This window comes from Strigops habroptila, chromosome Z, assembly GCF_004027225.2.
Source record: "Strigops habroptila isolate Jane chromosome Z, bStrHab1.2.pri, whole genome shotgun sequence".
NCBI classification, from domain to species: domain Eukaryota; kingdom Metazoa; phylum Chordata; class Aves; order Psittaciformes; family Psittacidae; genus Strigops; species Strigops habroptila.
This window is the reverse complement of record NC_044302.2, coordinates 90,664,858-90,734,909: the sequence shown is the minus strand read 5'-3', so window position 1 is coordinate 90,734,909 and position 70,052 is coordinate 90,664,858. Positions and strand designations below refer to the sequence as shown.

Here is a 70,052-nt window from a genome sequence, read left to right as displayed (position 1 = left end):
GGTCTGATGGGCTGTTAACTGCAACAGGTACAGCCCTGCAAAGGGCCATTTCACACGGCTGGGGCGGCTGCTTAGCTTGCCACCTCTCCCCAGTGCCATAGCTGGGATAAGCACACATGATGCCCCAGAAACCTCCCATTGCAATGCAGGGGATTGCTTCCAGCACATCTTGGGCCAGTGCAAAGCCAAGCTTATTCGCAGGCCAAGCTCTCACAGGACTCTGTAAAGATGGAGCTGTGCATTAGGAGGTCCAAGCCAGCCCCTGGTCCTGAGCAGAGTGATGGTGCTGGAACCTGGCCCACCACTGCAATGGGAAGGGGTGTATTATTGCTAGCAATGCAGTGATGCTATGGAGAAGCCTCCAAGCTGTGATGGGAGGGCAAGGCCAGGCACGATGGGGAGCAAGGGTGATGGAGGTGAGGACACAAGCTAATCCCTGGGCAGGTCAAAGTCCCAGCACAGGCTGCAAGTCCACCTTGGAGAGCCCAGCCTTCTTCCATTGGCACAGGGTCAGGGAGAAGCCCTGCCTCAAGGGGCATTCCCCCACACCCATGGGGCTGGGGTAACCCTTGTCAGAGCCCCTGTTTCCTGCTCAAATCAGAGCAGCCCCCAGCTCCTCAGCCCATCTGTGCCCAGGTTTGGGCACTGGTAAAGTGACGGGGTCAGGCAGGAGGGAAGGGTGAGCCACAGAGTGCGCACAGGAGCCCTGTAATCATTAACCAGGGCTGGCTTGGGCCCAGGGTGTGCTGGGTGGTAGGAAAAAAAGCAGAGTAACAGCAGGGTATTTACCTTCATAGCTCCAGGGAGTGTGGCCAAGACCTTGAAAAAAGAGCAGAGAAAAACCCACATGAATGGAAGGGAAAGGTTGGCAGCAAACACACCTCAGCCAGGCAGCGTTCCCAGGCCCGGCAGCAGGTCTTTGGGCTCCACTGCCTTCAATTCCCCTCCCTGCCTTCACTGTCCCACTCCTCCCTTGCCCAGAAGAGGGGGATGCTCCCAGAGGGCACTGCCTCCTCTGAGCAGGGTCAGGTCTCCCGCTGATGTCAGTCAGAGGGAAAACCCAAGGGCTTGACGCTTTGTTATCATCCTTATAATGGAAAAATAAGAGATACTGGCTTTCGTCACTGAGCAGCTCCTGCAGCCACCCCGGAGCAGCCAACACCTCACGCTGTCCCAGGACAAAGCACTTAATGAGGCAGGTCTGCAGCTTCCCTGCTCAGGCTATGTGAGCAAGAGCAACCAGGGAAGTTCCTGTCCTGATGGCACTCCTGTGATGCTGAAGCGCTGGAGGAGGAATGGGGATCTCCTACACCGTGAGGAGTTTGGGCATTGTGCTATGCAGACATCCTCTTCCCACCAGGACTTGCAGCAGAGGAAGCAAATGAGCACCAAAACCTTGTCTTCTTCTTCAGTGAGTGTCCCTACCATGGGCGCAGACTGCCAAAGGAAAACATGTCAGACCAAACATCCAGCTCCCATCCCAATATCCCTTGCCCCAAACCACCTGACCACCCTAATTCCCAAACAGAACTGTGTAAGGTCCATGACATACACAAGCCCTTTACCTAGGAAAAGCAGGAGGGAGCCCAAGCCAGGAGGTCTGCATGCCCTGTGTCACCCATGGCGCACACAGTGGCCATGGCATGGCAGGATGTGCCCTAATGTGTCCTCCCATGGCTGCGGGTGTCCCCAGTATGCAGATCTAGAGGGAGCAGAGCCCTCCTGGTACGGTCCTGGGACCGTGCTCCACACACCAGCCCTCACACCATCACTCTTCTCCAGAGGTGCCAGCAAAGCCCAGGCTTCCAGCACATCACTGAAGCTGGCCTTAGAGGTGCCCCAGAGCTGCTTCTCACATGCCCATGGCCAAATACCTTGGTTATCACCAGCTTTTCTTCATGCAACCAGCTCCAGGCAAAGGGTTGCAGAGTTTGGATATGCCCCAAGCAGAGAAACATGACCCGTAAGGATTATGCCCCTGCCCTCACTGGCAGGACAGGTAATTTGTGGGCTCCACATCTGATTTCTCCTCACCAGCATGTTGGTCATTGCAGACAGGCTGTTGCCACATCCCAGCCCACGAGGGCAGGAGTGGAGGGTGCCAGGTTGGGGTAGGCTTCGGGCAAAGAGGTGCATGCATCTGACAGCAAGGGATAGCATTACACCCACTTCCATCAGCTCTCCAAGGATGAAGGACATGGAGGACCATTTAGTAGGTGCAGTCGAGCCCATGGACCACCTCTGTCCTTTGGTGGGGCTGGGACACAGGAGGGGTTCAGCAGGCGCTGTTCTGGTCCCCTTCCCTGCTGCTGACAGCAGCTATCGACAGCCACGTGCTATTAATAGGAGCAGATTCCAGCTTAGGGGTGAGAAAGGAAGAGGCACACTTTCCCAGGCCCAGATGTCCTATGCGAGCCCAAGCTCAGCAGGATCCTGCTCTGCTCCCAGCGAGGATCCAGGCATGCTGGGGGCCTCTGGTGCAGCTGCCACAGCAAAACCGGGCTGGAAAAGGGCTGGAGGGTGCTCAGGGGCACCCAGCATTGCTGGAGGGAGCCCAGAGGGCTGTTCCCATCTCTGCATCAGCAGTGACTCATCTCTGCAGCACTTCTGATGCTCAGGAGTGATGCTTGGAGTCACTTGTCCGGGCATGGGGTACTCCCAAAGGCATATGGAGAAGGGGCAGCAAGCTGAGGGCTGGGAAAGCTTGCGTTAGGCAGGAACACGTGTGCCCTGGGACAGGCTGCAGTGCCCTCGCCATGCCTGCTGGTATGGCATTGCCCTGGGATGCACCCAGCATTCATCCAGCCCACCTTGCTAACACAAAGGTTACCTTGTCCCTGGATACTGGCTGTGCACCAGAATCCAGAGTACACTGACCCTCCTCTGGAAACACCACCACATCCTGTCCCCATTCTCCTGCCCTGCCTGCACTATCTGCACGAGGTGGTCATGGCCTGCACACAAGAGCCATGTTTACTGCTTTCTAGGTAGGATTCCCCTCCTACAGCATGGGGAATACCCTGAGAAGCACTGACTTTGGGGCAGTCCAGGCATACATAGTGCACAGCAGCCCAGGGTTGGTACGTGGTGCCTTGGCTCCCTGCACATGCCTCAACTGGCACAACCCGCCCCGGCACCCCGCTTTGTGCTCGCCTCCAGGGACCCTGCCTTGACAGAAAGCAGCTTCAACATCATGTTGTAGATTAAGCAATAGCACCGTGCTGGTACCTGCCTGCTGTGTCAGCACCGTGCCACCCACCCCAGCAACCACATCCCCCCATGCTCATCTATTCCCACAGCCAAGGGGGCTCTGGACCCTCCTCTCAGCCTCCCACCACTCAGCTCAGCAGCTTTGAACACCCTGAAAGCTGCGGCTGTACCCAGGAGTCAGGGCAATCCATCCCAACACAACAGATTTCCCTGGGGGTCTCTTGGCATCAAAGCCAAGAGGACCCACAAGCACTTACTCATGCACTGAGGCCACCCAAGTGTGTTTCCCCATCCCGTGGATCTGGGTGCACCCATGGCCACACACTCAGGGAGGCATCTCGAAGCCAATCTGTTCAGGGTTGGGTCCCCTTGGCACGTGCACCAAGCGCTGCAAGAGAGCATCAAGGCAAGCCCATCCTGGGTGCTCAGCATCTGCCCCGGCCTCAGCAGGGCTCAGAAGAGCCCTGCAATACCCCGATCCCTTCCGCTTGGGGGCATTCACAATCTCGCAGCCCTTTGCCATGAACATTAACCCACTGCCCTGCCCCAAAAATTCGATTTGCATAATTCCAGTCTGCCTCCCACATTCCCCGCCGCCAGAGCATGTCTTCTCCCTCGGAAAGCCGTGTGGAACCAGGTCTCCTTGCTGCTGAACCGCTCACCACAACAGACGTGGCTGCACCTGGACTGTGGGTCCTGCAGCTCTCTGCATGCCCTGCCCTATCTCTGAGCACACAGAGGTGTAGAGGGAGAACAACCTCGCTGCTGTGATGAGCAAGAAGTGGGCTCCTCACAGGGGTCCTGGCAGGAAAACATAGTAGGGTACCAACAGGAGCTACTGTTGGAGAGAAAAGCTCCGTGCGCAGCCATGCAGAGCCCCTCAGACCCTAACCTACGCACTAAACACCACCCTCCTTCCCCCAGCAGCCTGAGATTTCCCCTTTCACTCACTCCCTCCTTCATGCTTTTCTCCCCCTATTGCTCACTCCCTCCCGGCCCTCCCATTCTGGGATACCGGCGCTGCCGCGAGCGCCAGCCTCCTTCCCTCCTTGACATCCAACACCGTCCAACAACACTTTCCTGCCGAGTTCAGGCAGACGCTGCCATTACCAGTGTGCTGCTCTGCATGTCCTGCAGCACGGAGCAGCTTTTGGCAGGGTGAGGAGCCAGCCCAACCACGGGACGCTGTGAATCCCACATAGGAAAGGCACCGATGCAGCAAGCTGCTCCCAGGAAACCTCAGCATGAGGACACAGGGGTGCACCATGCAGCCAAGGGACTCAGGATCATTTGCACAGAGCAAGAGGCAGAGCCAGGCAACAAGGAGGACGACCAGAGGTTCTGCCCTATATGTCTGCCCCCTCCATCCTCATGTTTTCATAGTTTAGGCGACACACAGCCTGAGGCTGCTGAAGGGAACCCGACAACACCCGAAACCGTGTGTGCCATTCAGAATGTGGACGCTGCCTGGCAGCAACATGGCCATCGGTATCCGCCTGGAATTCCAGCAGAAGTTTGATGGCTTGTGTGTGGTGGGCAGGGCAGTGGGCTCGCACCTAGCTCAGACATCCTGCTCTTATCAGGATGAGCATATCGTGCCCTGCGTTCAGCCACAGGGATCCTGACAGAGCCTCTTCTGCCCGCTGGGACCCTGCCCCGGGTCAATGCCGTGTGGGATGAGGCTGGTTTGCAGGGGATGCCGGGTCGGGAGCACCTTGCTGTGTCCCTGAGCACTAAGCCCCTGTCTGCAAATCAGTCCCAGTGGATCTCAGGGCCCAGAGAAAAGGGAAATCAAGGCGATATTCCCAATGCTCAGTGAGCCAGGACGTGCCAGGACACGCAGAGATGCACAAAGTGCAGGTCCCAAAGCAGGGACCAGCCACAGCAGCCGGGTCCCAGAGTACAAAACACATCCAAGAGCCATGTCCCTTGAAAGCAATAACCTAATCGCGGTACCTGGGCTGTGCCGCTGTGCTCACGCTGCCCACAGCCAGCTCCCAATGCCAAGGCACAGGCACGGGGTCCACACAACCCCAGCATCCCTTTTCCAAATCCCACAAGGAGCCTCTCTACGGGAAGGCTGTGCCAACCCAGCCCTACTTTTGCCAGCGTGGCCCTTGTTTCTCCATCCAGACACACACCCCACGCAGCACTCACGTCCTTTCAGTTCAGAACACCACCCCATGTGCTGCCCATGGGGGCACTGATCCGTCCCGAGCCCGGGTACACTAAAGCCCCTTTGTGTTTATAAACTCAAGCCTTTGGGGATCAGCCTTTAATCTGCCACTGGCAGCGCAGGTCGCCGCAGGGATTGTTCTTTGTGCTCCTGGGCTGCAGGGCTCTAGTCTGGGCCAGCTCCATGCCACAGGGGCAAGGGTTTGGGTGGAGGAAGGCATGGGACAAGCTTCACTCGAGGGCACATCCCCACTCACTGTGAACCCAACTGCCCCGGCAAATGCTAGGAGGGAAAAGGAAACAAACGCAGATCACTGCAGAGAAAGGGCCATGCCAGCAGAAGGGATAGAAATGGGGAAATCCCAGGAGACAGATCAGTGGTCAGAGCTGTGGAATAAGATGAATAAGGGGTATTAAGCAAGAGAAATGGGTTCGGCTGGAGAAGAGCATCAGGGAATGAGCAAGAAGAGGACAGAGAGAGCAGGACAGATCTGAATAGGAGGGAGAGAGGAACCAGGCTGCAGTGGCAAAGAGAGTTGCTGTTTCCCAAAGACACCTGTAACACAGGACTGGGCGACCCAGAGGCTTTTCAGCAACCAACCCTATGGCAAAGCCTTAATGACAAGGCAGGGGGGCCACCAGCCCCACCTTGTGCTCAAGCTGCAAGGAGGATGGAGCCAGGGCATCGCCCCGCAATGGTGCCGAGACACGCAGCTCCCAGTGCTGGCAGGAGCCTCGGTGGGTCCCAGCCGAGACCTGCTCCCTCAGAGGACCCCAGCCAGATCTTCAGCCTCTAATGCAGTCCAGCACGGGCCAGGCTGTCTGTTCTTTACCTACCCCACTGCCACTTTTCACCCCTCACCTCCTTTTCCCATCCCCATCCCAAGCTCCGCACCCACCCATGCCAAACCCCACTGCCACCACACCACATCAGTATGCTGAATTCATGCTGAATGCCTGATGCCCTCCCACCCGGTGGCCTGGGTTACTTCATCTCTGTGTCAAGGACCATCTGCATCCCCATCTCTGTCCAGTGCTCAGCCCGGCAAGAGCGGCTCTGGTGAGAAATGTGATTCATTGCAATAACAAAAGCACCTCCTGGCACTGAACAGTTGCTGGTTTACACCACAGGGCAGCTGTCCTGGCACGGGTTGGGCAACTCCTTTCCAGAGGCAAACCCAAGGACACACTGCGAGGCTGAGCTCGGGAAACAAACCCGCGGGTAAGCCTGGGATGAGAAGCGGAGCCAGGATCAGGAACGTCTCAGCCCCACGCGAGCAAATTCATGGCACTGCCCCAAAATCCCTGCTGAGCACTGGCAGCGCCACGGTGCCCAGTCAGAAAAGGGACCAAGACCAAAGACCCAGGACTTTTTCCCCGAAATGGTGACCCTGAAATCTGAAAGCCCCCACGCCTTCCAGCAAGACAGCGCTCGGCTGCGAGGAACACACCGCAGCACCCAGCACTGAGTTCGTGCACGTCCCCCATGCCCCATCAGCAGTGATGGGGCAGATCCCTGCCAGCTCTGCAGTGGGGCTGGATCCTGCCCTCGCCGGGCTGTGTGGGCACAACGTGGATGCAGGGCCACGCACGGTGGACCCTGCTAGGAAGAGGCCATGCTGCAGGACAAAGGGGACCTACCGGCCGCCGTCCCGCCACACCGGGGTCCGGGGCTAGACCGTCCGGTCTGTCCGTGCAAGGAACAGGGTGCACAGCCCCGACTACCCCCATACCAGCACCCGTGAGCCCCCTCATCTGATGCAGGGAGGACTTAGTGGGGGAAAAGTGCTGGACGCAAGCGGGGGCCCCGGCCCATGGGCAGGGGTCGGGCTGCACAGGAGTTGGCGGGAGCAGGGACAAAGGCAGGGACGTGCTGGGGGGGGGTGTGAAGCTCCTGCAACTGGGCGATGCTGGGGGGACACAGCCCCACGGGGACACCCCGCACTGGGGCACACCTGGGCCCCTAACAAACGTGCAGCACGAGGTTAGCAGCCCCCCAAATCAACTAAAGGGAGAGCTCCCCAGCATTGGGGATCCCCTGAAAGCATTCGGCATCCCCAACCCAGCACGCACGCATTGGGGTGCCCTATGCATCAAGCATCCCGAACCCAGCAAGGGGGGACCCCCGTGCATCAGCACACCCCTTACATCCCGGACCCCAAACTCAATATTGGGGTGCTCCATGCATCGGACTGCCCAAGCACCCCAAACCGTGCTCCGGAGCGCACAGTGCATCAGGATGCCCCGTGCACGGAGGACCCCAAACCCAGCATCGGGGTGCCCCGCGCAGGATGGGGACCCCCTGCTCACCTTTTCCCGGGGGGTGCGGGTGTTCCTCGGCGCCCTGGTCCTGGTCGGGCTCGCTGCCGGCGCCAGCGCGGCCCAGGGCGACCAGGAGCAAGAGGCAGACCGGCAGCACGGCGCGGCTCATCTCCAGCAAGTGCGCTGTGCGGGTGCGGGACGGCAGCTCCGTGCCCGCCCGGCCGCGCGTACGTGAGAGCGGGCGGGGAGGAGGCGGCGGCTCTGACTCAGCCGCCGTTACCTTTTATAGAGGCTGGAGGCAAAGTCTGCGCCGCCCGCCCGGCACGGCACGGCCAGGTGAGCGCTCGGTGGGAGACCGGCACCGCAGCGGACACCGGGCTGCCCCCACCTTGGCCCGCCGATACGTGCCTGAGGCACTCCGAGGGGATCCCGGAGGCTCCAAGGACCGCTCAGGCACGGGGGTCCCCAGTCCGCAGTGATGGGAGATGGACCCCTCAGTGGTGGGTGTCCTCAGTCCTCAGTGATGGGTGAGGGACCACACAGCCGTGGGGGTCTCCGAACTTGGTGGTGTGTGAGGGACTCCTCACTGCTGGATGCCCCCAGCTGTCAGCAATGGGTGAGGGACTCCTCAGTGGCAGGTGTCCCCTGTCCACAGTGATGGATGAGACACCCCTCAGCCATGGGTGTCTCCAGTCCTCAGTGTTGCGACCCCCCAGCAGTGGGTGTCTTCTCTCTTCAGCAGTGGATGAGAGACCACTCAGCCGTGGGTGTCCCCTCTCCTCAGCAATGGGTGAAGGATCCCTCAGTGATGAGTGTCCCTTCAGTGGTGGGCCATGGACCTCTCAGTGGTGCGTGTCCCCTCTTGTTAGCGATATACAGTTCAGAAAAGCATTTCTTTCTTTTGAGACTAGAGGATGACATAACTCTGCTCTGAGCAGAAGTCTTACCTTCCTGCTGCTCCTCGGAGGTGGTGGGAAGCATGTGGGTGCAGGTCAGTGTATGTACACAGTGCACCCAGATCCCAAAAGCTTTAAACGAGGTCTTGCACTGAGTGTCCTTAGTCCTTCTCATGCTATAAGATGCTGGTCTCCATGGTTGTGCAGATGGACAATGGACGGGGGGATGGCAGGTCAGTTTTCAAGGGGCAGGAAGGTACCAGAAAGGCCTTCCCTGGACACTGCACTGGGGCTTCTGCTTTTCAGCATCTTCATAAATTGTCTGGAAAATTACATGAGCAGTGATGGGATAGAATTAGCTGGGGCAATAATTTAGGGTAGTAAAGAACTCAAGCTGCCTTAAAGTATTCAAGGGGCAGTAATGATGCTGAGTGACCGGGCACAGATTGCAGTCCATGGTGGTAGATGCAAAGTGGTGCATAGGTGGTGTAATCAGGGATGCACGGCACGAGGGTGGACTTAAATCAGCTAATGCAACTCTCAGAAGAGATCAGAGAGCCGTGGTGATGTCAGATCACTGCTTGCCAAGAAGAACGTGAAGTAAGCATCAGGGATTATCAAGAAAGAAAAGCCCAAACCAAAACAAACAAAAAAGCCATCCTATCTTGCTGTTGTATAAATCTTGGGTGAAACCTCCTCTCAGTTATTACACATGGGTTTGTTTCTCCCATCACAAAACGGTCCAAATCAGAAACATCATGCACAGGACCCCAGGGCTCTTCAAGGACAGCGATGGTTTCCGCACAAGGAAGGAGCAGAGCAGGTACGGCTGCCCAGCCTGGTGAAGTGAAGTCAGTGCCCAGAGCCGCCCAGCTTGTATGGGATTGGGGAACAGAAAATGAGCACTTGCTCTCTTGGATAGCAGATTTACGGCACCATCAACCAAAATCATCACGAAGGCAATTTGAGTCCAACCAGCAAAATATATTTTCATGTGGTGCAAAAGGGAACGGGGGAACTCATTTTCCCAAACATGCAATTCATGCATACGCAAGAAGGTACAGGACAAGTTAATGGTCTCCATGCTCCATGGTGCTGCCAGACTCCCAGCTCTGTGCTGTGTGGCCCATGGGCACCATGCTTCTGCTAAACCAGTTCGCACAGCTGATTCCTAGCCCAAATTGCTGGTCATCCCAGCACCCGCTTTCTGAATGTGGTCAACATAGCCCATGCAAATACATCCACATCCACAGACCTGCCATCACCGCAAAAGGGCTCGCGACCTGTCAAGGGGCACAGAAGATTCTGCCCTGCCTCTGGTGGTGACCCACAGGTAGGATCCCACCTGCACTCCCAGCACTCTATGATCCACCTTAGCAAATCATAGAATCATTTAGGTTGGAAAAGACCTTTAAGATAATCAAGTCCAACAGTTAACCCAACACTGCCAACTCCACCACTAAACCATGTCACTAAATGCTACATCTACACATCTTTAAATACCCCCAGGGATGGTGATTTCGCTACTGACCTGGGGAGCCTCTTCCAATGCTTGACAGCCCTTTCCGCGAAGAAATCTTTCCTAATATGCAATCTAAACCGTCCAATATCAGATAAACTGAACCATCAGACAAGAAGACATTCATTTATCAAGGCTGAAGGAAACAGGACTGTGGGAGTAAACTGACCATAAAACACAACTTCAAAGCTCTTTCCTTCTCATGTTCCTACGATTTATGTTATTAATGGTCTTTATCCTGAATGAAAAGGAAGAAGGCAGCTGCATATGACAGAGGAAGGACAGGCTCTGTCTATTCCTTTTTCAGGACAAGCTCTGCATGGTCCCAACCTCACACGTGAGTATATCCCTTCTGTTTGCCTCCCCAGAGAGGTTACCCTGTGTTCCCTGCTTTGGCTCTGTGCAGATAGAGTAATAGTGGATCCATCACCTTTGCTGCCCTGTCTTTCTTAGGTTTCATTGTCCTCCCTCTTCGCCGCTCTTCGAGGCTGAGTGTATCATATCACAGAAGCTGTAATAGCACGTGTCTTCTTTCCACCTATGATCTCTTATACTTTGTCAGCTTTTTTTGTAGGGATGATACTTGGCAGCTGGCGACACGGTTGGAATGAAAGGTGACTCCATCATCCTGGCACTTTGTCTGGATGTGCCTTCTGGGAACGCCGGGGGTTGTGGATCACAGCCCCAAACAACTTGCAGGCAAAGTGGAAGGGCACAATGTTTGTCCTCCTGTACAAAGTTCACACCGTGTAATATCCTCGACAAAAGGTGTCCCCTGGGTTTTTCTGATAGATGTATGTCAGAGGAGATATGGTCAGCTGGATTCAGGCCCCTGTAAACAATCCAGCTCCGTGCCTTCCTTTGCTATGAGGTATCTTGAAATGCCCAGCATCAAGCCTCTGCTTACCTCAGCACAGATCCAGCCTGAGGCACAATGCACTGATGGATGTACCAGGGAGCTTCTCCGATCCTCGGCAGCATGAGACGCGCTGGGCTGAGCTAGAGCGGATGTACTTCTGGAAACACTGGCTGGTCTTGTTTTAACTCCAGTGCTGTGGGGAGGGGTAACCTCTAAATGCTTGTAAAAGGGTTTATTCTCAGGAAAAAGACGTCATTCTTAGGAAAATTAACTCATGCTATGGAAAGGCTTGGATGTCTACAAGAACTCTGGGACTCTGGGCCTGAGTCAAGTTTGTACCAGTAATCGTTTCCCACAGGATATACTAAAGAATTCCTGAGCTTTTTTGAGTGCTTATTGTCTGTTACATTCAATGTAACAGCAGCAGGCACTAGTTTGTCAGTGCTGTTGTTGTGCCTATTCACAATTTAGAAGTTCCCTGGATGACGTCCAAACAAAACCAGACTGACCTACGCCATTCACCAAGGTGAATCCCCAACAACGGCACCTGCAGTTTGTATTTTGCTACCGATATTTCGTTAGGTTACAAACGTTACCTAAAATTGCCTAAATAACATCCTTTCCCTCATGGTGATATTAGACTTTGCAATTGCAAAAGTTGAATAAAATGCCTCCTACCAGTTGTTTTTGTTTTCATCTCTACAGCTGTACATTCGCTGTGCTGGTACCATCGGCCACCCAAGCCCTCCACCACCACAGTGTACCCCTTACCCCCGGTGAATAACCAGCCTGCAGTGGATGACAAGGAATACTTAGAGGCAGAAGTGTTCAGAGTAACCCCAGAGCGTGTGTTATGGGGCTCTAGACCCAGTTTGGCCACATCCTGGTCTGCTCTCCTCTGTAAACACACTGTAAGAAGCAGGTAGCCAGAGAAGCCAGCTGGCCTGAGAGCTCCTGGACCAGGGCCACCACATTGTATGACATCTGCTTTGGAGCTATGAATTCTAGCAGCTCTAGTAGGGATGGTTTTAAAACACACATTTTTGTGTTTCTATATACAATTATAATGTATAATAAAGCAAACAAACAAAAAACCCAAACTAATCTTCAGTAATGAGAAACTGAAATTTTATGTTAATTTGAAGAGACGTGCTTCCAAATCTGTGTTTCAAAATATCAAAACTTCTGGAAACTAGAAAGTCTGACTTCAGGCAAGGTCTCTATATGAGCCTTGATCCCTGTGTCAATCTGTTCCAGGTAGGCAAGCAACCTCTCTAGCAGCTGCTGCTAAACACCAGCTATAGTGTTGTCCCGGCAGGATAAAAATGTGGAGACTGAGAGCTGGCAAACGCTTCCCAAGAGCACTGAGCTGTGCCTCACTCTCTCTCTAGCAGTTAATAACTCAGTTTTTTTAATTACAGCAAACAGAACAAGATTTTACCTATGGCTATGTGTAAATTAGGACCGACAGCACTTGCCTGGGCACTGAGTCTGATCCCTCCTTGTTAAAAAGCAACTACGTGGCCTCCCTCAGGACTTGATCAAGCTGTATGTGGAATTCATGGTCCTCCTCCTGCCCTGTAGTTCCTTGGGCTTATTATAAACCTACGAATCTTCTTTGATTTTTTCCCATTAAAATATATTTATTTGTTCCTATGTGAAGACTGCCCTTTTGGTAGCGTTTATTCCCTGATGTATTTATAGGCAGCAACTCTATCCCTTCTTAAACTGTGTTTTGAAAGGTTAGACAGAAGTCCAAAACAGCTTAGCTTATCAGAAAATAAATACCCCTTCTTCTGCTGATTGCATTAACCCTCTGCACCTCTTTGAGTTTTAATTAATCTTTCCTGAATGTACACACACTAAATAATACTTTCAATCTATACAGAAAATACATATCCTGCTGCTACATGTGAAACTGCTCATAGTAAGCACAAAACCAGATGGTTTTCCTGCTCTTCTTCATTTTCCTATAGTGGTTTATATCAGGAGTTGTCGTTTTCAGCTCGTTGGCACTCCAGAATATGAGAGTTCATGCTACTATAGACAGTCTGCACAGCCTTGCTGCAATAGCATGATTTTCAACTGCAAAACCATGTTTCCCAGCTTCATGTCACTGGCAAATTCTTGTGAAGGTCAATATTGTCGATAATAATGACAATATTTATGAAAGCAGGTCCTAAAATCCCCTTCAGTGGGTTTCGATAATATCTTTACTGTTCAGCGCCCTTTTTCTTGAGATGATGTATGATTTTTCCTTGTTTCATTGAACATTTACAGCCCTTATCCTTTAGTTAATATTCACACCTGAAATTACTTTAAATAACTTACTGAAATCCTGGCAAAGTAACTCAAAACACACCCTTTGTCAAGAGAAATACTAGATCAATTTACTACAAAATCACTGTAGCAAATACATATTCATTTTATCCTTCTTCCTGCTTATTCTATAACTTTCCTTCTACTACAGATATCCAGACCCCTTTTCTCCTCTGAAATTAAGGTACATTTATTAGTCTCTCCTATGGTACCACCTCCAGCTGAACTCCAGACCTGAAAGCAGATCGTTGCTTCTTTCAGCTCCCAGGTTGTGAACTCCAAGCTGGTGGAATACCTTAACCTCTGCACTTTATTTCTGGATGGGGTGGCCTGTCCTTATGCTTGATTTTGTTGCGTCGTCTGCTTCTGTTCCTGTGCCTAACAACATGGAGACAGATACTTGTTTAGAGTCACACCTAACATTTCCTTTTTAATCATTACACAGCGGCCATCTCCCCTCTGTTGTACTCCTGATCTCCACCAAGCACTACTGAAAACCCTTTTGTGGAGTATTAGAGCTCCCTTTGCAGGGTGAGAACCGGTAACAATTCCCAGGTTTTTCCATGTGCATGCATCAACCTCCAAGCCACACCATCCTTTACTGCTCGACCACTTTTACTGCTGCTAGCAGATTCTTTATTCATTCTTGCTATCTTTCACCAAAGTTATACAACTGCTAAGGGCTGGTATTTTGAGATATTTATACATTATTCAGGACACAAGTTTCAGATGGCTTCTGCACTGAGTGAACAAAAAATTCCATGCCACTCTTCATTTCATGCCAAGTCCTCGTGCTTCTCAATCCAGGTGACTTCATTAACTGGTTTCTGTAATTTATTTCTCTAAGTGCTGTCTTTGAAATTAAGAATCATGACTGTAAACAGTTTTAACCTTGTACTCTGTATAGTTAAACTTTTTTCACTCAACATGAGGTTGCTTTCTGTAACCAGCTCGTACACAATGATTTCCCCACATCCAAGAAACAGTGTAATGACCATCAGCTCAGGCTGGGTCCCGGGATGTTTAAATTGAGCAAGCAGTGGCTGGTGCAACTCTCTTAGCAGCCACTAGCAAACTGATTTGTGTGATAGGAAACTACGAAGCTTCTCCCCCATCTGTTGCTGCAGCGTGAACTTGCATTAGAGAAAGAGAAACGACGAATAAGAAATGAGCAGAGTTGAAGATCTTGTCTGTAATTTACAGAAAGTTGTGAAATGCTTCCTGGTAAATGTTTCCCCAGAAGTGCAAACTTCATACCCCTAGAAACCAAACACGTTTCACTACTTGAAACACGCTTGGTGCTCGTTAGAGCTACTCAGACAGATCACTGGCATCAGGAGTGACTACGTGGTGTCCTGCGTGGTGGCTTTTTCTTCCTTAAAAGCTTCTCCAAAAAGGGAGATGGAGTAACAAAGCCTCTGTTGGGGCTGTAAGACCACAAGCCATCTAGCTAAAGGAAGGGAAATTTATGGGACAGCAAGCTAAAAATAACCACTCTGAAGTCCTGTGACAGTGACCTAAAGCAGTTAAAACATAATAGAAAGTACCTGGGATGGGAGGTTGGATACCTCCATGGCAGAACAAGCAGAGAAATTTGTGCTTGAAGACTTGGAGCTGTGAAAAGGCTCAGCAAGCCATCCCGCCTGGCTATGCATCACCTTCCCCAGCCACCCCTGGCACCAAGCCCAGCAGCTTGTGCATGATTCAATCTGCACTGCTGGGAAAACACATGGTTTGGTCAGAAACCTCTGAACGACAGAACTCCAAAAACTTAGGGGGACTTGGGCTTTCTCTTAGGAATCTTCTCCGATGGATGCCAAAATGACATGCTTTATACCCGTTTTTCATTAGGCTGACCATACAATGCCACTGGTTCTCATTCTGCAGTACTGCTGGCCCAGGATTCCGAACAGTTCCCGTGTATTTTTCTATATCCTGCTTGCAGAACCTCTCAGTGTCCACCTTCATAAACTGATCCAGTGAAGCCCTTTAAATTTCCCTCTGGAGGGCACTTTCCCAGCCTTAAGAAGCCTGTAACTTTTTCCTGTGCCCTCTCCAATTTTCCATCAAAGTTAATTCAAAGATGTGGGCACCAGAACAGGATCCTTTACGTCAGTCACAGCCTCACCAAAACTGCTCATGGAGGAAGCATCCCTTCCCTGTTCCCGCTTACTGGTCCAAGATCCTTGGCTGGAAAAGCATTATTAGCTCCTCCTGGCACAGCATCCTGGTACGAATTCATACCATTCTGCCCATAGGACTCCAGATCAGTTTGCAGCATATGAATTTCCAGGAAAAAATGTCTTAATTTCCTAATCCTGCCCTGCTTTCGGGCCACACGTGTGGCTTTCATGGGCCATGCTTTCAAATAGATCCAGGCCGCTCAGGCTTCACAGTAAAACTTCACCAACCTTGGAGTGCAGCTGAGATTTTACTGGACGGCCCTTGTATTAACCTCCAAACCAGAGATTACCCCCACCTATAGCCAGTTTCTGCAGGACTCCTGACAGCAAGGCAGGGTGTTCACAAGGAGAACTGTTCAGCTGTCAAACATCTTCCAAGCTGACCTCTGGAGCCCTGATGCCTTGAGCATCTCTGGTGCTGCTTGTGTGGAAGCCAGTGGATAGAAAAGAGGAGGTCTCTTTAACACGTAGCAGGCCAGGGTACTGCAGGGTCAAGGGAGATCCAGTGCATTCTTTCATCTCTGTTCTTAATCATCATGGGTTTCAGATAGATATGAGGTGGCAAAATGGGCTGAAGAAAAGGAAGTCAGATTCACGAATGACGTTCACGGAGTTGTGACACTGGAGGGGAGAGCCAAAAGCGTGGTCGGAAAGCTGCACAGAGATCGTGAGGCTCTGTCATGTGCTGAACAGGATTATCCAAGGCATCTATGTGCATCCCAGCACAGCACTTGCCTCCCGGGGTGCTCATCTCCATCCTGCCAGCACTCATTCTCTCCGTGCCTTGGTGCAGCTGCAGACACACAGCCACAGGCTGGAGGCTGCGTCGTTCACAGAAGGGCTCTGGTCAGACGCAGAGAGATGCAGCACATGAACAAAAGAGGTTTTATTCATGGCCACCTGGCTTAATTGCCTGAATCAGGCTTATAAAAACTTAATGGGTCTTAAGTCTCCTGCAGCCCATGCCCTCCTGCATGCAGTGGCAAGCAGCAGAGAGATGGAGATCTCAGAAGGGATTTGCTGCCAGAGCTCCCACTGACAAGACTCCCTGCAGTGCAATGGTTACTGAGTGAAGCCCACAACCATGACTGCTGCACAATAGTGCAAACATAAGAGAGCTGTAGATCAAACCAGCTGAACGGCTCTGCCCAGCACAGCGGAGCTGCCGGGACACAGTGTGTCCCCAATCACAGAGGGATGAAAGCTTGTTCATGTTGCTGGATTCAGGGGTGAAGAGAAGGGGAAGGTGAACCTGCTCATCACAACCACAAAGCAGTGCTTTCTGCCATGCAGCACAGTGTGGGCTCCATGGGTCTGCACTGAACGTCCGTGGCCAGTGTCCATGCACACATGAGCTGGAAACAAATACTGCTGGGTGACAAATGAAGCTGCGAGGGGCCATCTAATTTATCAGAATACAACCAGTATAGCCAAAAACACGGCCTCTTGGGCTGGAAGGTCCAGTGCCCTGCTTTGCAAACACCATATCAGTGCTCACCTCCTCTTTAGAGCACTTGAGACTTTACATACCCCAGGCCAGACCTGGCTACAGCTCTGTGACAGCCTTATACCACTACAGAAGGATCCCAGATGTTTCTATCTTCTCTGGTTTCCATCTGCTGCTGACTTCTGGCACACGGCAATGTGCCCCTCACCCGAAGTGGTGCAGCTTTTTAGGAGACAGGAAAGTCCGGAGGGTTTGGACCAGAGGGGCCTGTGCAAAGCATCCCCCCCAAGCCTGAAGGCTAAGGCTGATGTCTGCTGGGACAGCCCAGCAACTCCAGGGTGAAGCCCTTGGAGAGCCGTCAGGACTGCACAACCAGCCCCTGTCTGCATCAGCTGCATGACACTGGGGCACTGTTTTAATTTAAAATGGATTAGGCTTTGTTTTCTTTTTCGCACAATAACATTGCACGCATTGTTGGGCGATAAACCCATAGATAACTGTGCCAGCGGGCTGCTGGAGTGGACGTGATCGGCAGCACAGTATGAATTGTGATGGCGAAGAGCAGATGGGGGGAAGCATATAGAAATGTATGCAAGGGGAGGCCCTTGCACAACCACCAGAAGGCTCCTTCCTGAAAGAGGGTGGAACTGGAGCTGCCCAGAACTGGGGGGACAGCTTGAGCAGGACACGGGGTGCAAGGCAGCAGGGGTGTATGTAAGCCAGCTATACCTTGTGTCACTCCGACTCACAGCCATGCGACAGTGATGGCAATGAGGACACTGAGCAGAGGAGGTGAGGATGTCCCAATTCACCACAGCGTGTATTAGTAAACCACTGTTTTTCCCAACCTGGTTCTGCCTCTCCCCACCCGCCCTTCTCCTGACTTTCCTGAGCTTAATCTTTGCATTTAGTGCTGGCATACAAGGGAAGCATTGCCCGAACAAGGTGTTCTGGCAAAATCATATTGTTTCCCAGGATTCTTGGCAGGACCTGCGTATCACATGCACCAGGTTCCTTCGCTACCCTAATCTTTGCCTTTCTGGCTGGCCGCAGCGCAAGGCAGGAGGGATGTTTTCCAGCAGCGCTGACCCTGAGCTGCAGAAAGGACTCACGGAGCTCAAGGGCTTTGGATGTCCCAGGGCCACACAGCTCAGTTTAGGCACATCTACCTTTACCCCTATAACTGCGGTGTTAGAGATCAGCCATTATTTCTGCCTCTTGCAGAATCAAAGGACTCCCTAAGTAATCTTCCTACAGCTCCACTAGCTCACCAAACCAGTGTTACCAACCAAGCGGGCCCTTGCAGATCTCTGACCCAGTTGTGCCTGGATCTCCTTTTCGGTCACGTTGACTCCTGGCACATGTGCTGCCTGAGGAAGCTGATGCTGCCAGCAAAATGCGGTCGGAGTGCTCCCAGGACGCTCATACACCAGCTGAGATGTGACCCCATACAGCTCTCTGTGCAGTGTTCTCCTGGTACTTTCTTACCTGAAACCCTTCATAACCTCTTGTGGCTTTTTTTAGCATCAGATCTGCTGCCGACGTGCTCTAGACCAGGCATCCCTCGCTTCAAACACTAACAAAAAGCACCAGGCTCCCCTGGGATCCTTTGTCACTGCTAGAGGGACTGCATGTCCATGTGGGCAAGGACTGCAGGAGCTCCTATGGATGTGGTGCGGGTTGGGGCTCACAGCATGCTGCAACACAGTGTGCTAAACATAACCAATGATGCTGCCCCAGGCAGGAATGCAGGACAAAAGGAATCAGGGATGGCATGAGAAAACCCACAGCCCCACACCACACCAGTGTCCATCTGCCCTGACCTGCTGGGAAAGTGGGAAAGCACAAACTGGCAGGTCTGTGCAGGTGCAATAGCAATGTGTCCCTTGGGAAGGAGATGCGTGGTGGCATCGGCAGCCAGTAGCAGTCGGCAGGAACATGACCAGGGGAGCAGAAGCAGGCCAGATGCTCTTCATGGTGCAGATAGGAGCAACCAGTTCCCATGCCGCTCAAGCGGTGCCATGACAGCCAGAGCCACCACGGCAGGGGACTGTCCCTGAGCAGGGATGTGGCCCAGGGCACTTGGCATAGGCTGCTGCACCTCTGAAGCCTTGAGTGCGCTGTGAGCTGGCATAGGCCACCCTTCAGCAAGACAGACAACAGGCACCCTGGGTCCTCCTGAGCCCTGGGAGGAGGTCTTGCACTTGATGACTGCATGAAAGCCTTCATCTGGGCCATCAGAGAGGTCTGGGCAAGTGATCCTGTGGTCTCTTGTGGATGTAATACCCCATGAATTGCCTTTCCTGATGGCAATTTAAACAGACCTTCTTGTTATGCAGAAACTCTTCTTTAGCAGGTATAATTACAGCAGGAATGCAGAGAGTACAGTTTTAGTTCCAACAGATGCTGGTAATTCCCTCCTCCCACAATTGGTCTTCCAGCATTTTATTTGTCTGACACATCAGATCCCATTTTCCTAGAGGGGAAAAGAGTTAGCAAAACACTTAGCAACAACAAATTAAGTGTTATTAAGTCAGGCAATCACGGAGCTGAGACAGTTTATCTAGCTCTTCCTGCAGAAGAGCTCCTCAGTGCTACTTCCAGCGGTGGTTGCTGATGTACATTATATGCAACCAAGACTCCAGAGCAATGAAGATCCTTTCGCATTTGATCCGGACTGACATCGTACCTTTCAAGGAGCTCCAGACCTTTCAGATCCTACCAGGATGCCAGAGATAGGACTCTGCCAAGCCAAAGCTTGTGCTGCAAATTCAAACCTAAAGATTCCCCAGCTGCCAAAGAAAGCCCATCTGCAAACACCAGATCCTCTCTCCTTTCGTACTCAAGCCAAATCAGGTCAACCAGCTCCTCTGGCAGCAGTCCCTACAGAGAGGGATGCAGTTTACACAAAGGAGGCAGAGGAAGAGCAACGGGGCTGTTTTGGAGTGGGGAGAGGCAGGGAGGGACTCATTCAAGTGCTAATCACTTGTGCACACAGGATAACAAACCAGCACCGACGCAGTGGGAAAGTAAAACTGAACAAAGATGTTAATCACTGAAACTTAGAACACAGAACTGCTTTACATATATACGTATGTATATGAGAAGAGGAAGCAGGAAAGCTCTGTTAAACACATCACACGAGTTTGGCCTGTGTGTTAAGTGTTTGGGCGTTAAGTACAAAACCTGGATAACTGCAAAGTCATCTGCATTCCCTGCAGAGAAGCCTAGAACATTTATTATTAAACTGCACACCAGCCTCTTTCCCAAGCTGTATCCTCTATGGAGCATGAAAATCCATCAGAGAAAACCTGCAGTTTGCAAACCCAGCATAACAACGAGGAGATCCCACCACAGAACCAGGTCTCCCATGTACCCTGTGAGCCTGATGGAGTTTCTCCCTTGCTTTGCTGCCCAGTGCCAGGCTAATTCCAGGGAGATCCCCACTGAGCACTCAGCCCAGCAGAGACCCATCACTGGCCTCTCACTCGGGCTGCAGCAGCACCACAAGGGGATAACAGGCTCAAAAGAGCAGTAACGAGCTCTGGGAACTTCCCAGACAAATGAGTTTTTTACTGGATCCCAAACGAGGCGCTGAAGGGAGCATTAGTGCTGTCACATGGAGCACATGATCTTGGAATTCATTAAGCCTTTGATGCAGTGTTAGCACCGCCGTTCCCTGTCCCAGCCGTTAGCCATCTGGACGAAAAGCGACCAAGTTTCCTACACTCCAGAACTGGAGGAATGGCTTGTGTTTGCAGCAGGATCTACAGAGCTAGAACATTTGTGCACCAGACAGGCTGATTGCAGGGGTCTTGGTTAAAAATGGCACCTCCTTTTGGAGCCCTTGGTACAAACGTGATACTCCTCATGTCCTATGAGGCTTCTTCAGAGAAATCAGATGGTCTCAGAGAAGCTTCCTTTCTTCTTTCTCTGAGATGAGTTACAGAGGAATGGAAAATTTAGTTATGGAGAAGTGGAACTAGAGCTGGAAGCCCTGCATTTGGTTACTGAGAACCAGAATAGAAGCAACTCAAGTTGGATGAAACCAGAACAGAGCTGCAATTGAAAGGCAAATGTTGCTGAATGTCGTTGGCTGTGGCACAGGGTCATGTTTTGCAGCACTATCTTAAATACAAAGTCCCCTCCGAAATTCCAACTCTCCCTTGTTTGAGAAGAGTTTGTAGATTAACCATGCTGTGGATATGAAGACACAGAGGTAGCTCCATCCATAGTCAAGACATAGTAAACATCTGCAGTTTGCTTCTCAGACTAGAAAGCTCAGCTGCTTCTTCACAAGAGCTGAAGTAAATATCTGTGTAATTCCATCCCAAAACACTCAGGATTATGCAGAAAGACTCCTGTGCAGCATTGTGCAGGGACCATGTGGTGCCCCATGCTACAGGCCGATGCGAGCAGTGTGGTGTAGAGCTGTTTTGCAGCTGGAGCAGCACCCATGCTAACACCCACACCCCCAGCTTCAGCATCAGGAAATACAGTGGACACAGGAGAAACTTTGTTTTAGGCATAGTGACCATGCTAATCCAGGCTGGCTTCTGCAGAAGGTGTTCTGTGTTCTTGTGCTGGCAAATACTTGCCATTACCTAACCCACTCTGATTGCAGTCTGTTCCCCATTGCTCCCCATACAGGATAAGGGGGCCTACAAGGATGCTGGAGAGGGTCTCTTCATCAGGGGCTGTAGTGACAGGACAAGGGATGATGGGTTCAAACTTAAGCAGAGGAGATTTAGGTTAGATGTAGGGAAGAAGTTGTTTACTGTGAGGGTGATGAGGCCCTGGAACAGGCTGCCCAAGGAAGCTGTAGCTGCTCCCTCCCTGGCAGTGCTCAAGGCCGGGTTGGATGGGGCTTGGAGCAATGTGGTCTACTGTGAGGTGTCCCTGACCATGGCAGGGGGGTGGAACTGGATAATCTTAAGGTCCTTTACAACCTAAACCATTCTGTGATTCTATGATAACAACGAACTTGTAGGCATACAAATACACAAGTTATCTCTTACAGCCTGTTCCTAATTGGGATCAGCATGGAGTTGTGGCCTCGATTTCTCCAGGGGAGCCTCCAGGCTGTCCTTGGGCTCTGCAGAGCTCCCACAGTACATTCTACTTGCCCCCTGCTCTTCTCCAGCACAGTGAGGCTGGCATGGCCTCAGATCAGCAGGCCCTTTCCTCTGCGGTTGCTGTCATTCCTGCTCAGACAATATTTGGGTGAGATGATGCCTTTGGCAGAGGCTCAGCAGCTGAGTGATGCCCACTACACCAACCGCATCAGGGCTCAGTTGCTGGCAGGCACATCCAAGGCACAAAAGCAGCAGGAGAAACCCTTTGAATGCCTCTCCCAGGTCTCCCGACACTGTGAAGTGGTTTTTCTTCCTATTTTTCCAACATCCTGATTTGTCAAATGTTTTTGCTTGACTGGAAGCCAAGCACAGCTTTGGGAACACAATCTGTGGTGCACCAGGACTTCCCTTGTCTGTTAACTGCCAGGATATGTGGTGCTAAGAGCTGACCCCGGACGTGGCAAGCTCGATGCACAGACCAAAATGCAAGCTGAAAACCCTCCAGATTGGCTGCAAGCCTCAGAAACCCTGTGCTTCCCCTGGGGACCCTGCTGCAAACATGCCCCTGTAGTCAGCAGCATCCCAAACCACAATTAGAGTGGGGTCACTAACTGCCCAGAGCCTCATTCAAGTGTGCATGTGCTTTAGCAACTGGCCATAACTTTGCTGCTAGACTCAGGTCCATGGTGCTATTTTGGGCTTTAATCGTGCACCTTCCTTGGATGCTTCACGTCCCAACCTCCTCCAAAGCATCTCTAAAGGAGCTCAAAGTGAAACTGCTGAAATTACACGATGTGAAACCTTCCGTGTACAGTCGGCTGTGAGAGGTAGGAGGGTGGCTAATAGGATGTGATTTTCTAGTGGGTTTCCAGGTAACTCCAGATTCTGAAGAACCAAATCAACATGCAAAAGGATAAGTGAGACATATTGGAAAAGTTGATGCACCCTTTGTCATATCTCAAACACCCCTGCAATTCTCTGAGGGAGAGCAAAGAAAACAGATTAAGTGGAAAACCATAATAGAGTCTGTCAGATTACTAAGATGAAAAACAAAAAGAAACCCAAACAACCAAACCACCTGAGAACAAAAACCCATTTTCATACTGGAAGCTTGCCATAGAGTGAACAGATAGCAGAGGCGTGAAAGACCATTCAGAGAAGATAGAGGGCCCGGCAGAAAAGCGGAATGAGTACTTCACGCTAGCAAGGAACAAAGGAAAATTCCCATGCTGCAACCTCCTTTAGCAGGGAGGAATGAGGCAACCTGCTTCAAGTGGAAGGGTCAACAGGGGATGTTTCAAAACAGATTTATAACACAAACAGTAAGCGACATTAAACTGGCATTTATCCAAGTGTTCTGGAGGAACCCCAGCACAGATCTCTCAGCTGCTAGGGCAATGCTACCTGTTGCTTAATTCAGCCTGAAAACAGAGGTATGACAGGAGGTGAATGAGATGCCAGCATTGGGCTTTTATAAAAGTAAATCTGGGGATGTATAACTTATGAATCTGAGTTTTACACTGGGAATTAGAAATAGCACCCCTAAGGCATGTAGAGAAGTGGGATTAAAAGGGAAGAAACAACTGTACTCTAGCAGGAGGAAGTCATGTCTCACTTCTTAAGGGAGTGAGGAATCCCGTTCTGTGGATGTGCCTGGATAGATAGATGTCCTTGGATGCCCAAAACACTTTCAGCAAGGTGCCACACCAAATGTCCCTAATTGCTCTTCTCCACAACACGCTTATTCCCATGGTTAGTAACAAGGCAGAAGACAGTGAACGGACAATGGTTGGAGAGGCTGAGGTATGCAGTGTAATGAGCGAGCATTCACTGCAGAGTTCAAGAAAGATCTCACAGTGAGTGGCTGTATGATAAAATGACAAATAAAACTCAGTGTCGGTAGATGTAATTTACAAGCAGAAGCTCTTCCCACACAAAGAAAGAGTTCAGACCAATTATCCCATTCAGGGAATTGGCGTGGGGGTTGGCTCCGTGTTTTCTCTCTTCTCCCTCAGAGGGGATATGGTGGCGTGAAGAAGAAGCAGAAAAGGGGAAAAGGAAAATCAAATGCATAGGAACTGAGAAGACAAGCCAAGGAGAGAAACTGAATTATATAAAATGACATGCAGTGAGTGTAGTGTTTTGGAAACAGTTATTTGTAATGTTTTATAGCATGGAAACAAGGGCATATTGATTAAGTAATGACAGGTTAAAAACCAAACAAATTTAAGTACTTCTTCACTATGCAGCTTATGGCTGAGGACTTAATTGCCCAGGGTTGCTATGGAGGCAAAATAACCTAGAATGGATCAAAAGCAATCAGATGCTTTTATGGAAGAGCAACCCAGCAAGGACTGCAAGACAGAAGGATACTTTGGTCAGAGTAAGCCTAAACCAAGTATTGCTCAAAACACACAGCAGAGGAAGCATGGCTTTATGCCTACAATGCTCATCAATGTGCTCTAAGCATATCCCACTGGCCACCTTCACAGCCAGGATCTTGTGCCGGTTTGGCTCTTCCATCTCACACAGCAGTTTCTATGCTCTTGTGATGCACCAGGATGAGCAAGTCAATAAGCAAAGCCCTGGCCAGGTAGCCTGTCCTACATGTTGCCGCAAAGCAATGGCACACCATGCAAGTATTTGGTGTGGACAACAAAGCTAACTGGAAGATGGGAAAAGTCCGTATCTCAGAGGTGCTGTTACGACACTTCACAATCACTTGACACAGGCTGGAGTGAGGCTAAGAGCAGTGTGGAGAGCCTTGTTCAGGCTGAGGGCCAAATAGATCTTTAAAATGCACTTAGGGACGGAAACATGTCAACATACACCATAGTGTTGCCCAGAAAGAAAGCAAACAAAACAAGGGCTGCTGCTCTGTGAAAAGAGATTTAAAAAGAGATTAAAAGCCATACTATTCTTTGGGTCACAGGTTCATATTCCTAAACCTCAAGTCTACAACAAAGATGACGGCCAGACTTGGGAAACGAGAGAAAAAAGCAGAGCTGGGAAAAAGGAGAACAGGAAGGATTGGGAATGGAAGGAAAGAAGAATGAAAATTTCTGGTTTAGCCAGCCTGATGGGGAATTTCTGGCCAGATACCTCAGGGGCCAAAGGCAAGCAGAGCTTCAGTTCAGACAGAATGAGACTGGTCTGGAGCAGGTCTTAGCCTAGAGGTGATTAGCCTAAATGTTTGCAGCCAAGATTGTTCACGTGTAAAGCAGAGAGATGAGAAAGCGGCACAAAACCCTGCTGCAAAAACAGGGAGGCAGCTTAGGGAAGGTCTCTAGAGGATGCATTGAAGCACCAGGCATAGGGATGGAGTTGGAGAGTAGGAAGGCACGGATTGTGAAATAAATGTCCTCCCGAGCCTCCAAGCCCAGAGGTACCTCCAGCACTTCCAGTTCTGTGGATTGCAGATCCTTCTCACTTCCTGACTTCCTGGGTGCTGGCTCTGCCCACACTTGGGCTTCTGTTCCTAGCCTTCCGCTCTGAGCTCAGCTGAAGTTCCATGGGGCACGAAATGCAGTGTTCTGGATCCGTGGGCTGCCAGGCCCTCTTCTGGGTGCTGCCCCTGCTCACGCAGCCTGATACAGCCTTTTATGTGAGTACACCAGTTCAGTTTATCACGCGCCAGCTGAACTATAACATGATATAACATGAACGGTCTTCCCACTCTGACTTACACAATTTGATCTATGCTTTTGCTCAGGTAACTTTCCGAGTGCCACAAGGCAAGCTGCTGCTGTAAGAAATGAGGTAGGACTGCTTATGTGGCTGCTGCTCTTCAATGGAGAATCATACCGCGGAATCCCAGACTGGTTTGGGTTGGAAGGGACCTTAAAGCTCACCCAGTTCCAACCCCCTGCCATGGGCAGGGACACCTTCCACTAGAGCAGGTTGCTCCAAGCCCCTGTGTCCAACCTGGCCTTGAACACTGCCAGGGATGGGGCAGCCACAGCTTCCCGGGGCACCCTGTGCCAGCGCCTCCGCACCCTCACAGGGAAGAGCTTCTTCACAGCATCTGATCTAAATTTTTCCTCTGCCAGTTTAAAGCCATTTCCCCTTGTCTTGCCACTACCTGCCCTTGTTAAAAACCTCTCTCCAGATTTCCTGTACCCCTCTTTGGGCACTGGAAGCTGCCCTAAGGTCTACCTGGAACCTTCTCTTCTCCAGGCTGAACAACCCCAGCCTGTCTTCATAGGAGAGAGAGTTTTCAGGGAGAAGATGAAAGAAATTGTTAGCATGACTCATGGTTTCACACAAGGTTGAAGCTCCAGTGCCTGACTTTCTCCATGAGCTGGTAGCATACAAGCAAAGACCACGCCAGAGATGTTAAACATGCACTTTATTCTTCAGCAGCCTATTGTATTCCCAGCTCTTCTCTCAGCTTTTCTGCATTGCTGGGGCACATTTCTCCCCATGACAGCCCAGCACTAGCCAGACTGCTCTCCAGAAGCTTGGCTAGACCTTGCATAGAGGCAGAGCATTGAGAGTTTGCTAATGCTTCTGCAAACCAGAACCTTGCAGAAATCATGCCCATGCCTCCCGTGCTGCATAACCTCCTTTTACCAGCTTCTCTTCCCTTGGTTCCCTCTTGCCATGTCACAGCGAGAGCAGAAGCAGCAGCAGAAACCTGACCTGCCAGCCCAGGCGTGCTGCCTGGGTTCGTGCCAGGCTCCCGGCTGTCCGCACTGCAATTCTACTTCCCACCCATTAAATCAGAGGCAAAAACCTGTGATCGTCTGCTTGGCAGGGGATGCGTCATCCACGTGTACCAGAGAAGTGTCCTGACCCTCCCCTGGTATCTCTTCCCCCAGTGTCACCATGAGCTGAAGGTACTGGAGGCAGCTGCTGGTGGAAAGCTCTTCACCACCTTCCTTGGTTCAGCATTATCCCTGCCAGGCTACAGGAGCAAACAGTGTTTTGCAGCTGGGCCTTTGCCCTGGGCTTACACCATGCTCTGTGGCACAGGAACCAGGAAACAGTTACAGAGCAGCCTTGTTACTAAAATGCATTTCTCATACGTGCATTAGTGAGTTCTTACAAATGTTTTGCCCATTAAGTGGTTCTACGTGCTACCCAGAAAGCAGGTTTTCCAGCTGCCCAGTGGTGGAGGAAGCCAAGGAGAACGCTGGCACAGAGGCCAGCAAAATGCCTCTAGCCTTGGCCAGGAAGACTCTGCAAACAGCAGCCTTTGACTGCCTGGACTGGTTCTGTCCTGAACAGCCTCAAAGCAGCTGCCAAAACCCAGCACGAGGAAGAGAAAGGTGTGTTAACACTGCAAGGCAGTGCTGGGGAGAGTCAGGACATCAGGCTGAACCAGCCACTGCTTCCCTGTCTGGTGCCCAGCAGTGCTGCCTTGTGACCCAGGGCAGCTCAGCACTACTGCTCCGGAGAGCACAGGGGAAGGGAAATACCCCCATGGCTAAAGGCAGTGATGAGACAGGGCCACAAGCATCCTGCATCACATTATTAACCCTCTCTGGCCACAGTGCTAGTCCATGTGCCCTGGACTGAGCAATGCAGAGGGATGTGCCAGGGAAGCGCTGAGGCAGAGGGAGCTCTGCACAGGATGTACAGGGGAGGTCTCACCACAGGTAGATGAGGCTGCTGTGGGCAGAGAGCACTGTACACTTGTACACTGGGATTACTGGCCCATGAGCCTTCAGCTTCTCCAGTGAGACACCTCACACGATCCTGTGTCTACCCTCAGAATTGTGTTAGCCGTTCTCCTCCGTTTGTAGTCTGTGGCTGAACTAAGTGCAGGTAACAGAAACAAAGAAAATGCTGAGCTTCTCCTTATAGAAAGAAAAGAGATGTATTTTAAAAGTATACATATTTAGATAAATACGTATTTTAGAAAATACATATCAAGTGGCACGGTCCCGTGTGGTCTAAGCCTTCTTGTTTAGTCTGGAGAAGAGAAGGCTCAGGAAGGACCTTATCACTCTCTACAACTACCTGAAAGGAGGTTGTAGTGAGGTGGGGTCAGTCTCTTCTCCCAGGTAACAAGCAGTAGGACAGAGGAAATGGCCTCAAGCTGCACCAGGGGAGGTTTAGACTGGATATTAGGAACAATTTCTTCACAGAGTGCTCAGGCATTGGAACAGGCTGCCCAGGGCAGTGGTGGAGTCACCATCCATGGAAGTGTTCACAAACCGTGTAGATGAGGCCCTCAGTGACACGACTTAGTGGAGGCCTTGGCATTCGTGGTGTAATGGTTGGACTTGATGATCTTAAAGGTCTTTCCAACCTAGTTGATACTATGATTCTGTGATTCTACCCTCAGCATAAAGTAGCATGTTGTCCAGCCCGGACTTGTAGTGATTCCAATCAGGATGAACAAGAACCAGTGATTCCTGACTTGAGCTTTGGCTAGCGACTGGGGAGCAGGAAACTGCCTCAGCAGAAAGATCTTCTTGCCCCTTGTCTGAGCTCCCGTATTCAACAAAAACGACACACCAGTTTCATTTCTTACATTCCAAGCCCAGCTTCCCGTGCCACCCAGAACAGAAGATACACAAGACCAAATCAGAGCCAGCGGACTTTAAGAGGTAGGAAATCAGTCCAGGTATCTGTGAGAAAACAGGTAGTTGTCCAGTTTGTGACTATTAACAGTGCAAGGCGAGGGGTCTCCAGGCATGCTGAAGTATTGACATGCAGACTGTTAGGCACTGGAATCTCTGCAGCGTGTGATTGTTCCCATTCTCTCCCCTCTGCCAGGATGAGGCTGGTCCAGATACTGCAGCCTCAGCCACTGAGACCAGCTGAGTGCTGATGAAAGCTCATTTCTGCAGCAGTCCCGTCTATAGGCAAAGGGCCAGCTGGGTTCAGAAAATAAACCAAAGAGAAAGAAAAAAGGCTGCTGTATGTCTGGATATGTTCACCTAGATAGACGAGGCCCAGCAGCACCAGAAGAGGCTGAGCCTCTTTGACCTGCAAGAAAGTCAAGAAACACAACTCAGTGGAAGACACAAAAGGAGGGCTCCACTCAGCAATCCCAGTATTATGTGCTTGCAGTTATCCCACACGCTTTGCCTTTCTTCTGCCTAACCTCAGACACAAGGAGCATCCCCTGGGTACATCAATACCCATGTACAGGAATGAAGAGATTGAGTCAAACGCTTCAGGGAGAAGATTTTCTCAGCCATCAAGAGGAAGGCGAGACAAGTCCCAGCTAAAAAGCTTTGCTCCAACATGAATTCCTGGGAATGGAATCATGCAGGGAACTCAGCAATCCCGGGGCTAACCCCGCAGTGGGTCTGCAGCCAACAGCATGATCTGTACCTCTCCACCCCCAGTCGACAATTCCACATTTTTCCAGAGATATACAACAGCACCACCACTGCTTCCTCCTGCCTTTAGCAATTGAATGGGACGGGGATTTACACACTGGCTGCACAGGGGAGCTGTGCATCCACCAGATGCTTCAGACAGTTAATGTCAACTGTGTCAGAAGGCCCCTCTTGGCCCACTCCGTGTACTCCTATAACCCGCCCAGTACATTACAGCCTCAGTAACCAGCTGTGTTTCCAGCTGCTGAGAGCTTGTTTAAAGTCCTCACAACCTTACCTTTGGCTCACTGCCTCTGCTTCCTACCTCCAGGGCTCTCTGCCCAGCACCCACTTCTGATACATGCCTCTCACCACAACATTAAGCCAGTGCAGCTGACTATTGTAATGTGCAGTAAGCCTTCTGATAGTACTTGTTCTTCCAGTCCCAGGCCCCTTAACAAAGGGTGAGCTCCCTCCAGCAGGCTCATTACTGTACTGCAAGTACGCTGTGCACCACAGGTGCTGGGAACCCAACCTTACACTCATGTTTTCCATTTTTCCTGGTCTCTTTGCAGTCCCAGAGTGGAAGCTGGCTGCTGCCCTTTGTTATTCCTACTCTATCTCCAGGTAGTTGGTGGCCAAAAGATGGTCCAGGTGGAGCAGGAAGGGAAGAACCCTTTTGCTCCTCCATTTCCCAGGGAAGCTGCAATTGCTGTCTGCCTTCCCATGTATTGTTTCCTCTTACCGTGTCACTTCAGCTCTACATCCTCCATGCAAACAGCTCCATTGCACTTCCGTACAGAGGTGTTCAAGGAAGCGGAATATAACTGCAGTGAGAAGCAAAGAGAAAGCTTCAGGGAAGCAGTGACTGGGATGCTGGCCACATCACATTCCCTTCCATTGTGAACTTTTTTTTTGGACATCTCAGTGAGCCTCTCTCCCAGCCTTTCACTTCCAGTGAACAGTGTCTTGATCCCAAGACCACCAAGCAAAACCTGTGACCCAGGAGCTGTGAAATCAAGGACTACTTGTGGGAGCCTTCTCCCTCCTGCCCGTGGGTAGGGCAGCTCCACGTGTCCCTGGGCAGTCATGGGTGCCAAGGCTTGGCAGAGGATATTCCCCAGCTCACCTGCTGGATTTCCTGCATCCCCAGGCGTATGGAAGAGCGAAGGCGAGGGAAGGCTCGTTCACTGCCTTTCTCCTTGCCTGAGCCTGGCTTTGTCCTGCTCTCATCAACGCTCTGTTGTTCTGGGCAATTCTTACTCCTCCTGAACCACATGCTTTTGAGAGCTGCGGCTGCTCCTGACTGCTGAGAAGGTCTGCTGGTGGAAGACCTGGAGCGGCAGGGCTGCTCCCCTGGAGGGATCTCCCCCTTGGCTGCTGTGTGGCTCAGCGTGAGGGACTCCAGATCTTCATAATCCAAACTCACACTACTTTTCTGAAGGAAGGAAGAGTGGATTCAGCAGGGGCTTGAATACCCTTCACAACCCCGAAACAGCACAACCAAGAGGAATATTCATTGTGCCCACTACTTTCAGGGGATACCACATTCAGGGGATACCATCCACCCTTCAGGGCCTCTCCCCCGCCCCAGGAGTCCCCAGTGCCCAGCTAGCAGTGTTTCCTGGTGCATGCAGAAGAGGCCAAGCCACTTGGCCAGAATGGGACACCCCGCAATGGGAACACAAAAGAGAGATGTTGCTGCAGTGACTCTATTTGCTCAGGGCACAATCCATACCCCATTTTCCAGCTGCAGATCCTCAGCATTCACCTGTCCACAAGGAACAGACAGTTTTTCCATGAAGGGCTGGATGCCCACAGTCTGGTGATACCGAACCAGTTCAGTGAGTGAGGCATGAGCCCGGTCTTCCCCCAGGATGACATAGCGTGCATTGGGCTGCATCTCGATCAGGTAGTGTCTGCAGCGGTCCTCACCCCTGGGAAGATGGACAGACAGAAATAATCATGGCAAGGGTCACAACGTCTATCCAGAACCCAGTTATTCCTTTCTGCACTTGTTGTCTCAAGAGGCCAGATGTGACCAGGAGGCACAGTAACAAATATCACAAAGGTGCAGGAGATGCACTATGCTGGAGCGTCACACGCTGTGCTAGTAGGGGCTGGAAGAACAGCAACTCCCTCAGAGTCAGTGACAACAGAAACACAGCAGACAGATCCAAACCCCAGCGCGCTGTATTGCTCCCATGCCTGTTGTCCACATTAGAACTCTGCCCTAGCCCTTGCCTGAGGCTGTACAAAGCCCATGCTCTTGTAGCACTCTGATTGCCTCTCCTCAGGCCCTACTTTACACTCACCTCCCTCTGCTTCAATCAATGCTTCTTCCAACCTGGTTTGCCCACTCAGCCATACAGCACAGCCTAAGCAGGACCTGCACCTCCGGAGCTGCAGCATCCCACCCCACAGATCTCGTTTTTGGAAAGAGAGACTCTGCAGCATGCTGTCTGCTACTCCAAACTGTCTGAGGCACCCACAACAGGAGATCCTGAGCACCATCCTCACTGGACTCCTCTGCAGAGGAGGTTGTCTCCTCCAGCCACACACAGCTCTGTTTCATAGAATCATTTAGGTTGGAAGAGACCTTTAAGATAATCAAGTCCCTCCATTAACCCAACACTGCCAAGTCCACCACTAAACCATGCCACTAAGTGCTGCATCTACATGTCTTTAAATACTCCCAGGTATGGTGATTCCACCACTGCCCTGGGAGCCTGCTGCAGTGCTTAACAACCCTGTCAGTGAAGAAATTTTTCCTAATATCCATTCTAAACCTCCCCTGGCACAGCTTGAGACCATTACCTCTTCTCCCATCACATTTTATTTGAGAGAAGAGACCTACTCTCACCTCCTTCCAGGAAGTTGTACAGAGTGACAAGGTCTCCCCTCAGCCTTCTGTGCAAGGCTCATTACCTACCTGTATGTCAACGTGTAGCCTGGTCGGCTCTGGCTGATCCGAACAAGGAAGCAACCCAAAGGCTTGTCAATCAGCAGGTTTTCGGCTTCCCTGGAAGCAGAAAAGATATTTTCAGCAGACAGCGAGCAGCTGCCTCTGTGCAGGGATTCCCATCCTACCTCCCATGCTACCGTGGTACCGCTCCCAGTCCACAGGGAGGCCAGCATCTGCCAGCCATGTTCCTAGCTTGGAACAGGTTCCTAGGTTTCCTCAGGCTTGGTGGTGGTGGGAGGCATCAGCAGGCTGAGGAGGCACATAACAGCCAAAACCTCTCCAAGCAGGGCTGCTTCAAACCTGCTCCACCAGTCTGACTACTGCAACAGCCACCTTCCAGCACAGAGCACATTACAAAGCATCACTGCGACGATGAGGATGTGCACATGTGTATTCCCTATGCTCCAGGGCTAACGGAAGAAGTCAGGATGCTGTGGGGTAGTGGTGCTCAGTGCAAGGTAAGCCCAGTGCCTTGGAAAACCACCAACTTGGATTACACCACTTTGGCTCCCTAAAACTTCCTGCTGGAAGGAGGACTTCCCCCTCTTTTCCCAACAAAGCACAGCTTTGTTTTTGTCATGTGCCTTGCTCCAGGCTAAAAGTGACTGCAAATCTCCAGTGCAATTTGGGATTGCTCTAGCTGCTTTTTTACACGACGCTGAGCTTACACTGCTATATGGAGACTTAAATCCAGCAACAGCAAGCACCACTTAGAATGTATCTAATCTTCAATGTTCTTGTGAAGGATCTGCTATGTCCTTCACCATGAAGTGCTCATGGCTAGCGTATATTTGAATTTAGACAATTTTGTCTTCCAGGCACTTGTTTTTCTCCTACGTTCTTGGACCTGCAGACAAAAAGTATTAACGCAAGCGGAGGCCTTGATAATTATCTTAAAAAAGATGAAATGCAGTGACCAGGGACTTTTCAGCTACTGCAGTGTCCTTTATTCAGCTGACCTGTTATGACTAGCATAGTCTCCAAGTAATGTTCATACTGATAAGCTGAAAAAATCCAGTAAATTATGATCTAATAAGAAAGAAGGAGACTAGCAGCTTTAACAGAAAAGAAGTTACTAAGGAACAAGATGCTAAGGGTGTTCAAATGACAGGCACCTTTGGCAGCAATGGCCCCACACAAGCCCCACCAAGTAAGGGACACTGGTAGTTAGCAGGCACGTAGCACAATAGATTAGTGCTGCATAAGGGGAGGCTGCATATACGGGTGGCTGTAGCCAGAAATTCTGACGTCTAGCTAACTGCACTGCCTTGCTCCTACCCAATCACTGGTATAACCAGCATTTCTCTGATTATCACACTGCTTGGAAAGTAGTGCTTGGCTCAGCCAAGTGAGTGAAGTGTGAGGCATAACCAGTAGCAAACTTTCAAGCATTTAAATAAAGGTTTTCCAAAAAAAGCTTAAGAGTTCACAGTCTTGTAAACAACTCCATAAGAAAGTAGGGCTTTGTGGATTTCTCTCTCTGCCTAAGGGAATTTAAATTCCACCTATGCTGCACCCTTCTTAGACAGGCAAAGATACCAAAAAACCCCCTTCATTTTCCCATATGTGGGGACTTTGGAGGAATCTTGCTATTGGTTACTCACTAAAGCCCCTCTTAACACTTTTTTTTCATAGAATCATAGAACGGTTTGGGTTGGAAGGGACCTTAAAGATGATGCATCTAGTTCCAATGCCTTGCCATGGGCAGGGACGCCTTCCACTACACCAGGTTGCTCCAAGCCCCGTCCAACCTGGTCTGTACACTGAATTCTGTATTCTCCTGCTGTCAACTGAGGTCTCCTTCTGACCTAAATTGAGAGATGAATTTGTATGGTAAATTCATGTGTGTATTTCCTCTTAAAGCACTTTCCAAGCTTCCCTTCCCTGCACGGGATCTGTATCTAGGAACCCACAGGGGACTTATTTCCTATGAGCTCCCACAATCTTTCCCTGGACTTATGTAAAATTTCAGCATTTGCAACCTGTGACTGGGAGCTCCAAGCTTCTCTCTAAGGGTTTGAAGCTCACAGCCTGAAAGTGAAAAGTTATGCAGATCACTTCCACTCTTTAAGGAGGCAAATCCTGGCAAATCCAACCTATGCAGTCCTCCTAAGGACACAGCAGCTTCTGCCTGCCCGCCACAGCCCAAGCTACAGCCACTGTGTCCAGCGTACTCACCTCCGGCTGATCATCCCATACAGCCAGCTTGGAAAGGCTCCATCATCCTGCATGACCTTCTGGGCCTGTGTCTCTTTGAACCAGCGGAGAGTTGCTCCTCTCTTGAGTTGCCTCATTTTTGCCTCTTCTACAGTCTGTTTCTCTGTCCCCAGAACAGGTCGAGGTGCAGAAGGGTCCAAGAAGTTATCAAAAGGAGTGGACTGAAAATGGGGAGACAGGGAAAATGGGCATTAAAGCAAGGTCAAAGGCAGGGGACCTCTTTGGGATCACTTTGTTAGTGATCTCTTTCCTGAGCCCCTGGAGACAAGAGCAGTTGCAAACTATCAAATGTTGCTTTCAGTTCCTCAAAGGTCCTGACCACACTTTTTAACTAACCACAGTAGGAAAGAAGTCATGTCTCATAACAAGAATGGGACTTGTTCTCCTGAGGCACATGCAGGAGAACATGCGCATGCAGAAGGTGGGAGGAGCAGAGAACCAGCACACCTGGCTAAGGGGCCCCAAGCAGAGCCAGTATCACTACCTCTGTTAGTTTGCTGCGTGGCCGTGGCACTGGTGGCTGTGGTGGCTTATCAGAATGGAGACAAGACTGAGGGCACCTTTTTCGTGGTTTGGGGACTGGAAAGGAGATTCTTTCTGCAACAAGAGGAAAGAAGTAGATGAAAACTAGCATCCATGATCCATGAGATCCACCCTCCATGGGCCCAGGATAGGGACAGGCTCTGCTGCATGGAGTATGTGGGAGACACAGCTTGGCAAATGACCTTCACCTCGCTGCTTCTGCTCCCCACAGAGAATCCACACTTTCAAATGGCAGAAACGTTGGCACCTCATCGCCCACCACATCAATGGAATGCCAGCTCCAGGAGAGCAGAGGGCAGGCCATCATAACCTGGAGCTTAGAGCACTTCAAGGTGACGACTGCATGAGTGGCCATGCATGGGGCAGCAGGAAAGGGAGCAACTCACTCTGGGCCTTTGCTTCCAATGCCAGCTGCCGGCTTCTTTCTCTCTCTGCCTCTTCTTGTAGCTGCTGTGCCTTAGCTCTCCGCTCAGCCACCAGTTTTAGGTAACTCTTCCTGCACCTGAATCCCCTGAAAACTGTTCAGATAAAAGCTGTTGTTAGAAAAAAAATGCTGTTCATGCCTTTGTCACTCCCTGGGGAAAGCACACCAGCTGATATGCCTTCACCCAGCACAAAGCCTTCAACACTTGAATCACATTACTAAAGAGCAGTGCAAACTCTACTGTGAGCAGGCAGTCGAACCATGTGAGAACTGTCTTCTACTCTCTAAACTGCCAAATTATGAATTTAAAAAAATCACATTGCAGATCTAAGCTCTCATCTCTAATCCCAAGACACTGCATAGCTAAAAACCAAAGTCGCATAGAAGGACCTCTGTTAACCATCAACCTCCCTGGTACCCTTCAGACACTACGAAGGTGATGGGATTTCCTTGATATGTCAGCCCACAAGAAAACCTTTTCCATAAACAGCCACCACAGCGTTCATCAGGATCATTACAGACATTGCATTATCCCACCTACGCCACCAGGTTCTAAAGCACATGAACCTTAAAGCTGCACCTTCTCATTTCCCACTACCCACACATCTTCCTCATGGATGAGAACAAGGCAAAGCATGTGACAGTCTGATGTTTGTCACACTGTATGGTGCATAGCTGGAAGCTGCTCAGATACTTCAGCAGTGCAACAACCCATATAGAAGTACAACAGAGAGACCAGGCAGGGTCACAGCCTCCTTCTCCTGGGAACACAGTCCTCCCAGAACCTCTGCGGAGGGAAGTACCAAACTACAAGTGTGCCTACAGTGCCTGCTCTGGAGAAAGAGGCTGCCAGACCAGACGCTACCTGGAAAGGAAGGAAAAAACCCAACCCAAAGCAACCCAAAACCTCATCCCCTTCTGCCTGTCTCTGAAAGTAGGAATGAGATCTGCTTCTCTTATAAGTTTTTCCCGCTCCTCAGCTCAACATCACTCACAAACAAGCCCTCACTCCAGAAGACAGTTAGCCAGATCTTGAGATGCAGACAAATCATACACTCGCCCTGAGCAGCTCAGCTGTCCTGGGCACATGCTTTCCCTTTCCAAGGCTCATACTGCCTGATGGCTCTCCCCAGTTGAGGATAAGCACTGAGGAGGTGGGCATCTGCAATAAGCACTCTGACTCCACAGGGCCTTGACATGGAGATGGCGCCTGGCCTGCCTTTCTGTCATATGGAAAGGTGCAATGGTGGAGCAAGGACTGGAGAAGTTCTTCCTTGCCCTGGGTCTGACATTGGAGTAGAGGGACCCCCCTGCCCCAGTGCTCACCTTTCTGTATGACAACTGCTGCTCTTTCCAGTCGCTCCACACACTTTGTCAGCTGTTCTTGATGCCAGTACTTAAAGAAGAGTCGTGACTTTCTGTGAAGTTGGGGAGAGAAAGAAGCAGTGAGAAACACTGTTTGTCTAAGCTTGCACCCATCATTCTTCTGCAGGCCCTTCAAATAGCCATAAAGTTCTCCCTGGAAGGAATAAGGTAACAGTCTACATGTATAAAGTCTCTGCCAGGCTCCCTTGTCCCAGCAACAGTGATCTACACCTACCCACATATCCAGCCTGTCAGCTCTGTACTTTGCAGTATCTCCAAGCAGCTGAAAGAAAAATAAGTGAAATATAAATTTTCCACCTGAAGTTAACACCATAAAGTGCATGAAGTGGGAGAAAGTGTTTCAACAATTCTGCATTACATTCTCTGTCCCCTGTCACATTCAGTAACTGGCTGTCAATCTGTAGCGCTCCTTGAGGAACAGCTAGGGTCACATTTGGGAACATCAGCAAAGGGGTGCCCAGAGGCAGATTTCCTTCAGCTCCCTGGGAGGCAATTCTGTAGAGCCTATTTTATTCTCAGAACTGTTCTTCCTCCTTTTGTTTCCCAGCTCTTTGGAGCACACAAAAGTTGCAAGGTCAGCACAACAAGACTTCTGGGAGAAAGCCTGTTTTTCAACTCCAGTTTCATTTTGCAGACTCTAGTGATAAAATTTGGGTCACTCAGAAAGATTCTCCAACACTTAGAACTGAAAGCAGCATTCTAGCTGCACCATAAAGACAGCTTCCTCTCTCTTCCTGCCAATCCAGACTGTGAAATCATAGTGACACTTTCTGCTAATATCTCGCATAGCAAAGCAGAATCGGTTTTTCCTTTTTCCTCAGCCAATTTCCGCTGTGCCAAAATCTATATCCACAGTGGTTCTTTTCTCAAATGAATCCTATGATTTTTGTGTCTGAAAACACACCATGCTGCCTGTTTACCATCATCTCCCTCTCATCTATGAGATTCTCCCTTGACCTCATTTGAGTTTGCAGTTCTTAATAATTCAGAATCGTCAGTAACTTCAAGGAAGCACTGTGAAGGCTGGAAGAGCTACTGCCAGGAGAGGACTGTTCCAAGAGAACATTCAAATCCTTTTCTTAAGACTTAAAAATCCCCCTCAGCTGGCTGCATTACATGCTTCGTTCTCACTATCAGTCACAGTTGACCACGGCAGGAAGGAGGGACTGGGAAAGTGGAGAAGAGGAGGTGGGGAGTTGTTGTCCTAGATGTAGGAAGGAAAAAGCTGACAAGGGAAGACTGTAGAACTGGAGGGACATTTCTGTGTCAGGTTCTGAAAGCGCTAAGGGTATATTATACCTGTACACATTAAAAATTCTTGGATCAGAAACATCTCTCCAGCCTGAGAGACACTCAGTGCTATTGGCTTGTTCAGCATGGTCTTTATCGTTGTCTTCTCCCATGAGACCATCAGAAAAAAGCCTGGAGAAGCACCTGGCAACTGTGGTGGCCTCCACCTTACTTATTTCACTGGACACCCGTGGTTGTTGTTTTGACTCCCTAAGCTGAGTACACTAGTAGTGCTTATTCCACAGGATAGCAAGGCTTTATAGCAATTGAATTTCTACACAGTAGTTCAAGAAAGATTCAATTCATCATTGTATTAAATGCTTTTTAAGCACTAACTGTCCTTGCCTAGGGATATGTGTTCCCCATCACCACAAAAACTCATCCTCACTTTGTTCCTTTTACTCAGTTTGCTATGCTACTCTGAGAGCAATACTCTCTGAAGAACAAACTGGATTGTACTTAACAAAGGACAGGTTCCTACCTTTCTTTTGTGAGGGAAACATCTGGTTTAACTAGAAGAATTCCGTATCTGTGAAAAACAAACCAACACAGCAAGGTAAGACCTACATCCTTGATGTGCTGAGCTGATCCACAACACAGCAAACAATAATAAATGACTGTCATTCCCAGTCAGCCTCCTACAGCAAACAAACCCATGATCTCAGGCACGTGAACTTTGAAAAGGCTGTTTCACTCCTTGCCCATATCTGGTTTCTAGGGTTGCTTCCCTAACAATATCTAACAAGGAACTGTCGGAGGTTTTTACAAACCTTTCAGCAAATTCCTCAAATGCGGGTCTCCAGGAGAAACCATCTCTTCGGATACGGATTGTCTCCAGCAGTCCATTGTACCGGAGCTGAAGCCGCACCACAAAGAGGATCAGAGAAACAAACAGAAACAGGTCATTAGGTCATAGGCTTGTTCCTCTGCAGACAGAAATGCCTTCACTCAGCACTAAACTTCTCTAGTTCAAACTGAAGAAGTTTCCTTCTGAAAATGCTTCTTTGGTTAAAGACTGAATTTACCACATCCTGTAACTCTGATGATTAACCACTCTCAGTTAAAAGCTGGAAACCATAAAAACCAATGACTTAAATAACTTCACCTTCCATGGGTACTGCTTTGCCTCTAGCCCTCAGAGGACAGACTTTTACTTCCAAATCTGGACATAGAAGTACTCTGAGGCACGGATGACCTTCCCTTTTAATCCTACCATTTTTTATATACATTAAACAGGCCACAGAGCTTTCTGAACTCTTCTAATAACTTTCAGTATTCTTTAAAGTGTCTAGGTTGCAGACCTGACACAATATTCAAAGACAGTCATATCAGCATATTTCAGCTTCTATCAAAGCAATCAAAGCAATCTCATCTTGGCCCCTATTCAGAGCTGCCCTGGCTGATAGGTGAGAACAGGCTCATCTGGGAAGCATCATTTTTTCTGGAGTACTCTCTGTCCCCATCCAGGAGATGCAAAAGTGAGTCCTAGTGCCTGACAAGCAGATCTCACTGCATTCATGAAAAAGAAATGGGAGAGAATTAAGATTGCAAAATCTGGACCTAGCAGTCTGTGTCACAAAAATAACCAAGTACCCAGAACCTTTGCATGCATAAAAAGTGTGCCTATTCTTCCAAGGTGAGACAGTTTCCTGCTATCTCTACAGCCTTTTGGTGGGGTCTGCCCTCCCAGCTGAGATGTGGCAGAAGTACCTGTAAAGGGGACAGCTTTTCCTCACCTGCTGCAGAACCACCTGGCTGTCCACCACACCCGGCTCCTTCTGGCTGTTGGGCTTTATACAGCGCACAAAGTGTGGGTTGGCAGAATACATCCTCTCCATGAGCACCATCAGAGAATGCTGGTGAGGGCAGAGAAAGATCAACAGTGCAGCAACTCAAAGCACTGCCAGAGGCCCATGTGCAGTATCCTGCAGCAAGAGCTGTTTTCCCACCCCACAGCAATTTCCCAGGCTCTTTCCATGGTCAATTCCACCCTGATCAGCTGTACCTGTCACCCAGAAAAAGCCCTGTCTGCATGCTGGATGCTTTAACTATGCTTAGCAGCCTGGAAGCTGTGACAAAAACATCACTCATCTCAAGGGGTATACTACAGGGCTGTGATACCTTACCCGGAACTGAGCTCCAGCAGACTGTTTTCGTGTGCTGTTAAACTTGTTGTCTGCTTCTGCTGTGACCTGAAACCAGACCCAAACAAAAGATCACCCCTAGAACAAGTGCTAGATTGCCATCTAAAGAGTTCTGCTAGAAGGCAGATGGCAAAGAGGAGAGAGAATGGATTTCAGTAGGGGGAATACAAATTAAACATATCAGCAGAAGCAAGCAGAAAGCCCAGTAAAAAACAAAGGAGAGATTGCTATCGGCTCTTAGTTTCAACCAATTTCTGTCTGCCCTCATTTTGAGCCAGTTTCTCAAATAATAAATGTCAGGCAACTATGCCATCATTTATCAATTGCCATGTGGACCTGAAGTGCAATACCTTGGCTTTCGCATGAGGCATCAGTGTCCCCGTCCTGGAGAGAGTGGCTGGAAGAATAGAGACAGTAGTTATTTTTGGCCCTTTGCTCACAATCAACCAGTCTAAACATTCAAACCTCACTTCACACACAAGTCTCCCTACAAACACCGAATCACAAACACGGCATTAAGTTTCACCATGTGGAAATACCAGGAAAGAGCTAAAGAAAGTGAGAAGAAAATGCAAATGTAAGAAGCATACAACGCAGGCAGTATTATTTGCTGCCACTGAGAAGACAAGGCAATCAGGTAATTGAAAAACCTTCCATGACCCTCAAACGGAATATCATCAGCAGGCATCTAACAGAGCAGAAAAAAGAAGTACAGATAGCAAATGGGAAGCTTATCTACAGCAGTCAATACAGCAGGTTACATAAAATCAGATAGTTGAAAACTAATTTCAGTGACAAGATGAAAAATTTAGGGAAGTTGAATTTACTGAAGGATCTAATGACAGTCTTGCCCCCGCTTAGTGAAATGGTCTCAGAATCACAGAATGGTTGAGGTAGAAAGGGACCTGTGGAGGTCATCTGGGCCAACCCCTTTGCTCAGCAGGACCACCTAGACCCAGCTGTCCAGGACTGGACAACCAATCTGAGAACAGGTTATCTCTGCTGCTTAGGAACTTTCAAAGATTTGGGACTAGACTAAGTATCTTCAGTAACAGTGTGGAAGTGATAATGAAAATAGATACTCCTGAGCAGAAAAGCTGCAAAACACAGTGGAGAACAGAAACTAAATAGTTACTTGTAAAACCCCAAAAGTGGCATGAACAGGAAAAAGAAAATCTGTACCAGAAGCACTGTGTTCAGCCAGACAAATTGCAAAGAAGCATCCACTTCACTGCTCTTTAAATGTTTACATTCACAGAAGCCTTACAGACTCTGAGGGCTTATCAATAACTGGAAAAACGGAGTGTAATGGTGGGGAAGAAATAATGCATGACCTCAAAGTTTTTCAATAAGTTTTACCTGAAAAAAAAACAAACCACCCAAACCTGTTTGAAAAGGACAATCTCTACAGCCATTGTGGCTTTACTGCACTCTATTTTCAGTGAACAGCTAGAAGCTATGACCTTGTCCAACTTAATTTCTAGACTTCGGCAGCTTTCCTGAGGCTGCCAGCTGTGAAACACTGTTCTAGCACACAAGCCTCATTCCCACACTTAGCTCTTGCCAAGATCATTCTTGATTCATGTGGGAAGCTCTATCACAGTAGAAGGACTTGCCTTTGAACAGGACACTGAGCAAGGGGGTGATGCTGTTGATGAAGAGCCCGCGGACACTGGCTGGCAAGGTGTCTCTGTTCTTCTCTAGAAAGCCTTCGGCAGTATACTGTACCTAGAAAAAAGGGCAGCAAGTCACTAAGGCCAGCAGTGCTCACAGGCGTGCTGTGAAAGCCACCTCCACAGCTTGCCAGGAGCAACTGTTCAACTGAATGCACAGTAGCTTGCAAGTGAATTCTATACACTGGCTCACAAGTGAATTTTGTGAATGCATATGCACCCCATTCAGATGCAAATCCTGATGAACAAAAGCCTGCGGATGGCACTGAGGCATGAGAACAACAGGAGTGCAGCATAACACTGAGACATCCACCTCTTCTTGTTCTTTCTTCCTTGACTACGAAGTTTCATTTACTTTTCATCCATGCTTCAATTCTTTTCCTTCCTCTACCCCTCCTCCCTTTGAATAGGCTTCCATCCTGTTGTCATGCATCCCCTTGTTTCTCTTGCTCCCTTCCTTTCTCATCTCCAGCTTGCCACTCTCCTTTCTGTATTAGGTGTTAACTTTTGTAATGAAGAATGTCACAAGTAATAACTTAGTCAACAATGGTGAGATTACTAAATTGCATATTGCAATGACGTGAATTGTCGTGTCTGTCCCTGCTCCAAAAATCATCTCAAATCAATTCAACATACTTGGGCCAATTCTTTCAGAATGGTGGAAGTAAGGTTAAGATGCAATAATCCTAAACCATAAGCTGTTTAGATACCACTGAATGTATAAATAAGTGCCTCCCCTTTCAAAATATTAATTACCTGCTGCTGCCACTGTGTTCCTCAGTTTTATTGTGTTTGCAATAACATAGTGACTGCTCTAGAACCCAAAGGAATAGAGCAATAGATAAAGGTAAAGTCTTTAGACTGTCCTTTGGTTCTGCACAGTGGATGCAAGGCTTTTATTTTATAAAGGACTATTTTAGGACTAGAGTTCCAATAGAATGATGATGAATATAGCAGACTCTTCTAATAACTGATGCTTCCCAGAGGTAGCTCCACTTCCCTCAGGGGTCCTCTCTTCCTATGCTTTCTACTGAAATCCCAGGGAATCCTAGAAAGGCAGCTCCCTGGGAACACATCACTTTTGTAACTATCATTGTCAGACCATACACTCCTTAACATAAAGCCTTATTTGTCACATATATTCCCTCTTCTACATACATGACAACAGAATTCTTCCTGCAAACAGTACATACTTTCCCAGCATAGTGAATGATGCTGAAGGCCAAAACACGGCCTCGGCCTGTCTGGAAGTGTAAGTTCCTCTTGAAGCTGCTGTTTAGTTTATCCACAAAAGTTTTATCAGTTGCCTGCAAGAAAGCAAATTTCATAATCAAATGGTAAGGCTGCAACAGAGACCTGATAAGGGCACACTGAATGAAAACAAAGTGTTGGAAGTGTCCTTGGCTGTGCAAGAGTTTTGTTCTGTACTCCTTTCTTGACTCTTCATAGGAATGCCAATGTCATTAGTTTGTTCCTGATCTGGCTGTCCTGTCTCATCAGTCACACATGGAGACACTTCTGTTCATCCTGCCCTTTAAAGCCAACACAAGAGCTCTCTCTTCAACTCAGATATTCAATGCTACATTCCCCCCTATTATTTTCTCTGCCCCTTATCTCATATGCATACCTGTGGGAAAGCACTTTGCTCATCCAGAAGGGACAGGAGTCCAAGTGGCTTAGCCAGGAGCAGATCCTGTGGGAAAGCAGACACATTATACATCTCTAAAGCAGTACAGGGCATCCACTCTCACCTATGCCACCCTTTGAAGAGGTTCTTTGCAGGTGCATTGCCTCCCATGATTAAAAAAAAAGCAAGATTCCTCTCTTGGCTCTATAGAGCAATTCTCTTCTGTCAGTCCTCTCACTCACCAGAACAGGTTCATTATTGTTGAATGTGATAGTCTCCCAAGGCAGATCTTCTTCCTTATAGGCAGCCTGCTCCAGCTGGAAAATGTGCTGAAACAGAGAAAAAAGGGGTTGGAGCACCGAGCAGCCTTGGCTGGACAACCCTGAACATCTTCCTTCCTGCCCTGAACAGAGGACAGATGTGTGGCTCTCTCAACGCTGGCATGAGAGGCCCAAGATGGAACTGCTGTTCTGTATGCTCATCCGTAAGCCTGTCACTCACTGATGCTGGTGCATAAAGCAGGAACACTTCTCAGAGTCTAAATGTGCCTGCTCTGCCAGTTTTGCTTTGGCCACTACTTGACCCTTCTATTTTTTTCATCCCTGCCTCAGTGGATCCCCTGCTACAGCAGTGAAGATTGCTGCTCTCTACCCTGCTTCACTGAACATCATTTCTACCCTTCTAGGCAACAGACCTGTTTTTCCCCACAAGCACTCCTTTATATGCCAGGTAGATCAGTGCTCTGCTTTCTCTGCCATACAAGGTGAGATCACCCACAGCAGACTTACATGGTTGAAGAAGTGCTGCAGCTGCTCATTGGCCAAGTTTATGCAAAACTGTTCGAAACGATTCACTGCAAAGTTTTCAAAACCAAAAATATCCAAGATGCCTAAAAGAAGGAAGATAAGCACATCATGGACCCTGCAGACCATCCACAGCTGCATATCTCAACACATAGCTAAACCTCCCATCACCCAGCTCTTGTGGCACAGGGAAACCTCATACAAGCCACCAGCAGCCCCTCTCCCATAACTCTGCTTGGAGAGCTAGTTAGGAGAAGCCCTGCTTGCATCGCTGGCTCCTCTGCAAAGCCAGTGCCCCAGGACTAAAGCCTCACAGTTGCTTCAGACCAACCAACCACTCAGAGTTAGCTAGGGCCCTACAGACTTCATGCTGCTGACTAGTGTCTCCAACATGATCATGTCTTTGATAATGGATGCCTGAATGCAATCTCTGCAAAACCTCATATTGTGCCTTTTCCTCATTGTGGCTGAGGGATGCACATCTGAGGACAGAACAGGAACAAGGCAGGCAGAACTCACCTATCTCCCTGAGTTCCACCTCAGGATCCACATTCTCAGCCAGCAGCTCATTGATCTTGCAAACGATCCAGCCAAATACTCGTCCGTATGCCACCTTTGCAATGGAGTCACGAGCATCTGCACAGAAAGAACAACAGCAGCTCACTGAAGGACCCCAAAGGAGAGCAGAAAACACAGCACACAAGCTGGCTCAATACATCCACCTCTAGAAAAAATTTCTAGTGGTTTATGAAGCTATTTTAAAGATCAGATAAACATTAGGTATCTGTCTGAGTGTCCCTGCCCTCTGTAATGTCAGAAAGAGCTCTTCCATTCCAAGATCCTCACAATCTTTCTACAGAATCAGATATGGCATACTAGGGAAATTGTGAGATCATCTAAAATGGAAAATTTCCTTTCCAAAAAAGTCCACCCACTTTTTAGAATACCCAGAGACTTGCTTTTCTCTCTGCAGGTCTAGTGAACATGGATCTCCCCCACTGCTAAACCAAGCAAGAGGCTCCAAATTGTACTTGGAAAATTGAAGGGTTCTGTTACTTTTAGCCCACAGCTGACAACTGTTTAAGCGCTGTGGGCAAGAGGAGGATGCAACTGATGGAAAACTTGCTGACATTCTAAGAAGAAGGAGACCAAATCAATGTGACCTATTGCATGACGGGAGAGGTATGTCTACAGAGATGCAAGAGAAGACATTTGGGAAACAACCAGCTAATTCCCCATTTCCAGTTTTTAATTTCATTTATTTTAAGCAACAGTCTAGAATTCCTGGGATTTCATGCTTTTTAAATTAATTTTTTAAGTCTTTTTTTAACTGAACCTTTCTGTGCAAATTATCTTGGATTATTTTGTTATTGAAAGAAAATATAACACCTTGTGCTTGCTACTTTGACATCCCCTTTCATCTCACTCTATCCCTGACTTTGTGCTATCTCATTAATTCTGTTATTTCTCCATCTGCCTCCTAAAGCTCTGCACACTGCCAGTACTCTGCAACAGGAGCCTTCCTCGCTTTTGTTCCAATACCTACAGTTTCCTCCTAGGCTGGACTGAGGGAGAAAGCAAAGCTGATTCCTTGGTTTCACATTTAATGTCTGTAGTCTCCTGGAGATTAAACAAAAGCAGCCTTCATGGTCCTACATGACGGTAGGAGACTAAACAGATAAACATTGACATACTTGTCTCTGTACAAGAGGAATGAAGAGACAGAGATAGACATCTTTGTTCCAAATAAGTTGCACATGTGTGGGAATATCCTTCCATCAGATACGGGTCAGTCTTTCTAACCAGCACATCTGCAATTCGTTATGTCCCTTACCTTCTGCTTGCTGCTGGGTGTGAAAACGCTGAATCTGTTCACCTCGGGTCACAGACATCGTACAAATAAGGCATTTTAACAGTTCATCTTCTTGGACTCCAAACTGACCCTGGGAGAGAGAAAATAAATGCGGACAGTCAATAGTAAACCCTTATTCTACTTGTGGGGACTGCAGCTCCTTGCATCTGTCCAACATCCTGTGTAATGGGGTCATGAGTCAAGATTCGAGCTCCACTGTAAAATAAGTATTGCTATTAACATCTCACAGCACTGGAGTCAGATGTGGGCTCTGAGATCTGCACTACCCCTGCAGATACCAAGCTCACTCTTGTGCTCTCTTTGAAATACCTTCTGTTTTGCTTTTCCATTGCTGCCTCCTTTCACCTTCTTTGGGAGCCCTGCCAGCCCCTGCTGAGAGGTTTAATGACTTACTGAACAGCACCACACAGAGGCAACTGTGGAGGCGCTGAGATGTCTGAGCTTCAGCAGACATCAGAGTCAGAAGAACCCACAAGAGACAGGAAACAGAGGGAACTCAAGACGCAACTGAACCCCTCAGTGATTGCTCTAACAGGAATTCCCCTCCTGTGGGCAAAAAACAAGGAGCAGACTTTAAGAAGTAGGACAAAAAGAAGTTGGCTGCAGAACAGATGTAGGTGGATTTTTCAGGTATGGTGTAGGAGGGAAACAGGCAAAGAGATGGGAGTGAAACCAAAAGCCGAGGGTGCTGGGATTTCAAATAGGTCAAAATAAAAAGACGCAGAAAACACAGAAAAACATTAACGTTTTTTGTTCTGTGTTGTTAACAAAGCAGGACAATGTATCCATCCATATAATAAAAATGGGATGGTCCTGGGAAATGTATACTTCTTGATCTGTGATAATTTCATGTGAAAGAGTATAAAGTTCAATTCTGAATAACCAACAAAATTTATAGTAGTTAAGGTAGTATCTTTGGACAAAATCTGTTGAGAACACTAGAGTTCAGATACTGCACACCTGAATTCCTCCAAGGCATCATCACACTTACTAATATATAACATCTGATTTTAAAAAGCTTGTAAGAAGTCAACAAGGCAAGCATGATATCACCGTATGCAAGACACTGGTTCTAGACACATGCGAAATAGAAGCTGGGAACTGTCTCTTTGGGAATGAATAGCGAACGCAAATGCAGTCACGCGGTCATAGTGTGCATTTCTGGAAAAAACCCCTCCTCGTTCTTCAGAAGCCTTCATGCTCTGAGGCAGAAACATCCTCTGCCATCTCTGGCAGGAGCAGCTCCTGCAGTAACACTGGCAGTGGGAACCAGCATCATACCCATAAGGTTTCTGTCAGCCCTGCTTGTGACTCACCGCTGCAGCCTTCAGCCATCCCCGGGAGGCTTCACTCACTTTTGCAGACCCATTGCTTTCCTCAGGCTCAAAGGTCACATTTCCCAGAGACAACACACCAGCTAAGATAGCCTGCATGTCCACTTGCTCCTAAAACATAGGAGAAACGTGACTGAAAACCTACCAGTGTGTAACATATAAAACATGGAGGCCCCAGAAGTTGGAGAGATGAAGAAAAGGCAAAGACAGCCTGTGGGAAAAGGCTCTAAACAAAGCCTGACAGACTCAGGTGGTTTGGAAGCAACACGGAACATCCAGAGAGGAGAGAAATAAGACTGAACCTCAAAACAGCAGCCAGAAAGAAATCCTGTGCCTGCAGGAAGCACAGATGGAAATTAAACAACCTCAGAACTGACCTGTTCCTGGAAGCCCACCATGTCAAGGGCATTGCACACCTCTTTGTATTTGTGCTTCCAGCGCTGAGCTATGTCCTGTGTACCAAATCGTCCACTTATGTACCTGAGAAAGTGTATATCCCATACAAAACTGTCACATAATCAGCACAGCATGTCAGTCCTACCCCAAGGAAAAAAAGCAAATCAGCAACAGTGGATACAGGAAAGGGAAAGAAATTTCCAAGGTAATGTAGCAGAGACTCCAGACCTCCCAGCTTCCACGATGAGCCGTAAGATCTCTTTGTGTGGTTCCATTCAGATCCCACTACAGTTTCTACTCATTTGTTAACCTGTGCCAGGCTCCAAAGATAGAGCCACAGGGCAGAGGCACAGGCTCTACTATAGGGCTTTCCCCTCCACCCTACATCACAAGGACTAAACTAGGGTCTGTCTTTGAAGTACCTGTAAAGTGAAGGATCCAACAGCCCATATATCTCCTTTTCCTCCGAAGACAGTCCAGCAAACATGTAGTAGAAGATGTGGAAATTCCTCTCCCCAGTATCTTGTTGCACTACCCGAGACTTCTCCAACAGGTACTCACTCAGCTTTGCGCCTTGAACTGCACACAAGAAGGTGACAGGGTAAACTCTGCACCTGGGGACATGAAGCTGACTGAGCTGTCCTGCATCTCTTAGTTGGTGATAGAAGCATGGAATTGTCTAAAATAACTCTCAAGTGCAGCACCCTCTAGGCTGCCCAGCACTCTGGAAATAGGCTTCTCCATGGTTCTGATCATCTTACAGATGCCTGCTCACCTCCTTTAGCAGCAACCAAGGCTTCTGGCACTGCGGGTGTTACTGATACTTCCCCTCCACTGTCACCCCCATATCCTTCCTGTACTCCCACACTGTCCAAGCCCAGGCCTTATCCTACAGCTGTGGTTGCTCTTAGATTTTATTAAACTGCACGCCCTACCCACTGGGTGTCAAAATTTCACTCCCCACAAGCCCTAGCTATCTGGTTCACTCCCTCCAGTGCCTAACCATCCCCGAAACTAGTTATTGCCCTTGACTTTACCTGTATTTTTCTGGAAACGCAGCTGTATGTATTTTCCAAAGCGGCTGCTGTTGTCATTCATCACAGTCTGGGCATTGCCAAAAGCTTCAAGCAATGGATTTACCTAAAACAAATGAGCAAGCAGAACAATCATTCTTCAAGTTAAGCGATCCAGTCATAACTTAGCTGGAAAAGTTTAACTCTAGCATTTACAGTTCAGCATTCAGCTGGAATAGAAAACACTCCATGAGTACCTAAGAGCACCTATTTTATCATAACTGGATAAAGAAACTGAAAGAGGCAAACATGACAGAAGCTAAGCAGCATGAGGTTACTGAAAATGAGCACAAACTGATTTGATCTCAGTAAGATCACTGACTCCTCTGTTTAAAGAAAAGTTTGGTATAATGGATTTCCACAAAGCATCTGACATGGTATCATTACATAATTTGGCTGCTGTAACTACAACAATAAACAAGGTAAACATGGCACTCAGTATATGTAAGCATATAACTTAGCTAGTGAAATCTGTAGACAGTATAAGGCTCAGAACAGTGAATTATGAAGAAACTAACAGAACAATCAGACCAGCTTGGTAAACTGGATGCAAACAAAGCGAAGTGACAATTTTTCTATATTTGAGCAAAGAATGTTTGCCGATCGAAGGAACGATGCCTTAGGGTACATGCTGGGCAGCCTGCTGAACACAGCTTTACAGTATCCCAAAATGGCTAACATAGTTCTTGAATGTATCTACAGGAGCAAATAAGATGCCTATTATTCCTTCACTGTCACCTCTAATCTTTCCAAGGGCAGCTCACCTGGATTGAAGTGAACTGTTTTTCCAACTGAGGAATCACAGGCTAGCTCCAGGCACTATGTTGAGCAAGCACAGCGACCCAGGTCAGAAGCAGCTGGGCAGTGTGGCCCAAGCCAGCTTTGTGTGGGACCAGCAGGTGTATTGATGCCATGTTCCTACAGCAGAGCACAGGCATTCAGCATGGATCTATGGTGGATGACACCACACTGAAATAGTAGGTCATTCCAGAGCCCAAAGTATGGCACAGTGTATTGGGTCTGTGTGCCAAGGTTTTGGTAGCAGGGAGGGTACAGGGTGGCTGCTGTGAGAAGCTGCCTGAAGCTTCCCCCATGTCCAACAGAGCCAGCACCAGCCGGCTCCAAGACAGACCCGGTGCTGGCCAAGGCTGAGCCCATCAGCAACAGTGATGGGCTGTTCTGGTGGTTCTCCCACCTCTGGGAGAACGTATTTAAGAAGGGGAAAAACTGCTGCACAACTGCAGCCAGAAAAAAGGAGATCAGTGCAGAAGGAGGGCAGGAGGTGCTCCAGGCACCCCAGTAGAGGTTCCCCTGCAGTCCATAGTGCAGCCCATGGTGAGGCAGGCTGTCCCCCTGCAGCCCATGCAGGTCCATGGTGAAGCAGATATCCACCTGCAGCCCATGGAGGACCCCACGCTGGAGCAGGGGAATGCCCAAAGGAGGCTGTGACCCTGTGGGAAGCCCACACTGGAGCAGGCTCCTGGCAGGACCTGTGGCCCCATGGAGAGAGAAGCCCACACTAGAGCAGGTTTGCTGCAGGACTTGTGACCCTGCAGGGGACCCACGCTGGAGCAGTCTGTTCCTGAAGGACTGCACCCCATGGAGGGACCTATGTTGGAGCAGTTTGTGAAGAACTGCAGCCATGGGAAGGAATCACAGTGAAAAAGTTCTTGGAGGACTGTCTCCTGTGGGAGGGACCCCACAGCAGAGCAGGGGATGAGAGTGAGGAGGAAAGAACAGCAAAAAACTGTGTGATGTGATGGGCTGACCACAATCCCCATTCCCATCCCCCTATGCTGCTCGGGGGGAGAAGGTAGAGAAATTGGGAGTGAAGTTGAGCCCAGGAAGAAAGCAGGAGTGGGAGGAAGGTGTTTTAAGATTTGTTCTTATTTCCTATTATCCTACTCTGCTATTAACTGGCAATAAATTAAATTAATTTTTCCTAAGTTAAGTCTGCTTTGCCTGTGACAGTAATTGCTGGGGGATATGCCTGTCCTTTTCTTGATCCATGAGCCTTTATCTTATTTTTCTCACCCTGTCCAGTTGAGGAGGAGGAGGGATAGAGCTGCTTGGCAGTCACAGGGTGTCCAGCCAAAGATAACCACCCCACATGGAAAGATCTCTCTGGCTGTACAGGAAACCCAAAACCACAGATTTTAAAACAAAGGAGTCCAAGAACTCACTCTGCTTAATCTATCATTTGGAAGGCTGAAGTATGATTTGTTCAAAAAGCCTCACAACTCCTTGGGGAGCAGTTCAAGTAGAAATATATCAGACCAAAGAGACAGCTATGTTTCAAAGTCAGCCAGCAAAGGTGTACGAAAAGGGCAAAGATTAGCTTAGCCGGTTAGCAGGTATGTGCGTGGCAGTAAGTATACATAGTCAAGAAAAGGCTGTGCAGACCCCTTGTACCATTAAACAAAGACTTCATTTTTCTAATAAAAGTCCTTGTTCTGCCTCAAACAGGAAACTATTCAGAAAAATGCCCCTAATGCCTTGTCACAGAGAACATGATAAACAATTGCAATAGTTTTCTATCATTTAAGATACCACTACATTCCCAGCAAACAGAATTACTGTTCTACCAACGCTTCTAATTCGTGGTCAGCTATTTCACCATCCTTATCCACGATTTTCTTATGTGCCTGATGTTTTGTCCCCCACACTCCAGTGGTGATTCATCAGCAGGCTTCCTGAGCCTAACACAAGCTGTCTTGCAGCAGTGCTGCTTCTGCATCTTCAAGCACTATCCCATACGGACCTACCTGAAGGATCTGCTGCTCCAGCTGCGAGTTGCCTTTGCACAGGTTCATTATGTGCTGCAACAATAATTTCGTACTCTCCGTTTTCCCTGCACCACTCTCTCCGCTGCCAAGAAAAAGCAAAGGAAATTCCAGCAGCTGTAAAGCACAGTTGTTCTGCCCCTTATGTCTTAGTGCCCCATCACTTCAGAGTGCTCTCCCATCCAAGAGTTTCACAACTTTTGCAGCTGAACTGCACATATGAGTACAAACTCACACCATAGCTCTACACAGCAGGTCCCAAGAGGTCCTGATCCCTTTTCAGGGGAAATATTCCCTATCTGCAAGGGAATACAGATATACCCCATGCCATCACTTTTGAATGGGGTGCACCTGACAGACCATTTTCTCTGCTTCTTAAGAAAAATATATATCTAACTCTTGGAAAACAACCTCCTTCAAAAGTGATTGCATACATCTAATACCCCCATATGCTGGAGTTGACAGTTTCCTCTTTCTTCAAAGAGATTTGCTCCATCCATCTGATATCCACAACTGAGTACTGACCCTGAGGTACTGCAGCAATCTCAAATCTCAGGCACTTCACACATTGACATGCCTTAGCTGGCTGAGATGCGGGCACACAGCTGCAGAGCTGCCCGTACACCCATAGTGGTGCACGTCACTCTGTTGTCACACATGCCCAGCACCTCCGCCTCCAAGTCAAACAAGCAGCACTCGGAAAGCACAGCTTCCCCTGTCCTGGGAGCGGGAATGTACAGTCGGTGAGACAACGTGTCCTTGACTGACAACGTCATACCAGCAGAGAACTTCAGCGTGTATGCACAGAAAAACCCCTAACACAACAGGAAATACTGAAGGTATACTTGAGGGCAGGTGTCTGTTTCTACATCTGACCTTTGAGCATCTGGTGTGGCTTTACTGGTTTGTAGCTCCGAGTGGCTCTGCGCTTGGGATCAAATATGTGTCTAAATACCTCAAATACCACAACAGATATTTGATGTCAAGCACAGATCAGGCCATCACCATCCAGATATGCACAAACAAAATGAGACCATTTTGCCAGTTGAGAACATGCCATCCAGACAGTGCCTCTGCTCAGTATATAAGATGTTTTTTTGTTTTCAGTGACTTTCTTCTTCTGCAAAAGCACTACCAGTCAACACTTTCATGGTTCAAGCTTGTCCTTGTACACTCCAACAAGCACAACAGCTTCACCAGGTCCTGCAAACACTATCCAGGTACAGGCGTGTAACTGTCCCAGGCTGTGAAGAAAAGCAAAGTAAATCTCCAGGAGACCAAAGTACTTTATCACAGCATACCCATCCTGTGACTAACTTCTACTGGGATTGGGAAGGCAAGAGGAGACAGTAGAATTCGCACCACACGACAACCTGATTGCAAAGAGCATTTGTCACCTGGGGCAGCCGCTGTATTCAACATCTACCTCTGAAACATGCCCTTCTGATCTCCCAGATTAAGTTGGAGAAACCAAACAGACCACAAAGAATAGTAGAGCTTGGTGCATCCCAGTGCTGTCTTATGAACTGTGGTCTAACAGGAGTGACTTCCTCTTCCCCCTCCACCCAACTTTGCTCATGCCAGGTAATCTTATTAATGAGTGTTTCACAACTCACTGAGAAAGCAAAATCATGAACTTCCTGTGATAGCAACATACAGACCAGCTAATAGGGTTGCCAGATGCAGAAGGTTAGCTCAGATTCTCACCTCTGAGACCACAAACTGCTGACAGAAAACAATCAGACCGCTGACAAACACCCACAGGTTACACTTCCTCCTCTTCCATCTCCCAAGACAAATACTATGACTGTATTCCACCCCTGAGAGCCCTACCAGCAGCACCTCTTCTACCTGCTGACTCTACAACCACCACTTCATGAGAGCACTTCATGTAAAGTGCAGGCACTGATGGCCTGCACGCCGGAGAAATGAGTGGGGCTCAAGTGAGCTCGAGGTCAGCTCCCAGTCCCACCACCACACTCAACAGGTCATTTCCACACCAAGTAGACTGAAAATACTAACAAAATGCTCAGGAGGCCAATATAAAGAAGGGAATATTAAAACAAACAAGCTGGCAGTTAACATTTAAACAGACCTGACATTTAAACTGTTCTTTACAATAACCAGAACAGGCAGTTAGTGTTTTGAGGCTTTCTCCTCAATGCTGTTTGAGGCTTTCTCTGCTAGCTGATGCTATCTGCTGCCCCGCACAGTTTCAGCAGAACAACAGTGACATCATGGAGTGAAATGCTCGTGACACTGGTATGCTCCTTGGCTTCAAGAGCCCATTTTTTTTTCCCTTCTAGTGCACAGGACTGCCCATGACAACAAGATTTTCCCTAACCAGATTCCCAAAGGTCTTAGGGGAAAAAAAAGTTTCTGTATTCATTTCTCCTGCTCTTTGGTTATACATGGGAAGCTCCACTTTGGGAAAACTGTTATTTTCATTAGGTATGACCTTTATTACAGCAGTTACAGTGGGAGTTGCTTTGCCAAAGAGCACCCTATGGATTTCCCCAGAGCTAATTAATCTTTTCCCAGTGACACATCCCTCCAGAAGCAAACTCAACATACTCTGCCGTGTTAGAAGCACCGGCAGCAGAGCTGCTCCACAGAAGCCAGCTTTATTTGTCACACGTTTGCAACCTGCCCGCTCTCCTGTCTGGAAATGGGACAGGTTTGATGTGTTTCAAGCACAGCTGGGTTTTGACTTGCCAACGGCACCAAGGATAAGCTTCACCTCCTGCTTCACTGGGGAGAACCCAGCAAGAGCTTGGTGGCAGCCACTGGCCTCAACCTCAGCCCACACCTTGGCCAGGCTCCATCGAGCCCGCAGCCCACCGTGCTGCCCGCCTGCCCCTCACCTGATGACAATGCACTGGCTGCGGGGCGCGCCGCCCCGGTGGCCCAGCATGGCGTGGTAAGCCCGGCTGGCCACAGCGAAGATGTGGGGCGGCAGCGTGCTTGTCTCATGGCACCGGTACTGCTCGGAGACCTGCGGGGAAGCGGGGCCGGGCATGAGGTGAAGGGTCTGGAAGGCGGCGGGGTTCCGCGATGGCGGGCCGCGATGGGGGCTCACCTCTCTCCCGTACAACGGTAGCGGCTGGAAGGGGTTCATGGCGATGAGGATGTCCCCGATGTCCGTCTGGCGGAGGGGAAGAGCCCGTCAGCCGAGCGCCCGCCGCCGCCGTCGCCCCCCGCCCCGGCCCCCGGCACTCACATAGACCTGCTGCCGCAGGAACCGCTCCCGCAGCCCGCCCAGCAGCGACGCCTCGTCCAGCTCCGCCAGCGCCGCCAAGTCCCCGGCTAACCCGGCGGCCGGGCGACGCTCCCCAAGCGACAACATGCCTGACCGCTCCCCGCCACCGCGCCGCGCCGCGCCGCCGAGCGCCCTCCCGGCCCGCACCGCCCCGCTCCGCCCCGGGAACGCCCGACGGGGCGGAGCCGTCATTTGAACGCGGGGCGGCGGCGGCGGCGACCTGCAGGTAACGGGCGGCCGGGTTGAGGCGGCGGTGGGTGCCGCTGTGGGACTTGCCTGCCCCTCCGAGAGGTCCTGCCTCCGGTCCGGGGGCACCCTCGGGGGGAAGGCCGGCCTGGGGCTGTGGTGAGCCGGCTTAAAGCAGAGAGGAACGGGGGAGAACCGCCCCGCGGCCTCTCCCACATGGTCACCCGTCCCCGGAGGCGGGCTGTGGAGCTGCCCCATGGGGTGGGTGATGCTTCCAATTCACCGAGAGTGGCTGTGCCGCCGTAATAAAAGGAGGGTTTTGGGGGGGATTCAGACCAGAAAGAGAATCATGGAATCCTAAAATGGTTTGTGTTGGAAGGGATCTTAAAGCCCATCCAGTCCCAACCCCCTGCCACGGGCAGGGACACCTTCCACTAGAGCAGTGTATCCCAGTGTTTGAAAGTCCCCCCACCCATTGCTCTCAGTGTAGTTTTTAACAGCCCATTGTACCGTTCGATTTTCCCAGAGGCTGGTGCATGGTAGGGGATGTGGTATACCCACTCAATGCCATGCTCTTTGGCCCAAGTGTCTATGAGGTTGTTCCGGAAATGAGTCCCATTGTCTGACTCAATTCTCTCTGGGGTGCCGTGTCGCCACAAGACTTGTTTCTCAAGGCCCAGGATAGTGTTCCGGGCAGTGGCATGGGACACAGCGTATGTTTCCAGCCAGCCGGTGGTTGCTTCCACCATGGTAAGCACATAGCGCTTGCCCTGGCGGGTTGGTGGGAGTGTGATATAGTCAATCTGCCAGGCCTCCCCATATTTGTTCAAAGGCTTGTTGTTGCTCAGGGCCCCATTTGAAATCATTCTTCTTCCGGGTCACGTGGTAGAGAGGGCTTACAATCAGACTGTAATTTGGGATGTGCATTCTCCAGAACCCCACAACACCTAAGAAAGCTTGTGTTTCTTTCTTGTTAGTTGGTGGAGACATTGCTGTTATCTTGTTGATCACGTCTGTGGGGATCTGGCGGCGTCCATCTTGCCATTTTATTCCCAAAAATTGAATCTCCTGTGCAGGTCCCTTGACCTTATTCCGTTTTATGGCAAAACCGGCCTTCAGCAGGATTTGGATTATTTTCCTCCCTTTCTCAAAAACTTCTTCCGCTGTATCACCCCACACGATGATGTCATCAATGTATTGCAGGTGTTCTGGAGCTTGCCCCTGTTCCAGTGCAGTCTGGATCAATCTTTGGCAGATGGTAGGGCTGTGTTTCCACCCCTGGGGCAGTCGGTTCCAAGTGTACTGGACGCCCCTCCAAGTGAAAGCAAACTGTGGCCTGCACAGTGCTGCTGTCTCTGTAGTATTTTCGAGCCTACCTATGGGCTTCAGACAGAATGTAATACATTTTAGAATAGTGGAAGTGTTTGCACTTCCTTATGTAAGCAGGAGATAGTCAAACTTGGTGTATTTATATATATGTGTGTGTGTGATTTATGTATTTGTTTGTTTGTTTATTTTAATTATTATTTGTTAAAAGAAATTTACCCTAGAAAATAAAACAATGGCTGCAACCTACCCTGGCTAAAGGCGCTCTGTGAGTGGTAGCGTTTTAGTTTATTGTTGATGAGTACTTCTGCACACCATCACTAAGCTCTGGCATGGTGTTCCCTGCAGGGGTGTCAGGCCTACTCTGTTTGGCTAAGATATGGCCTCAGCTAGGCCTGTGGTTGTGTCATGAATGAATCTGAAGCTCGTGCTGCTGTAAAATACTGCACATGTCTCTCAACTATCCGGGCTTCTGTTAACCCACTAAACAAGTCTTGATATTCATTTGATGTGAAACGTCTGTTTCAGACATTGGTTTAGGTACCTGAAATGTCTCTGGAAGGGTGTATTTGACAAATTTCCTTCCCTACTGTGACACATCTGCATGTGTTGGTATATCTCATCTGCACAGGAGGGAGAACTTTTGTGGAGGTAGTTCAGCTTCCAGAGAAACCCCAGGCTCCATGCCATGGCAAGTGTGCAACAGCCTGCACTGCCTTTTGATCAAAAGGCAGAGCAATATTTAACTGGTGCTGTGCTAACACATGCCTCTTTCTCTGAGGGAGGGCAGTAAAAGACAGAGTTTTTTTCTCCCTCTTGCTGTAACAAAACATAATGCTCTTGCAGAAAAGAGCATCAGTGAAACTGGTCACTAAGTGGATAGTATGATTCACAGCAGTTCCTGAGTTTCTCTCATCTCAAACCATGAAATACTGTTAGAAATGACAATGCAAACCACTTGTTTCTTGGGAAACTCCATGGGAAAAAAAGCAAGAATGTGCTCTTTCTTTCTCTTTCCTCCCCAAGACAAATCTTATGGCTGCTTTCTACTCCTACCCACAGTACCTTTTCCACCCACTGGCTTCCTTGGGCTTACAGAGAATTTTGCATGAATAATGGAGAAAAGCACAGGAAGCAGTGGTTTGTGAGTGGGATTGCATGCTTGAGAGTTATTCATAGACATATTGTAATGTACTGCTTTTGCTTTCATGGTTTGGTCTCTCTTACACTGCTCCTCTGGCTGATTGCAGGGCTCCTGTACCTGTGGGTAGGGATGCAGAAGGAAACTGTTAATAACGGTTGCTCGCAATTGACTTCCCTTCTTTCATAACAAAGTGCAGAGTTTGTAGCTCAGAATCCTACCCTGCAGCATAAGTTATTCTTTTATTGTGTGTCCATCTCTCTTGGCTCTCCAGAGTCAGTTACTCTTCTGTGTATCAGCCCTGAGGTTGTCATGAGTGGCTCGTCCCTGCTGTTTATGGCTGGAGCAAACACTCTGGAAGAGCAGAGGGCTCGCTGGGAGAGGAAGCGCAGCCGGACAGCCAAGGAGCTGCTGGAAACAGAACACAGATACCTTGAGCAGCTGGATTTGGTGGTCACAGTAAGTATTTTAGTCCCTTCGGATATGTGGGTACCTTCAGGCAGCATGTACTTATTGGTGTTGTCATGCAGAAGGGTCAAGAGCAAGACTTTGAGACATTTCTACTGCATGGGACAACACACGGCTGAAAGTTGGGGGTTTTTTTTGTTGTTTGTTTTTTATCTCCTCTGTAATATCCAATAGCTCAGGGTATTGGCCCCTTGGCTTTGGTCTGTACACAGACATAAATCTGTAAGTTTTAACTGTGTAGAGTACTCACCCTAAGATGCCTGAGGTGTATGAAAGGTAGGGGCACTGGCAAGACAAAGACCGATAGTGAACAAGGTGGTGAAAAGCAGATGCACCTAGGAATACTGAGAGAGATTCTTATCAGTGCTATACTACCGTTCCACGTATTTACAGTTATGGTCAAATTTACCAAGACGGCTTACATCTGGTGATAGAGATCTTAGGTAGGATTCACAATACTCAATATCCTTTTGAGCTAAAGAGTGTGCAGGCTGCAGCTTCTTGCTTCTGCTGTGTACTACAATAACCTCTGAGTGACCTGTGAATTCTACCTGTTTGAAATTCTTTCTCTTTCCCTACTTAGTTCTTTGTGACAATTTTAAAGGCCAAAGGGACACTGAAACCTGCTGTGTTGGAAACCATATTTGGACCCCTGGAATCCATATATTCGGCCAGCCAGTAAGTGGACACTCTGATGTGATTCCTGTAAATATATGGGGAGGACCCTATATTGATGAGAAAGTAAGATTTCAGGAAATAAGCTACCACCTTGTAAAACTGGCATTCACTTCTAGCACTGCTAGCCTTGGTGGCACTTGCAGGTGTACCCAGGAAGCTGCTGATCTATATCCACATATCTGGATGTCCAGTTGCTCTCTGGGTAGCGGTTTAAACCCAGTAAGTCTGCTCTGTGGTGTTTTTAAGGGATGTTTCCTGTAGCTTATTCTGTGACCACCAAGCACGTATTTGGCACACAAACTGGATGTGAGGTGGAGGCTGGCAACCAAAGGTCAGCAGTGAAAATGCCATCAGTAATGTACCCCTTATGAGCTGTCATTGCTCCTTGTGCAGTGTTCTGGCACTTCACCTGGAGAGAGGGAATTTGGGACCAGGACTGGAAAATTTCTGTCAGAATCTGGAGCTTTATGGCCACTACACTGAGAATTTGGAGAAGGCAAATAAAACCTTGAAGGTAGATATCTCCTTTATTCTTCATGTTCTTTCTTCCCTCTCTCCATTCTGTGAAACAGCTACATCCTTCCCCTTTTCTTCTGTTTCTGCGGTGATGAGTTTTCTTCCTTTTTCTGGGCTGCTGCTATTTTCTTAGTCTTTCTTCCACAATAGAATGGTGTAAACGTCTCCACTTATCTAGAACTTCAAATTTTTGAATCTTTTTTTAGGTGTCTGTGAACATATGTGTGTGCAAACAGTGAGCCCACCTTTTTCAGACAGAGTTCTGTATTTACTCCCACTCCTCCTTGGCTGGCAAACCTGGAGAGTTTGCAGTGAGAACGCTAGGGGACAGTGATCTCTTTCTGGAGAATTATCAGGTCTCTTAGTCTTTCCCACTACCATTAATTGTATCCTAACAGTGGGATTTCCTTTTCCTTCTAATTTTTTTCTGTGGTAGAAGGAAAAAAAAAATATTCCTTTCCACTTAGCTCTCCAAATACAACCTGTCATCCAAGAGATTTTAGAAGGATGTATTTTTATTTCAAAGTCTTGATAGCTGTATCTGGAATTTAAACCACCCGACTTCTAGTTTTTGTCTGTGCTTGTTCCCAGCTGCAGGATGTACTGGGATATTTCCCTTCTGCCTGCTTGCATGCATAAATTCCCACTTTTGATTTTCCGAGAGAAAAAGCGATTTTGGAAACTTGCCTTTAGGTGATTGGAACATAGGGCTGCATTGCTTTGTCTTGAAATGAATGGCAAAACCACAGGCGGACTCCTTGTTTTCCTAGCTGAGTCAACCCTCCCTTTTTCTTAATTTCCATTTCCTGAGTATACTAGCTGTGCATGTATTCTCAGCAAATGCAGCAGGTTTATACTGCTGTGCATGTGTGAAGAGGGGATGTTGCTTCAACTACCTACTGGAAATGGTGGCCAAGGGAAGGGAATGGCTTGCCCATGGCCACAAAAGAAGTTGTTGGTGCTAATGCTTCCAACTGGAGTTCCAAACTCTAACAGTTCCAAGCACTGGTGCAGACTGGAGCGCATAATTCTCTTTGTAGTCTCAAAGCTAATATCCTTTTTATGCTGTACACAGGAGCAGTTGAGGAAAAATAAGTCATTCCGACGGTTTAAGAAACTCCAGGAGGCTCGACCTCAGTTTCAAGGGAGGAAGCTAGAGGATCTGCTTCCTTTGCCCCTGCAGAGGCTGCACCAGTAAGTAAACAATTCTGAGTTTTCAAGATGTTAGTATAAGGAGGGAAAAGGGAACATAACAGTGTATTGGTTGCTATGAGAGGTGAAATTGCTTAATGTGTCTCAAAATCCGAGCATATAGACAGCAACGAATCAGACCTGAAGACATGCCTGTAACGTGGAGTCAGTATACATGGAAGGGAGATGACACACAGAGGTAGCTGTGTTTAATTCTCCAAAGCCATTCGTTTAGCTCTTGGGTAGAACTGAAGTAGAAGCTTTCTATCATCTTGGTAAGCTACTGAAATTAGGCCCTGAACAAAAGCAAGTTTCTGAAGAGCTGCAGAAGTGGTGCTCTCTGCCAGAGATGGTCTCGCTCCGCTTTTGTGTGGGTTGCTGATCTGGAGCGCTGTGACTTCTCCCTCATAAATGGTTGCTTTTAGAGAGAGATAAGATTAATGAGCACAGGGAAGCTTTTTTCCCATCCCTGGTTTTCAGGACCATATGCTTTCCTCAAATTTGATACTTACTGCAGTAATCTGAGCCTGGACAGACCCAGCCTGGATTGCTGTATTCCACCCCTTGAGGCATCATCTCCCCTTTGAAGAGGCAAGCTGCCTGCACAAGGGTAGTGCTGAATGCATTCAAGGCCAGCCCTTTCTTGGTGAGGATATGAGTTGTACAGAGCACAGGTAGTTTCCTGGCAACCCGCCTGCTGCTGCTATAGATCAAGTAGCTGCTCTTAAGCATGGTCTTAGCTGCACTAAAGCAAATTTGAGAGGCTGAGAGCCTCATTTCTTTGAAAATAATTAGGAATGAGCGTACAACAGTCCTTCACGTAGCTTTATGCAACCTTTTTAATCAGCCTGGCAGATATAAATGTTGCATTCTGCTTTTACTGTAATTCTTTGGATCCTTCTTTTAATTTGTAAAATAGCAGTATATTTGTTGCTGTCCAACTGTTTGGAAAAATTATGGCTTTTTAACAGAAGGTCTAATTTTTTAACTAATCAACTCTTTTATGTTCAAGTTTCTTTGAAACCCTGTTGCATATACTGCAGGTCACACGACTTCTGCCAGTTCATGAATCTATTCAATGTGATATTTCTTCTGTCAGTTCAGACTGAAAATAACTTGACTTTTATTGAGAGAAAGCATTTGTGGAGATCTGATCCTTTCTGGTAAAGACTGGAGAGGAAAAAAGCAAAAAAGCAGCTCCTAGTTCTTATAGAAATGCCTTTATTTTCTTTTGTGGGCAGGAATCATGGTATGAATGCTACCATTCAGACATTAAAAAAGAGTAGTTCAAAGGGAAAATTGACAGTTAGTGAAGGCATTTTAATGTGAATTCTAAGAGAGGCTCATGAACTTCAGTAATATGTGAGGTTGCTTTTATCAGATTCCCGGGAAATGCCTAAGGTTGCAAATGTATGAAGTACTGGGGTTAATTTATTTGGTAACTTTGAAAATAAAATTAATGTGATTGAAGAATTGTGGCCAAATATTGGTTGGTTAGGCTTGGAGGTGTGTATTGCATCTCCTGGTGGAGGGTTGTTCATCGTTCTGTCACTAATAGGAGAGGCTGCTGATGCTGGTATCTTTGTGTGATATAAACCTTCTTTCTCTCTCTTAGATACAAGCACTTCTTCAGAGACTTGTTGGAGAACACCAATCCAGACAGCCCTGAGTATCAGAAACTTGCAAGTATGGTTCTACCTGTAGATGCTGGCACTTTGATCTGTGTTAGCCTCCTTGCTAATAATACTTGGATTCTCATCTTCTGTCTACTTCCACAGGAAGAAAATCTTCCTTTCTCTGGGGTTCTAATGGGTTACTATTTCCCTTCTCTATTTTGATCAAGATGTCCCTAAGAACACATTGGGAATAAAACTGTAGAGTAACTGACTGGGTCAGGTGGCCTATGGGTTAGGACAGAGAAACGGCAGCTCTTTTTTAACAATGAGGGTGGTGAGACACAGGAACAGGTTGCCTAGGGAACCTGTGGGAATCTAGGGAACACTGTCCCATTACTGGAAGTGTTCAGGGTCAGGTTGGATGGGGCTGTGAGCAACCTGGTGTAGTGAGAAATGTTTCTTTCAGGGCATTTGGAGTAGATGATCGTTAAAGCTTCCTTCCAACCCCAACCATTCTATGAATCTTGGGCATGTGCCTCGATTTTCTAGAACAGTTCATGACCTTCTTGCTGTATTTACTAGCAGTTAACACCACTTATGGGGCATTTTTCCTGTTTCTGCTTCCAAATCCAGGAAATTATTCCTGTCTAATGTTTCATTGGCAAATAAATGTTGGGGTTTTTTTAGAACTGCAAAATTGTTCGTGGGAGAGAGGCCTATGGAGGTCATCTAGTCCAATTCTCTTGCTGAAATTACTGAATAAATTTGTTGCTGATACTTGGTTTACAACACTTGCTTCTTAACTTCATTTTATCTTTTCACAGCAAGATAAGGAGTAATATGTACTCATTTGTGATAACCTCAGAATATGCTGCTGTAATTTCAGAGGCTGTGAAATCTGTTTCTGAGGTATCTCGGTGGGTACAAGACATCATTCGTAAGAGAGAGAACTCATTGCAGCTACTTCGTGTTCAGAAACTGCTCAAAGGACAGAAGATCCAGATTTTGACTCCAGGTGGGCCTTACTGACAGCTCTGTTTTAACGTTGGCAAGATGAGATAACTAGAGGTACGCTTGCCTTCATGTCTGACTCAACTCATATTAACCAGTTTTCCCCTTCTGCCCAAATTCTATAGATAGGGGATGAAGGAATAAAACTAATAACTCAAGCACTTAAAAAAAAAGTTAATTTTTGAATAAGGATAAGCAGCAGCGTAATTGCCTGACATTCAGATAGAGGGTGCTGATAACATGTAGTTAGAAAGTTTGTAACAGGAATCTAAGGAGGTTGGGAGTGTAAGTCCTGGGTGAGAATGAAAAACAGACACTAAATGATTTTTGAAGAGTGTAAGAAGTGGTGGTGTTCCTACTCCATAGCATGAGCCATAGGTTCATGAGTGTCAAGAGCCCAAGGACTATGGTGGATTTTACCTTAAGGTACAAGCTTCATAGACTTCTGCTCACACCCTTCACAGGAAGAATCCTCTTTTATCTGCATGGTTAAACTGTGCCAGAAGTTAGATTGTTTGTATTAATAGCTGAGATACATAAAGTGACAGTCACTGGCATGTAAGATTATCTAATTGGTTAGCAGGTTTCTTTATGACCTCTTTCATGACTGGGTGCTTTCCATGCTCAAAGCACACCCCAAGCTATGTATGGAATATTGTGAGAAATATGCCCAGTCTGGGCAATTATGAAATGGTCACTTGGGGCTTTGCCAGTGCCCTTGGGAAACACTCCTATTGCAGAGGTCATCTAGAAAGAGTGCTGCAGCTGGACAGGATTGTTGAAGTCAATGCTTGTAGAGGTCACTAAAGCACATCTCCAGGTATTTGTGAATGTGGTTTTAGTTCATACACGTGGATTTCTGCATGAAGACATCCACTAGTGGGATGGGTGAGACAATCAGAAAGGTAAAAGTAAGAAAATGTGTGGATTGAGATAAAAGTAGTTCAACAGAGAAAGCAAAAGCCACATGCACAAGTAAAGCAAAATAAGGAATTCATTCACCACTTCCCATCAGCAGGCAGGCATTGAGCCATCCCCAGGAAAGCAGGGGTCCATCATGTATAGTGGTTACTTGGGGAGACAAAACTCTATTACTCCAAACGTCCCCATTTTCTTCTCCTTCCCCCAGCTCTTTATGCTGAGCATGACAACATAAGGTGTGGAATGTCCCTTGGGTCAGTTGGGATCAGCTGTCCTGGCTGTGTCCCCTTCCAACTCCTTGTGCACCCCCATCCTGCTCGCTGGTGGGGTGGAGTGAGGAGCAGAACAAATCCTTCATGCTGAGCAGTGCTTACCCAGCAGTAGCTAAAACATGCCTCTATTGTAAATGCTGTTTTCAGCATAAATGCAAAACAGCCCCATAGCAGCTGCTGTTTGTTTGAAGAAAATTAACTCTATCCTAACCAAACCAGCACAGGTAGAAAAAGAGGTTATTTATCAGAGGTTATCATTCTCAAAGATGCTCAGTCAATGGGCAGATTGATTTACAATTCTCCTTCCCATTCGTATTGGAATCCTTCTGGTGATCTAGCTGAAAGCAAGCTAACATAGGTGTGATCTGCTTATACTGAGCATGAGCATGGGTTTGGGTGCCTCTGCACATTGGGGTAGCGCTTAAGTAAAAAGGTAAATCAGTTGTCCTGAATGACAAAACTAATAAGTTAACCCCACGACGGAATAACCCAACCCCAAAGCAGTATAGCTAGACCAGAGATGGCCATCATTTGAAAGCTTTGGTCCACATTTTTTTTTTGTCTCTGAATATTCTGAGATGTGTAGTAAGGCGAGTGTTGAGGGTCTGTAAACACCTTTCCACTGTCTGGGACAGAGAATTGTGATGGCTGTGATTTCCATTAGCTGGGGTAAAATAGGTATTATTGGATGTGAGAAGCAGCAAAGTAAGGGGCAGCTGGGGCTTGGTAGTTTTGGGTCAGCTTTCAAGAAACAAGCTAGCTTTTGCAAAACTGTTAGCATTTCATCCTGTTACTTGGACAGAAGAGGCGGGAAAACGTAATGCTACAGATTCAGATAAAAGGGGTAGCTTTGGAGTTGGGTATCTCCCATTTGGCTGTATCTCTGAGAAGTACTGCTCCCAGTGAAAAGAGACCCTGCTTTCCGTGCTGCCTTCCACATACTGAGCAAATATAATCTTAGCCAGAACTGCCTCCTTAACATAGCACACTGTTCTGTCATCCCTAGCTTCCATAGGGGTATTTCCTTTCCATCCTTTCACAAGAATTTCCTAATCTGTGTTCCCCTGGGATTTCTAAACATGGATCTGTATCCTAAGACTTCCAATACAGTCCAGCTCAGACTGTTTGCCAGGGAGTCTGATCACAACTTAGCTTGAAGGAAACAGTTCCTAGTCCAGCACCATGCTGCTGACATCTTCCTTCCATTTGTTTTTTAAACTTGGACGGATTCCTGCACCTCACCTTTCTCTCTTTCTCAGTTTCTTATTCATATAAGGAGTGGTTCCTGTGGAGTAAACTAAGCAGGAATTCACTTGCCTCTGTGTCCTGGGACTGTGGCATACTGTGTAAGACAACCATAATTGAAACAAAATTGCGTTGTTTTCTAAAAGTACTTATTAGCTCAGCCAGAAGCTAAGGCACAGAAAACAGTGGCTGAAATTCTCTGGCAGGTGTTTCCCAGACCAGGCCAGGTGGCAATACCTTATTATTATGGCTTTAGATTTTTATAAATAATCTTACAGGCAGGTGTCTTTATAATTCCCTGAAGATAATGGCTATCTTGTACAATAATCCTGCTCATTAAAGGCACTGCCTTAATTATTCCATGTTCTGTAATTGCCATTTTTGCATCTTGCAGAATTGCTGCTTACACCTAGGTTTCCCAAATTGTTTTGATTTTTTTCCCCTGTCAATTTCTCTGCTTTTAGTTTTAATGCAGTTCATTTCATGGATAGATGGCTCTGAACCCTGTTCTGTAAGATGAGGTTGATAAGATTTCCCATTCAGACCTTCCTTTTAATATGTTGGTTTATATCCCCTTTGCTGTCTTCTCATTAGAACAGTAATCTGCATTCTGTAATCTGTTAACTTCTGGAAGTCCACGTATGGTTAGATCACCTGTGAAACGTTTTGTGTTTTGTTGTAATTGTCATGTACAAAATAATAAATATTCAAAGCTTAGGCGAACTTCTGTTTACCACTAGTGACAAACAATTGGGCAACACAATTTAAGATAGTCCATGGTATGTTTTCTGAAGGCTTATGTTAATTTAAAGGCAGGCATACCATTTCAAACTATGTTTTTGTTCCGGTCTCTTTACACAGATTTGCATATCATAATATCCTCTTAATTAACGCAGACATAACTACAATCTGCTTCCTCATATACTAACAGTTTTGGGCTGATTACTCTTCTGCATGGGTGCTGTCAGTGCTGGTGAGGTGGCTGTAGTTGATTCTCAGTGCCTCCTAGTGGCTGGAATTGTTGTGGAACCTGGTAACCTACAATGGTGGCTCGCTGTATTCCCGTTTGTCTCATTACATCCTTTTTTTTTGCCTTTTTTCTTGACAACTGTTTTCTGGTTTTATTTCCCTCACATGCCTAGGGCGCTGGTTTATCCGGGAAGGCTGGCTTTTGGTGGTGCCTTCGAAGGGAGAAGAACTGAAGCGCAGGATGTTCTTCCTCTTTTCTGATATCTTCATTTCAACAAAGCCTTGCCACCCACTGCACCCAGTGAATTCAAAGAAACTGGCTTGCCAGGCTGTCTACCCGCTTCACCAGTGCCTAGTGGATAAGGTGTTTGGCCACACAAAGAGCCAGGGGGGGCTCCTCAGTGTAAGTATTCCTGCTTCTGCCTGGCAGAAGCATCAGTGGAGTCAGGCATGCGAAGCAGGCCTCTAGCTGTTTCAGCAGCAGCAGCACTGAGATGATGAGGGTGACAACGGTAAATGCAATGAACTAGTCTGGGTTAGGGCAACCCCTCTCTCTTGCGTGATGTAGGTCCTTTTCCCTTCATGGTGTAGGCCCTCCTGAGCACTCTGGGGTACAGTTTGCTGGTTGCTTCACTTAGGTCAGGTGAGGAGGGTCTGATAAGACTCTGAGGTGCCCTCATCAGAGCCACATTTTGGGGGGGGCAGCCGCTCAGCCACATGACAATGAATAGGTAGCATTACATTGACTGTGGAGAGAATGTGAAAAGATGTGGGTATTACCACAACAGATATTGCTTGTGCATCTAACTCCGAGGGCTGCAGGATCTTTGAACGGGACTGATGCCTTGGGTAAGGGTTTGCAGTTCAGGTCCTCCTGGGTTGCCGCACCTGCGGGCTGTTAGCTCATACCTTGTGAGCTATGACAAGGAAGACTCCGGGCAGGCTGTGATCTGTACATGATGGTATTGGAAGGACCCCTAGGGGCAGCTTGGAATACGGCAAAAGACTGGATAAACAGCTGCTGAGAACTGTATGCACAGCTCCTAACACTCTGTTAAGTCAAAATCAGCTATCACCTGTGGCTGCATGGAAGGGACAAGTCTGGCACTTGCTCTGTACTGTGCAGTGCCTGGCTTCTCCCAGTACCGATGTTAAATTTTTCTTGTCTGGGAAAGAAGATGTTGGAAATCAGCATGCAGGGCTGAGTTGAATTCAGTGCCGATGGCTCTGCTTTTATCAGAGCTGCTGCCTTGGCAAGGAATGCCACTGAGTGGCACCAGATTCTGTTTGCCTTTCAGCTTTCCTTTCCTCACAAGACACTGTTGTTGATGTCCAGTGACCAACAAGATATTAATGACTGGTATCAGAGTCTTGCAGCTGCAGTCAGGTAGGCCTCTATTTTCCAAAGGTGAAGGGGGCTGAGGGAAGAGGGTGGAACATAAAAATGGTCATATGAACCTGTGTATTTTCATGTATTACATGGTTATGAGGCTGACAGAGAAGACCTGACTCTGGCAACTGGGATACAAGGGAATTCTGGGAACACATTTCATGTATGAACAGCGAACTTTCCCTTTGTTCTTCCTCTACAGGCAGCTGAAAGCCTGACCCACCTGAGTAGAAGACAGAGCGGCAGGACAGTCACCTCTCTTGGTAGAGTCCTACATGATCTTAGGAAATGTTCAAGGACATATAGTAAGAGAATGCATTTATAGGGACTACCACTATGCTTGTGAGACTGAATGAATGCTTTGTCAGCTGTCCTCATCTTAACACAGACACTGCAAAAAATAGGTATGCACACTAAGGATTTGTATATGAAAAATGTGTATCGACACTTTTCCCCACCTTAGCTTACAAGCTTCTAGCTTTTCTGTGCTTTTTTTTTTTTTTTTCCTTTATAGTAATAATTTAAGGACAAGTGGGAGAAAGCCTGGCTTGCTTTCCCTCATTAAATGTTTTTATCCAACTCTCTTTCTAAATCAGTGTTTTTACATTTATTTGTCTACATGTATTTCTACCTGCTCTTGCTACTGGGTCCTTTGATCAAAAGGGATGTTTTGGCTAATGGTAACATGAGCTTAACACTGTCTTTTCAGCTAGTGCTAGAGGGCCACAGCCATCTTCCTCCCTTGACATATTTTGATCATTCACATCCTTGAGTTTTCTACCGAAACGGTTTGACAGTTATTGTCTCTCCTCCTCTAAGAAAGTGACAGGTAGGCAGATCGAGGGAAGATCATTCAGTGGTTAAAATCCTGCCTCTCAGATTCTCATCAGTCCCACAGAAAAGTTAATCTGCTGAACTATCTGAAATAAACTGGTAGGTAACATAGACATAGGTTTATCAAAAGCATTCACATTTCTAATCTGGATCCTAAGAAATTATGCAGATAGATGAAACAGCACTTGCCTTTCCCTTCTCTGGTATGCAGCAGTCTTGAAATGCTAAAATGAAAAGCTCGAGCAGCACCTCTGCTCCTGAGCACGTGGAAAATCCCCAGAGGGCTACAGTCAGTAACCTGGGTCATCAATAGCTGGTAATGTGCTAGGTAGGGCTCAGTTTATGAGGATGAAAAACCCATTCAAGGCAGAAATACACATAAGGTATTCTTGAGTATTTTGTTAAAGCCTCAGCACAGAATTGGGGTTGGTATTGTGACCAATCCTGTTCAACATCTTTATTTGCTACATGGACAGTAGGATTGATACACCCTCAGCAAGTTTGCTGATGACACCAAGCTGTGTGGTGTGGTTGATACGCTGGAGGGAAGGGATGCCATCCAGAGGGACCCTGACAGACTTGTGAGGTGGCCAATGCCAACCTTATGAAGTTCAACCAAGCCAAGTGCAAGGTCCTGCACATGGGTTGTGGCAATCCCAGGCACAGCTACAGGTTGGGTGGAGACTGTATTGAGAATAGCCCTGAGGAGAAGGACTTGGGATTGCTGATTGACGAAAAGCTCAACATGAACTAACTGTGGCCTTGGCTCCATCAAAAGCAGTGTGACCAGCAGGTCGAGGTAGGTGATTCTGCCCCTCTGCTCCGCTCTTGTGAGACACCACCTGCAGTCCTGTGTCCAACTCTGGGGTCCCCAGTGCGAGAAGGGTATGGAGCTGTTCAAAGCGCTGGAGCACCTCTCGTGTGAGAACAGGCTGTGAGAGTTGGGCTTGTTCAGCCTGGAGAAGGCTCTGAGCAGCCTTCCAGTACTTAAAGGGGGGTTACAAGAAATCTGGAGGGACTTTTTACAAGGGCATGTGGTGACAGGACAAAGGGGAATGGCTTTAACCTGACAGAGGGGAGACTTAAACACGAGGACAAAATTCTTCCCTGTGAGGGTGCTGAGGCGCTGGCACAGGGTGCCCAGAGAAGCTGTGGCTGCCCCATCCCTGGCAGTGTTCAAGGCCAGGTTGGACACAGGGGCTTGGAGCAACCTGCTCTAGTGGAAGGTGTCCCTGCGCGTGGCAGGGTGGTGTTGCAAACAGGTGATCTCTAAGGT

General features: G+C 48.2%; 3 protein-coding genes across 5 annotated transcripts in view; 1 reads left to right on the top strand and 2 right to left on the bottom strand.

The window, feature by feature from the left end:
* The window catches only part of CA9 (carbonic anhydrase 9), a 15,518-nt gene extending 7,555 nt beyond the window's left edge, over positions 1–7,963 (bottom strand). Inside the window, exons 1-2 of the mRNA XM_030512691.1 lie at positions 7,696–7,963; positions 790–819 (exon numbers count right to left, since the gene is read on the bottom strand). Coding sequence (XP_030368551.1) covers positions 790–819; positions 7,696–7,816 — 151 coding nt within the window. The 5' untranslated portion in view covers positions 7,817–7,963. The remainder of the gene's footprint in view (positions 1–789; positions 820–7,695) is intronic.
* Positions 7,964–27,747: 19,784 nt separating this feature from the next.
* Positions 27,748–55,100, bottom strand: LOC115600922 (myosin-IIIb-like). Of its 3 annotated transcripts, none has more exons than XM_030470384.1 (30): positions 54,974–55,100; positions 54,833–54,898; positions 54,618–54,748; positions 51,736–51,838; positions 48,935–49,037; positions 48,320–48,476; positions 47,879–47,981; positions 47,484–47,612; positions 46,129–46,237; positions 44,814–44,930; positions 44,280–44,380; positions 43,734–43,820; positions 43,492–43,557; positions 43,058–43,171; positions 41,808–41,919; positions 40,542–40,588; positions 40,174–40,239; positions 39,784–39,903; positions 38,818–38,903; positions 38,529–38,576; positions 36,972–37,019; positions 36,698–36,789; positions 35,334–35,465; positions 34,889–35,001; positions 34,366–34,565; positions 32,155–32,244; positions 30,961–31,159; positions 30,352–30,660; positions 29,968–30,049; positions 27,748–28,884 (listed from the first exon to the last, which is right to left on the bottom strand). In XM_030470384.1, exons 1-29 carry the CDS (start codon positions 55,097–55,099, stop codon positions 29,972–29,974), a joined length of 3,252 nt encoding a protein of 1,083 aa, XP_030326244.1. In that variant the 5' UTR covers position 55,100; the 3' UTR covers positions 27,748–28,884; positions 29,968–29,971. The 3 variants fall into 3 exon arrangements, with proteins under 3 accessions (XP_030326244.1, XP_030326245.1, XP_030326246.1); XM_030470385.1 differs by having other exon boundaries at positions 30,994–31,159; XM_030470386.1 differs by lacking the exons at positions 54,618–54,748; positions 54,974–55,100 and having other exon boundaries at positions 54,833–54,885.
* A 33-nt stretch (positions 55,101–55,133) lies between these two features.
* ARHGEF39 (Rho guanine nucleotide exchange factor 39) lies at positions 55,134–68,521 on the top strand. Its single transcript, XM_030470387.1, has 10 exons — positions 55,134–55,238; positions 57,940–58,124; positions 58,717–58,811; positions 59,205–59,325; positions 60,403–60,521; positions 62,134–62,204; positions 63,021–63,149; positions 66,726–66,955; positions 67,851–67,939; positions 68,145–68,521. Exons 2-10 carry the CDS (start codon positions 57,978–57,980, stop codon positions 68,158–68,160), a joined length of 1,017 nt encoding a protein of 338 aa, XP_030326247.1. The 5' UTR covers positions 55,134–55,238; positions 57,940–57,977; the 3' UTR covers positions 68,161–68,521.
* The last annotated feature ends 1,531 nt before the right edge of the window (positions 68,522–70,052 follow it).

What these genes read in the sequence shown, in the direction of transcription:
- LOC115600922 (XM_030470384.1), bottom strand. Translation starts at nt 55,099, where the DNA reads ATGTTGTCGCTTGGGGAGCGTCGCCCGGCCGCCGGGTTAGCCGGGGAC. An exon ending in AGCAGTTGTCATACAGAAAG is followed by an intron (nt 35,466 to 36,697) that starts GTGAGCACTGGG and finishes TTATCTGAACAG; the next exon opens with TTTTCAGGGGATTCAGGTGC. An exon ending in TATGGGATGATCAGCCGGAG is followed by an intron (nt 32,245 to 34,365) that starts GTGAGTACGCTG and finishes TTCTGCTTCCAG; the next exon opens with GGAAGCCGAAAACCTGCTGA.
- ARHGEF39 (XM_030470387.1), top strand. Translation starts at nt 57,978, where the DNA reads ATGAGTGGCTCGTCCCTGCTGTTTATGGCTGGAGCAAACACTCTGGAA. An exon ending in TCCATATATTCGGCCAGCCA is followed by an intron (nt 58,812 to 59,204) that starts GTAAGTGGACAC and finishes CTCCTTGTGCAG; the next exon opens with TGTTCTGGCACTTCACCTGG. An exon ending in CCCCTGCAGAGGCTGCACCA is followed by an intron (nt 60,522 to 62,133) that starts GTAAGTAAACAA and finishes TCTCTCTCTTAG; the next exon opens with ATACAAGCACTTCTTCAGAG.